The following is a 72,089-nucleotide window of genomic DNA, read 5'->3' as shown; positions in this document are numbered from 1 at the left end:
CATAGCTGACGAAAATCCTCGGCTAACACCTTTGGTATTTCTCCCGTCATTAGTGTATTGACATGGCTCTTACGGCTCAATGCGTCAGCTACTACATTAGCCTTTCCGGGATGATAATGCAATCTCATGTCATAATCCTTAATGAGCTCCAACCATCTCCTTTGTCTGAGGTTTAACTCCTTCTGCGTGAAAATGTATTTCAAACTCTTGTGATCCGTATACACCTCACAATGGTTTCCAATAAGAAAATGTCTCCATGTTTTCAATGCATGCACTACGGCTGCTAACTCCAAATCATGCGTGGCATAATTTAACTCGTCGGGTTTCAGTTGTCGTGAAGCATAAGAAACAACTCTTCCCTCCTGCATGAGCACTGCTCCAAGTCCTCGACGTGAAGCGTCGCAATACACCTCATAATCTTTAGTCTGATCTGGCAGAATTAACACTGGTGAGGTAACCAAACGTTTCTTCAACTCCTGAAAACTAGCCTCACACTCCTCAGTCCATATGAACTTGGTATCCTTCTTCAACAATTCCGTCATAGGTTTTGTAATCTTTGAGAAGTTCTCAATAAATCTCCGGTAGTATCCTGCGAGTCCAAGGAAACTCCGGATCTCTCCAACTGTTGTTGGTGCTTACCAATTGGTCACAGTGATAACCTTAGTAGGGTCTACTGCTATACCTTCTCCGGATATAACATGTCCCAGAAATCCTACTTCCTTCAACCAAAACTCACATTTGCTGAACTTGGCGTATAACTGATGTTCTCTGAGCTTCTCCAGTACCAATCGCAAATGTTCCTTATGTTCATCTTCATTCTTCGAGTAAACCAAAATATCATCAATGAACACTACGACGAACTTATCCAAAAACTCCATAAACACCTTGTTCATCATGTTCATAAAATAGGCAGGTGTGTTAGTCAGACCAAATGACATAACGGTATACTCATACAGCCCATATCTTGTGGTGAATGCTGTCTTAGGTATATCCTGTTCTCGGATCTTCAATTGATGGTATCCTGATCGCAAATCGATCTTAGAAAATACTTTAGCTCCTTGCAACCGATCAAACAGATCATTTATCATTGGTAATGGGTACTTGTTCTTGATCGTTACTTCGTTCAATCCACGATAATCAACAACCATTCTTAACGATCCATCCTTCTTTTCCACTAGAAGTACAGGTGATCCCCAAGGCGAACAACTTGGGCGAATGTAACCTTTATCCAGTAACTCCTTAATCTGATTCTTAATCTCCACCAAATCCTTTGCGGGCATCCTGTATGGTCTCTTCGATATTGGCCCTGTGCCTGGCAAAAGCTCAATCAAAAACTCAATATCTCGATCCGGTGGCATGCCTAGCAACTCTTCTACAAATACATCAGGGAAATCCTTTACCACTGGTACTTCCTCTTGCACAACTCCTGATAAGAAATTTACTTGCGTCCTATTTGGCGCATGCCGGGATACATACTTGATCCTTCTTCCTTCCGGCGTTGTAAGAAAAATTGTCTTACTGGTGCAATCGATGTTTCCTCCATACATCGACAGCCAATCCATTCCAAGAATTATATCCAATCCTTGGGATTCCAGAATAATTAAATCCGTTGGAAAAATATGGCTTCCTATGCTTAAAGGCACTTGAAAACATCCTTGACTGGCCATATACTCCGCTCCTGGTGAGCTTACTAGCATAGGTGTTTTAAGAATCCTAGTAGGCAGACTATACTTATCCACAAAACCCCTTGATATGTATGAATGCGATGCACCAGTATCAAAAAGAACAAGTGCAGTAAATGCCTTAACCAAAAACTTACCTATTACTGCATCTGGTTGAGCCTCAACCTCCTCCACACTAACGTGGTTCACTTGTCCCCTGTTGAAAGGGTTCGGCTTCTTTCTAGAGCTTCCATTGCCATTCTGGCCGTCAGGACATTCATTGGCATAATGTCCGGTCTTCTGACACTTAAAGCAGGTGATTTGACTCAGGTCTCTCTTGGCTGGGGTTGATGGGGTGGTACGGTTCTGGTCGTTGCTTCCTCCATTCCCATTACCATTCTTGGGGCCATTATGGTTGTGCGAGATGCCTCCTCCATGGGTATGCTGAAAATTAACACCCGGTTTAGGGGTAAAACGGGGCTTCTATTGGGCTCCAGAATTGTACTTCCCCTGTCCATACTTCCTCTTGCGGTTTTCAATCTGCTTCTGCTTCCCCTCAATCATAAGAGCACGATCTACCAACTCCTGGTATTTATTGAAGCTTGCTACCATCAACTGCATACTCAGCTCGTCATTCAGTACTTCCAGAAACTTCTCCTTCTTAGCTGCATCCGTAGCAATGTCATCTGGGGCATAACGTGCTAGCTTACTAAAGTCATCCACATACTGGCCAACTATCCGTCCTCCTTGGCGCAAGTTACGAAACTCACGCTTCTTCATGGCCATAGCTCCTGCTGAAACATGGGCAGTACGGAAAGCTTGCTGAAACTGATCCCATGTGATAGTGTCTACAGGGTAAGTGGCTGTAAAATTCTCCCACCATGCTGCTGCGGGTCCTTGAAGCTGATGTGCGCCAAATTTCACCTTTTCCCCATCTGTACATCCTGTAGTGGTCAACTCCCTTCCTATATTGCGGAGCCAATCATCTGCCACTATCGGCTCGGTGCTATTGGAAAACGCCGGCGGATTCAGCCTAAGAAAACGGGTCAAATGGTCAACGGGTGGTGGTGGTGGTGGGTTGTTGTTGTTGTTGTTCTAGTTCTGGACTAGCAACTGCATCAATGCATTCTACTGCTGGATCAACTGAGTGATCTCCGGTGGGAAGACAAATTCGTTGTCAGGTCTCGGAGGCATCTGAGGGTTTATAGAAAAGACGAGAGTTAAGAATAGAATGAGGTCTAAAGAGGAAACACTACCCAAATGCACATGAGACAAATGCACACAAAATCACTTCATTCAATCAAGCAAGAGCATACAAACGGTCTAGAAATATCGCAAAAGTGTGTGGACTATGCTATGTACATGGTGGAACTTTACTACTGTTATGGTGGTCAACTAGAAAAACTGCTCCGATGAAGACTCCATAATATCCGCTCCTGCTTCATCAACATAGTCATCATCACTATCGTCGGGATCCGAGTCGGTATCGTCGATGATGATATAATTATCCGGGCAAGTGGAATCGTCATCTTCTCTTTTGGGTGCTGAACCTCCCATGAATACTCCAATCTTCTCCTTAAGGCCGTCGTTCTGTCTCACTAGAGCGACGATCTCCTCCATGTAGTCTTTACGTGTAGCCTTGAGTTCTTCTTCTAGCTCCTTGATCTTGGTCATAGCCTTCTGTAGATCCTCTATACCTGCACACATCTGGTTCTCTTGGCGTCGGATGTGCTGGTTTAATTCCTGGATATAAGCTGCGATTGATCTATCCCTCCTGGTGCTGATCATCTCCCATTGCTCATCTCAGCGCCCACAAATCTGATAGATAGTATTCCTGAGATCATGTTGGTAAACTTCTCCAATTCGTCCCATGGCGATGTGGGCTGCCATGCTCTTTCCTAAACTCCAGGTTGGTGCATCAAAAGAAAACTATATGGGCTCCGTGACTGGTGCAAATGTCCTTCCTGGGATTTGAACTTGAACCATCCAGCGCTCCTCTTCGGGTAGAATGGCGTTGTAGGTCCCGGTGAAGCTTGGTACTCCTATGTTCAGGTATCTAGTGACTTCCTTCAGGTGACGACCAAAAGGTGTATCTTCATCCGGTTGTGTGAACTTGTTCCTTGCATCCGCCATCCTAAAATAATAGAAAAGACGAGGAGTCAGAAATAAGAAGAAAGAGGAGTGATCTAGGGCTTTAGCTTAGTGGCCGTGTCCTACAGTCAGCGTGTGCTCTGATACCATCTTTGTAGCGACCAGATCTCAAACAGTCTGATCTCTATGCTCAGGTGTCATCCCTGGATCAGTAATCCTGACACCACACAGTACTTGGAGGATTTATAATAGAGTAGCAATCACACACTTATTACATCGAATGTCTCAAAAGAGAACTTACAAATATAAATATGGCTTAAGGCCATCTAACAACGATAACAGCGGAAGACTTGGAAGATAAGCGAGTCCATCAACTCCAACGGCATCATTGAGTATAGAACCACGACCTAACAGCATAATCATTTTTCTTACTATTCATTTCATCAAGCTCTTCTTTCTGAGCTTTAAGTACTTGTTCTACTTGAGTGGTAACCATAGAAGCATGTTTGCTAACAAGTTTAAGTTCACCTGTAATGTCAGCCATATAATCACTCAAGCGTTTAATCATAAAGGTATTATGTTTTAATTGTCTACCAAAATAAGCATTAAAGTCATCTTGCTTAAACATAAAGTCATCAAACTCATCCAAGCACTGACTAGCAATTTTAGTAGGAGGAACTTCAGCTTTATCATATCTATAGAGAGAATTTACCTTTACTACCTGTGTCGGGATATCGGGAGGTTCTTCAGTAAATAAGTAATTGGGATCCTATACTTCTTCAACAGACGGTAAATTAAGGCCATGTATTTCTTCAATAGGAGGTAAATTCTTAACATCTTCAGCTTTAATACCTTTTTCTTTCATAGATTTCTTTGCCTCTTGCATATCTTCGGGACTGAGAAATAGAACACATCTCTTCCTCGGAGTTGGTTTAGGAATAGGCTTAGTAATTGGCTCAGGAGCTGGCTCAGGAGTTGGCTCAGGAGTTGGCTCAGGAGGTGCCCAATTATTTTCATTTGCCAACATATTATTCAATAAAATTTCAGCGTCATCAGGTGTTATTTCCCTGAAAAGAGAACCAGCACAACTATCCAGGTAATCTCTGGAAGCATCAGTTAGTCCATTATAAAAGATATCAAAAATTTTAGGTTTCTTGAGAGGGTGATCAGGCAAAGCATTAAGTAACTTGAGAAGCCTCCCCCAAGCTTGTGGGAGACTCTCTTCTTCAATTTGCACAAAATTGTATATTTCCCTCAAAGCAGCTTGTTTCTTATGAGCAGGGAAATATTTAGCAGAGAAGTAATAAATCATATCCTGGGGACTTTGCACACAACCAGGATCAAGAGAATTAAACAATTTCTTAGCATCACCCTTTAATGAGAATGGAAATATTTTGAGTAAATAAAGGTGGCGCGATCTCAGATTATTAGTAAACAGGGCAGCTATATCATCTAACTTACGAAGATGTGCCACGACAGTTTCAGATTCATAGCCATAAAAAGGATCAGATTCAACCAAAGTAATTATATCTGGATTGACAGAAATATCATAATAATCCTGATCAAGAACACAGATAGGTGAAGTAGCAAAAGCAGGGTCGGGTCTCATCCTACCTCTAAAAGATTCTTTACTCCACTTAAGTAGCAACCTCTTACGTTCAAGACTATCCTGGCAAGCAACAACAGCTTCAAAAGATTCAGCATTAAAAAGATAACCCTTGGGAATAGAAGGCATAGGTTCATCATCACTCACATCATCATGTTCAGGTTCAATAATTTCTCTTTCTCTAGACCTAGCAATTTGCTCATCAAGATATTCACCAAGTGGCACAGTAGTATCAAGCATAGAAGTAGTTTCATCATAAGTATCATGCATAGCAGAAGTGGCATCATCAATAACATGCGACATATCAGAATCAATAGCAGTAGTAGGTTTAGGTGTCGCAAACTTACTCATAACAGAAGGAGAATCTAGTGCAAGGCTAGATGGAAATCCCTTACCTCCCCTCGTAGTTGAGGGCAAAATAGTAGTTCGATCATCTTTCAAGTTCTTCATAGTGTCCAGCAGATATAAATCCCAAGTGACTCAAAGAATAGAGCTATGCTCCCAAGCAACGGCACCAGAAAAAGGTCTTGATAACCCACAAGTATAGGGGATCGCAACAGTTTTCGAGGGTAGAGTATTCAACCCAAATTTATTGATTCGACACAAGGGGAGCCAAAGAATATTCTCAAGTATTAGCAGCTGAGTTATCAATTCAACCACATCTGGAAACTTAGTATCTGCAGCAAAGTGTTTAGTAGCAAAGTAATATGATAGTGGTGGTAACGGTAACAAAAGTAAATACAACAAAAGTAATGTTTTTGGTGTTTTTTAGTGATTGTAACAGTAGCAACGGAAAAGTAAATAAGCGAGAACCAGTATATGGAAAACTCGTAGGCACCGGATTAGCGATGGATAATTATGCCGGATGTGGTTCATCATGAAACAATCATAACATAAGGTGACACAGAACTAGCTCCAATTCATCAATGTAATGTAGGCATGTATTCCGTATATAGTCATACGTGCTTATGGAAAAGAACTTGCATGACATCTTTTGTCCTACCCTCCCGTGGCAGCGGGGTCCTATTGGAAACTAAGGGATATTAAGGCCTCCTTTTAATAGAGAACCGGAACAAAGCATTAGCACATAGTGAATACATGAACTCCTCAAACTACGATCATCACCGGGAGTGGTCCCGATTATTGTCACTTCGGGGTTGCCGGTGTTGGGGAACGTAGTAATTTCAAAAAAAAATCCTACGCACATGCAAGATCATGGTGATGGCATACAAACGAGAGGGGAGAGTGTTCGTCCACGTACCCTCGTAGACCGTAAGCGGAAGCATTATGACAACGCGGTTGATGTAGTCGTACGTCTTCACGATCCGACCGATCCAAGCACCGAACGTACGGCACCTCCGAGTTCAGCACACGTTCAGCTCGATGACGATCCCCGGGCTCCGATCCAGCAAAGCTTAGGGGATGAGTTCCGTCAGCACGACGGCGTGGTGACGATGATGATGTTCTACCGGCGCAGGGCTTCGCTTAAACTCCGTGACGATATGACCGAGGTGGAATATGGTGGAGGGGGGCACCGCACACGGCTAAGGCACAATCCGTAGATCAACTTGTGTGTACTAGGGTGCCCCCCCGCCCCCGTATATAAAGGAGCCAGGGGGGAGGCCGGCCAGCCCTAGAGGGCGCGCCAGGAGGAGGAGTCCTCCTCCTAGTAGGAGTAGGACTCCCCCTTTCGTACTCCTACTTGGAGGGGAAAGGAAGGGGGAGAGGGAGAAGGAAAGAGGGGGGGCGCCGCCCCCCCTTCCTAGTCCAATTCGGACCAGAGGGGGAGGGGGCACACGGCCCATGCTGGCCGCCCCTCTCTCTTCTCCACTAAGGCCCATAAGGCCCATTACTCTCCCGGGGGGGTTCCGGTAACCCTCCGGCACTCCGGTTTTCTCCGAAATCGCCCGGAACACTTCCTGTGTCCGAATATAGCTGTCCAATATATCAATCTTTATGTCTCGACCATTCCGAGACTCCTCGTCATGTCCGTGATCACATCCGGGATTCTGAACAAACTTCGGTACATCAAAACTTATAAACTCATAATAAAATTGTCATCGTAACGTTAACGTGCGGACCCTACGGGTTCGAGAACTATGTAGACATGACCTAGAACCATTCTCGGTCAATAACCAATAGCGGAAACTGGATGCCCATATTGGTTCCTACATATTCTACGAAGATCTTTATCGGTCAAACCGCATAACAACATACATTGTTCCATTTGTCATCGGTATGTTACTTGCCCGAGATTTGATCGTCGGTATCCAATACCTAGTTCAATCTCATTACCGGCAAGTCTCTCTACTTGTTACGTAATGCATCATCCTGTAACCAACTCATTGGTTACATTGCTTGCAAGGCTTATAGTAATGTGCATTACCGAGAGGGCCCAGAGATACCTCTCCGACAGTCGGAGTGACAAAACCTAATCTCGAAATACGCCAACTCAACATGTACCTTCGGAGACACCTGTAGTACTCCTTTATAATCACCCAGTTACGTTGTGACGTTTGGTAGTACCCAAAGTGTTCCTCCGATAAACGGGAGTTGCATAATCTCATAGTTACAGGAACATGTATAAGTCATGAAGAAAGCAATAGCAATATACTAAATGATCAAGTGCTCGGCTAACGGAATGGGTCATGTCAATCACATCATTCTCCTAATGATGTGATCCCATTAATCAAATGACAACACATGTCTATGGTTAGGAAACATAACCATCTTTGATTAATGAGCTAGTCAAGTAGAGGCATACTAGTGAATATATGTTTGTCTATGTATTCACACATGTATCATGTTTCCGGTTAATACAATTCTAGCATGAATAATAAACATTTATCATGATATGAGGAAATAAATAATAACTTTATTATTGCCTCTAGGGCATATTTCCTTCAGTCTCCCACTTGCACTAGAGTCAATAATCTAGATTACATAGTAATGATTCTAACACCCATGGAGTCTTGGTGTTGATCATGTTTTGCTCGTGAGAGAGGCTTAGTCAATGGATCTGCAACATTCAGATCCGTATGTATCTTGCAAATTTCTATGTCTCCCACTTGGACTTGGTCCCGGATGGAATTGAAGCGTCTCTTGATGTGCTTGGTCCTCTTGTGAAATCTGGATTCCTTTGCCAAGGCAATTGCACCAGTATTGACACAGAAGATCTTCATTGGTCCCGATGCACTAGGTATGACACCTAGATCGGAAATGAACTCCTTCATCCAGACTCCTTCATTTGCTGCTTCCGAAGCAGCTATGTACTCCGCTTCACATGTAGATCCCGCCACGATGCTTTGTTTAGAACTGCACCAACTTACAGCTCCACCGTTTAATAAAAATACGTATCCGGTTTGCGATTTAGAATCGTCCGGATCAGTGTCAAAGCTTGCATCAACGTAACCATTTACGACTAGCTCTTTGTCACCTCCATATACGAGAAACATATCCTTAGTCCTTTTCTGGTATTTCAGGATGTTCTTGACCGCTGTCCAGTGATCCACTCCTGGATTACTTTGGTACCTTCCTGCCAAGCTTATTGCTAAGCATATGTCAGGTCTGGTACACAGCATTGCATACATGATAGAGCCTATGGCTGAAGCATAGGGAACATCTTTCATTTTCTCTCTATCTTCTGCAGTGGTCGGGCATTGAGTCTGACTCAACTTCACACCTTGTAGTACAGGCAAGAACCCTTTCTTTGCCTGATCCATTTTGAACTTTTTCAAAATTGTATCAAGGTATGTGCTTTGTGAAAGTCCTATTAAGCGTCTTGATCTATCTCTATAAATCTTGATGCCCAATATGTAAGCAGCTTCACCAAGGACTTTCATTGAAAAACTTTTATTCAAGTATCCCTTTATGCTATCCAGAAATTCTATATCATTTCTAATCAATAATATGTCATCTACATATAATATCAGAAATGCTACAGAGCTCCCACTCACTTTCTTGTAAATACAGGCTTCTCCAAAAGTCTGTATAAAACCATATGCTTTGATCACACTATCAAAGCGTTTATTCCAACTCCGAGATGCTTGCACCAGTCCATAAATGGATCGCTGGAGCTTGCACACTTTGTTAGCACTTTTTGGATCAACAAAACCTTCTGGCTGCATCATATACAACTCTTCTTCCAGAAATCCATTCAAGAATGCAGTTTTGACATCCATTTGCCAGATTTCATAATCATGAAATGCAGCAATAGCTGACATGATTCGGACAGACTTAAGCATCGCTACGGGTGAGAAAGTCTCATCGTAGTCAACCCCTTGAACTTGTCAAAAACCTTTCGCAACAAGTCGAGCTTTATAGACAGTTACATTACCATCAGTGTCAGTCTTCTTCTTAAAGATCCATTTATTCTCAATGGCTTGCCGATCATCGGGCAAGTCAACCAAAGTCCATACTTTGTTCTCATACATGGATCCCATCTCAGATTTCATGGCCTCTAGCCATTTTGCAGAATCTAGGCTCATCATCGCTTCCTCATAGTTCGTAGGTTCATCATGGTCAAGTAACATGACTTCCAGAATAGGATTACCGTACCACTCTGGTGCGGATCTTACTTTGGTAGACCTACGAGGTTCAGTAGAAACTTGATCTGAAGTTTCATTATCAATATCATTAGCTTCCTCACTAATTGGTGTAGTTGTCACAGGAACCGGTTCTTGTGATGAACTACTTTCCAACAAGGGAGCAGATACAATTATCTCATCAAGTTCTACTTTCCTCCCACTCACTTCTTTCGAGAGAAACTCCTTCTCTAGAAAGGATCCGATTTTAGCAACGAAAATCTTGCCCTCAGATCTGTGATAGAAGGTGTACCCAATAGTCTCTTTTGGGTATCCTATGAAGACACATTTCTCCGATTTAGGTTCGAGCTTATCTGGTTGAAGTTTCTTCACATAAGCATCGCAGCCCCAAACTTTAAGAAACGACAACTTTGGTTTCTTGCCAAACCATAGTTCATCAGGCGTCGTCTCAACGGATTTTGATGGTGCCCTATTTAACGTGAATGCGGCCGTCTCTAAAGCATAACCCCAGAACGATAGCGGTAAATCAGTAGGAGACATCATAGATCGCACCATATCTAGTAAAGTACGATTACGACGTTCGGACACACCATTTCGTTGTGGTGTTCCGGGTGGCGTGAGTTGCGAAACTATTCCGCATTGTTTCAAATGTAAACCAAACTCGTAACTCAAATATTCTCCTCCACGATCAGATCGTAGAAACTTTATTTTCTTGTTACGGTGATTTTCCACTTCACTCTGAAATTCTTTGAACTTTTCAAATGTTTCAGACTTGTGTTTCATTAAGTAGATATACCCATATCTGCTCAAATCATCTGTGAAGGTGAGAAAATAACGATACTCGCCGCGAGCTTCAACATTCATTGGACCACAAACATCAGTATGTATGATTTCCAATAAATCAGTTGCTCGCTCCATAGTTCCGGAGAACGGCGTTTTAGTCATCTTGCCCATGAGGCATGGTTCGCAAGTACCAAGTGATTCATAATCAAGTGATTCCAAAAGCCCATCAGTATGGAGTTTCTTCATGCGCTTTATACCGATATGACCTAAACGGCAGTGCCACAAATAAGTTACACTATCATTATCAACTCTGCATCTTTTGGTTTCAACACTATGAATATGTGTATCACTACTATCGAGATTCAATAAAAATAGACCACTCTTCAAGGGTGCATGACCATAAAAGATATTACTCATATAAATAGAACAACCATTATTCTCTGATTTAAATGAATAACCATCTCGCATCAAACAAGATCCAGATATAATGTTCATGCTCAACGCTGGCACCAAATAACAATTATTTAGGTCTAATACTAATCCCAATGGTAGATGTAGAGGTAGTGTGCCGACCGTGATCACATCGACTTTGGAACCATTTCCCACGCGCATCGTCACCTCGTCCTTAGCCAATCTTCGCTTAATCCGTAGTCCCTGTTTCGAGTTGCAAATATTAGCAACAGAACCAGTATCAAATACCCAGGTACTACTGCGAGCATTAGTAAGGTACACATCAATAACATGCATATCACATATACCTTTGTTCACTTTGTCATCCTTCTTATCCGCCAAATACTTGGGGCAGTTCCGCTTCCAGTGTCTAGTCTGCTTGCAGTAGAAGCACTCAGTTTCAGGCTTTGGTCCAGACTTGGGTTTCTTCTCTTGAGCAGCAACTTGTTTGCTGATCTTCTTGAAGTTCCCCTTCTTCTTCCCTTTGCCCTTTTTCTTGAAACTAGTGGTCTTGTTAACCATCAACACTTGATGCTCCTTCTTGATTTCTACCTCCGCGGCTTTTAGCATTGTGAAGAGCTCGGGAATAGTCTTGTCCATCCCTTGCATATTATAGTTCATCACGAAGCTCTTGTAGCTTGGTGGCAGTGATTGGAGAATTCTGTCAATGACACTATCATCAGAAAGATTAACTCCCAGTTGAATCAAGTGATTATTATACCCAGACATTTTGAGTATGTGTTCACTGACAGAACTATTCTCCTCCATCTTGCAGCTATAGAACTTATTGGAGACTTCATATCTCTCAATCCGGGCATTTGCTTGAAATATTAACTTCAACTCCTGGAACATCTCATATGCTCCATGATGTTCAAAACGTCGTTGAAGACCCGGTTCTAAGCCGTAAAGCATGGCACACTAAACTATCGACTAGTCATCAGCTTTGCTCTGCCAGCCGTTCTTAACATCGTCAGTTGCATCAGTAGCAGGCCTGGCACCCAGCGGTGCTTCTAGGACGTAATTTTTCTGTGCAGCAATGAGGATAATCCTCAGGTTACGGACCCAGTCCATGTAATTGCTACCATCATCTTTGAACTTTGCTTTCTCAAGGAACGCATTAAAATTCAACGGAACAACAGCACGAGCCATCTATCTACAACAAACATAGACAAGCAAAATACTATCAGGTACTAAGTTCATGATAAATTTAAGTTCAATTAATCATATTACTTAAGAACTCCCACTTAGACAGACATCTCTCTAGTCATCTAAGTGATTACGTGATCCAAATCAACTAAACCATGTCCGATCATCACGTGAGATGGAGTAGTTTCAATGGTGAACATCACTATGTTGATCATATCTACTATATGATTCACGTTCGACCTTTCGGTATCTGAGGCCATATCTGTATATGCTAGGCTCGTCAAGTTTAACCTGAGTATTCCGCGTGTGCAACTGTTTTGCACCCGTTGTATTTGAACGTAGAGCCTATCACACCCGATCATCACGTGGTGTCTCAGCACGAAGAACTTTCGCAACGGTGCATACTCAGGGAGAACACTTCTTGATAATTAGTGAGAGATCATCTTAAAATGCTACCGTCAATCAAAGCAAGATAAGATGCATAAAGGATAAACATCAGATGCAATCAATATAAGTGATATGACATGGCCATCATCATCTTGTGCTTGTGATCTCCATCTTCGAAGCACCGTCGTGATCACCATCGCCACCGGCGCGACACCTTGATCTTCATCGTAGCATCGTTGTCGTTACGCCATCTATTACTTCTACGACTATCGCTACCGCTTAGTGATAAAGTAAAGCAATTACAGGGCGTTTGCATTTCATACAATAAAGCGACAACCATATGGCTCCTGCCAGTTGCCGATAACTTCGGTTACAAAACATGATCATCTCATACAATAAAATATAGCATCACGTCTTGACCATATCACATCACAACATGCCCTGCAAAAACAAGTTAGACGTCCTCTACTTTGTTGTTGCATATTTTACGTGGCTGCTACGGGCTTAGCAAGAACCGTTCTTACCTACGCATCAAAAACCACAATGATAGTTCGTCAAGTTAGTGTTGTTTTAACCTTCGCAAGGACCGGGCGTAGCCACACTCTATTCAGCTAAAGTGAGAGAGACAGACACCCGCTAGCCACCTTTAAGCACGAGTGCTCGTAACGGTGAAACCAGTCTCGCGTAAGCGTACGCGTAATGTCGGTCCAGGCCGCTTCATCTCACAATACCGCCGAACCAAAGTATGACATGCTGGTAAGCAGTATGACTTGTATCGCCCACAACTCACTTGTGTTCTACTCGTGCATATAACATCAACGCATAAAACCTAGGCTCGGATGCCACTGTTAGGGAACGTAGTAATTTCAAAAAAATTCCTACGCACATGCAAGATCATGGTGATGGCATAGCAACGAGAGGGGAGAGTGTCCGTCCATGTACCCTCATAGACCGTAAGCGGAAGCGTTATGACAACGCGGTTGATGTAGTCGTACGTCTTCATGATCCGACCGATCCAAGCACCGAACGTACGGCACCTCCGAGTTCAGCACATGTTCAGCTCGATGACGATCCCCGGGCTCCGATCCAGCAAAGCTTCGGGGATGAGTTCCGTCAGCACGACGGCGTGGTGACGATGATGATGTTCTACCGGCGTAGGGCTTCGCTTAAACTCCACGACGATATGACCGAGGTGGAATATGGTGGAGGGGGGCACCACACACGGCTAAGGAACAATCTGTAGATCAACTTGTGTGTACTAGGGTGCCCCCCGCCCCCGTATATAAAGGAGCCAGGGGGGAGGCCGGCCGGCCCTAGAGGGCGTGCCAGGAGGAGGAGTCCTCCTAGTAGGAGTAGGACTCCCCCTTTCCTACTCCTACTTGGAGGGGAAAGGAAGGGGGAGAGGGAGAAGGAAAGAGGGGGGGCGCCGCTCCCCCTTCCTAGTCCAATTCGGACCAGAGGGGGAGGGGGCGCGTGGCCCATGCTGGCCGCCCCTCTCTCTTCTCCACTAAGGCCCATAAGGCCCATTACTCTCCCGGGGGGGTTCCGGTAACCCTCCGGCACTCCGGTTTTCTCCGAAATCGCCCGGAACACTTTCGGTGTCCGAATATAGCCGTCCAATATATCAATCTTTATGTCTCGACCATTACGAGACTCCTCGTCATGTCCGTGATCACATCCGAGATTCCGAACAAACTTCGGTACATCAAAACTTATAAACTCATAATAAAATTGTCATTGTAACATTAAGCGTGCGGACCCTACGGGTTCGAGAACTATGTAGACATGACCTAGAACCATTCTCGGTCAATAACCAATAGCGGAACCTGGATGCCCATATTGGTTCCTGCATATTCTACGAAGATCTTTATCGGTCAAACCGCATAACAACATACGTTGTTCCATTTGTCATCGGTATGTTACTTGACCGAGATTTGATCGTTGGTATCCAATACCTAGTTCAATCTCGTTACCGGCAAGTCTCTTTACTTGTTACGTAATGCATCATCCCGTAACCAACTCATTGGTTACATTGCTTGCAAGGCTTATAGTGATGTGCATTACCGAGAGGGCCCAGAGATACCTCTCCGACAGTCGGAGTGACAAAACCTAATCTCGAAATACGCCAACTCAACATGTACCTTCGGAGACACCTGTAGTACTCCTTTATAATCACCCAGTTGCGTTGTGACGTTTGGTAGTACCCAAAGTGTTCCTCCGGTAAACAGGAGTTGCATAATCTCATAGTTACAGGAACATGTATAAGTCATGAAGAAAGCAATAGCAATATACTAAACGTTCAAGTGCTAGGCTAACGGAATGGGTCATGTCAATCACATCATTCTCCTAATGATGTGATCCCATTAATCAAATGACAACACATGTCTATGGTTAGGAAACATAACCATCTTTGATTAATGAGCTAGTCAAGTATAGGCATACTAGTGACTATATGTTTGTCTATCTATTCACACATGTATCATGTTTCCGGTTAATACAATTCTAGCATGAATAATAAACATTTATCATGATATGAGGAAATAAATAATAACTTTATTATTGCCTCTAGGGCATATTTCCTTCAGCCGGATCATAACACATAGTAGGTGACTATAGACTTGCAGGATAGGATCTAGAACACACATATATTCATGAAAACATAATAGGTTCAGATCTAAAATCATGGCACTCGGGTCCTAGTGACAAGCATTAAGCATAGCAAAGTCATAGCAACATCAATCTCAGAACATAATGGATACTAGGGATCAAACCCTAACAAAACTAACTTGATTACATGATAAATCTCATCCAACCCATCACCGTCCAGCAAGCCTACAATCCAATTACTCACGCACGGCGGTAAGCATCATGAAATTGGTGATGGAGGATGGTTGATGATGACGACAGCGACGAATCCCCCTCTCCGGAGCCCTGAACGGACTCCAGATCAGCCCTCCCGAGAGAGATTAGGGCTTGGCGGCAGCTCCGTATCGTAAAACGCGATGAAACTTTCTCTCTGATTTTTTTCTCCCCGAAAGCCAATATACGGAGTTGGAGTTGGCGTCGGAGGGCCACCAGGGGGCCCACGAGGTAGGGGGCGCGCCCAGGGGGGAGGGGCGCGCCTCCCACCCTCGTGAATAGGGTGTGGGCCCCCTGGCCTTCATCTTTGGCGAGGATTTTTATTATTTATTCTAAGATATTCCGTGGAGTTTCAGGTCATTCCGAGAACTTTTGTTTTCTGCACATAAAACAACACCATGGCAGTTCTGCTGAAAACAGCGTCAGTCCGAGTTAGTTCCATTCAAATCATACAAGTTAGAGTCCAAAACAAGGGCAAAAGTGTTTGGAAAAGTAGATATGACGGAAACGTATCATTGAGCAATTGATAGAAAAACGCATAGTTATGACAATATCCAAGGCAATGATTATGTATATAGGCATCACATCCGAGACAAGTAGATTGACTCCTGCCTGCATCTACTACTATTACTTCACATATCAACCGCTATCCAGCATACATCTAGTGTATTAAGTTAACAAGAACGGAGTAATACCCATCTCGGTCATCTTCCGATTCACATTTTGCCATGTATATTTTAGCATTTCAGTATGTAAAACACAACATTTCAACATTTCAACATGTATATTTAGTACTTCAGCACATATATACCACATTCCAGCACATATATTTCAGCATTTAAACATATATATTTTAGCATTTCAGCACATATAAACAACATTCCAGCATTTCAACACATATATTTCATCATTTCAGCACATAAACATGTCACATTTCATCATTTGAATATAAATTTCAGCATTTCAGCGCGCGCGCGCACGCACTCACAGTCATTTCAGCCACTTCAAGTTCGACACACAAATAAGTTCAACAAACATATAAGTTCGAGACCACAAATAGGTTCAACACTCAAACAACTAATTGGTTCAACATCTAAAAGCTACTCAAACATATAAGTTCGAGACCACAAATAGGTTCAACACTCAAATGGCTAATTGGTTCAACATTTAAAAGCCACTTCAACATCTCCAAAATGACACCAAACGGTCCAAAGCAACCTGATTAGCTTTCATCTTCTCTTCACTTCATGAGCCTTGACATCTCAAAGCGCCGAATCCTAATAAAGCAGCGCTAGGGTTTTCAATTTTTTAGTGAATGACATAAGGGGCCTACCTGTTGGAATGTATAAGGATATGGGTATGCGGGTACGTGTGTATGATCTTTCCTTCCCTTGCATGTACCCAACTTCTCGATGGGTATTTTTTTCTCATTTATAAACTGATGGGTAATTATTTTTCCCAAGTCCTTACCCTAATAGGGTATTTTTTTTTCGTGGGCAATGGGTACCCATTGCCATGTTGAAGCCATCGGGGCATACATCTTCATTGCTTCTAGCGGGGCCTCCCTAATAGAGGCGAATGTCTTCTTTGAGCCAGAGTCAACTATAGCGGGACACTTGACCATTGAGAGGACGTGCGTGCTTCAAGCAGAAGAATGATGGCAGCGGTCCAAAAAAATTACAAGTGCAACCGTTCCTCTTCGGGGATGGACGGCGATGAAGATGATGATGGTGATGGAGAGAAAAGGGTGCCTAGAAGTCCCACTCTGACGTCTAGCAGGTCAGACCGACGAGAGTAAGAGAGGAAATGAGGAGCTCAAGACAGATGGAGAGGTGGAGGCGATGAAAGAAAAACATCAATGTGTTGTTGAGGATAAGGAATGAGTATATATAGAGAGAGGGCACAATAAAAGATAGAGATGGAGAAGAACTAAAGAAGATCCAAGATAAGAGAGTGAGATGAGATGTTATGCAAGAGAGCATGCAGCGTCAGGAAGAGATGGAGGCACGGCTCGAAATTCAGGTGCATCGGGCGACAATTAAACGACTAGCCAGGGGAATCGTTTCATCATGCTGGATGCGAACTCTACGGATCCATAGGTGTGAGAATTTTGGAAGAAAATGTGAATGTCGATCATATGGTGCAGGGACCTTGGATGAGGCGACAACGCACACGTCGGAAAAGTGGATGGTGCACATGCTGACAACATGTGATTTGTACATATCGCCGGTTGACGCTTTCATTTATGCAACTTTCTAAAACTTATGTGCATGTTTTCTTGATGTGTTAAATATTTAAAATTAAAGGCAATCGAAGTGTTTGAACGTGAAAAAAAAATGATGGCGACTCTGAGTTTATGCGTCGTCCGGCTAGTCTCCAAATGCATATGGATCACATATATATTATTGTGACTACAAATAATATGGCAACTCTGCGATAATTTCTCTTTTTTTTGACCGGATGCAAGAGTTGCTCTTAGAATCGGTACTATGCATTATATAGTTCGCGGCGATCTGTTTGGGCATCCAAACTATTATCTTTTGTGGAATTGGTTGCCATTTATTGATATACTATTATGGACGGGTTGCTTCCTTCTTCGCAATTGCTTTCGGTGTTTTTCTTGTTGTCACATATATAGATAATGACTTGTTTTCTTAGCTTCTTATTACTGTATTTGAACTAGACAAATTAATTATGTGTAATATCCGTGTCCTTCAGCCATGTTCAAAGGGGAATTTTGTTTCCAACTTTAAGATGAATTCAACTATGAAGCATCATGCATTCTGTTGGGATGCACTAATAATCGCCGTAAGGCATGGAACTGTCTTATATCAACTCAATATCGATTAATTGTATGTTCCTAAAATTTCTACCCTTGAGCAAAGAACCAAGACCGAAAGCAACGAACATGATCGACATGATATTATGAAATAATATGGTGGTTCTGACTAATCCATTGTCCACTTGACATTCTCAGATATGCAACACGTACTCCATTTCATTTTTGGTTAGTGAGAACGCTAGTACGCCACTTCCGAAAGAAGCTAATGTAACCGCCTAGAAGAAGAAGATAATGAATCTGCTCAACAAGGAAGCACGCAATCTCCAAAATAGAGGCCACTCACCGTGATTCAGGCTCTCCTTTCGTTGTAATCTCCAGAATAGATGGGTTGCTTCCCTTGTTGTAATTGCTTTCAGTGTTTTTCGTCACAATGTTTGTACGTGCAAGAGGACATAAATATACTGGCATTGCAACGGGATAAAAATATTCTATTATGTTAACTTGTGATTTAACAGTCCATATTAATGTGATTATGTAAATATATTTTTTGCCAAATCCTGCCCGTGATTTACCTTATAGTTTGATGAGAAATTCAATAAGTAAAATTGGATAAAAGTGAAATTGGTTCATAAGGTAAGTAAATTAAAGTGATTCATTGTCGTAGATGGAAGGTTGGACGAATGGGTGGTAAGAAAAAAAAGTCAAAGATGAAACTTGACATTCTTTTTAAGCAGTAGAGATAGATATAGACCAATGAATTGTTCTCTTAGCTTTGAGCTGTATTTGAACAAGACAAATTAATTATGTGTACAAGTTCAGTGTCGTTCAGCCATGTTAAAGGGAATTTTATATCCAACTTTAAGATGAATTCAACTTTGAAGCATCATGCATGCTGCTAGGATGCATTAATATTCGTCATAAGGCATGGAACTGTCTTATACCCACTTAATATCGATTCACTGAATGTTCCTGAAATTTCTACCCTTGAGCAAAGAACCAAGGGGGGAAGTACAGAATATGGTAGTCCACTTGACATGCCCAGAGATGCACCAGACACGTACGCCATTGCATTTTTGGTTAGTGATGAACGCCAGTACGCCACTTCCGAAAGAAGCTAATGTAACCGCCAGGAAGAAGAAGATAATGAATCTTCTCGGCAAGGAAGCACGCATTCTCCAGAATAGAAGCCACTCACCGTGATTCAGGCTCTTCTTTCCTTGCAGCGTAACAGCTCCGTGATTCTAGCACACATACGACAGCTCACACCGGTTCATGCTACTGCAAATAGGAACACTGCATCGCATGTACGCAACTGAAGCCTCTCAGCAGTTATGAACTCATGGACGGAATGAAGTAAGTCCACTCAGTGAGTCCCGATGCCAACCAAATCAACCGCACAACTCCTCTCAGATAGATTAGTGGAATGAACTGTACTAGTATTATGAATTTTGTTTCAGAAATTCACTGCATTTCAGAAATTCACTGCAAAAACAACTGGGTGATAAAGTGAAAGGCTTGGTGATGATTGGTGAACTGAACCGATGGATTCTTTTCCCGTGAGTTTGGCATTCAACCCTGTGCTTGTTCGTTCGATCAGGTGCTTAGTGGTAGCAAACCGGGAGCAATATGAAAAGACGCGGTGCTGTGCCTCTGTTTTGAAATTAGCGGTGGGTGGACTCACTTTGCTTTCTCGTTTGGGTTTGGGAACAGAACGGTAGGCATCAAAGCTAAGTAACTCTGACCAACTTCAGCACTCACGACGAGATGGAGACGACGTCGCCTATATAAACAAGCTAGCCTGCACGTCCGTTGAACGTCAAAGCAGCGCCCTGCAGTGCAAAAGCCAAGAAACAAGCAGCGCAGAGACTATGGCTGGCATGGGCGAGCGCCTCGTGATCGGCACCCTCCTGGCCGCCGCCTTCCTGGCGGCACCGGCGACGGGCACCACGCTGACCCTGCACAACCTGTGCCCGTACCCCGTGTGGCCGCTGGTGACCCCGAACAGGGGCTTCCCCTCCATTTGCGGCAACGACATCCGCCTCGAGGGCAACGGCCACGGGCTCGTCTCCTTCCCCTTCCCGCCGACCTTCTGGTCCGGGAAGCTGGTGGCGCGCACCGGCTGCGCGCCCCCGCCGCGGTGCGAGACGGGGAGCGAGCGGCCCGCGGGCGTGGTGCAGCTGACCGTGCACTCGGCCGAGGGCGCGCCGCGGCAGGACCTGGCGGTGTACAGCGTGAGCCTGGTGGACGGGTTCAACGTGCCGGTGGCGGTGAGCCCGCAGGCCATCAGCGGCGACGGGCCGTGCCCGGCCCTGGGGTGCACGGCGGACCTGAACGCCGGGTGCCCGCCGGCGCAGCGCGTGGTGGGCGCGGGCGGCTGCGTGGTCGCGTGCAATGGGCCACCCGGGTACTTCAAGCAGCGGTGCCCGCTGACGCGGACGACGCCGGTCGACAGGGAGCCCGTGGAGCAGCACTGCTACGCGCCCGGCGAGCTCAAGGTCGTCTTCTGCCAGCCCGCAATGGTCGACGCCGACGCCGCCGCACAGCCGGATATCGTCGTCGCCGAGAACTAGGTGGCGGGCCATTAGCGCGTGCTGTTGATGATACACGTATAAGGTGTAGTAGTGAAAATAAGAACGGCACGTACAATGTGTGCCGCCCGGCCGTGACTCTGTATCACGTAACAGTCACGTAAAGACCCGTAGGTCTTGGATTATCGCTCCATAATATATTATGTGAATCTTAACGGGATCGTCAACAATCCGTTCCCGTACATCCGTTCTTATGCATACATTTTTGTGGACAAGTAGCGCGCTCTACCATTACTTGTGAGCGTTGGCGCTATGTGGAGTGAAATACTTTTTTTTTTAGAATATCGAGCCGAGTAGCTAGAACAAGACAGAGGCCCCGCAAAAAAAAAACGAGAGAGAGGCGTGAAAAAAAAACGGGTTAAAGAGAAGCGTGGTCCGTTCTCCACGGGGGCTGCACGGTAACGAAATGCTGGGCTGGCATTGCAACGAAAATCTGGGCCTACAACCTCGCGACGGGTAGCTTAATCAGCAGGCCCGCTGCTAAGATCGACAAAACAAATGTGATTTCTTCTTCTCGACAAAACAAATGTGATTTCTTCTTCTCTTCCCCAAAAACAAAGGCTGTGATTATAGAAAAAATTCAAAAATAATGTGGCACTGGAGACGCGGGGAATCGAACCCCGTGCCTCTCGCATGCGAAGCGAGCGCTCTACCATATGAGCTACGTCCCCATTCTGCAATTATAATATTTTCCGTTTAAAGGGATGTGCTCTAAAAGTGCTGGCGCTGCAGAGGCAAAGAGCAATGCATTCCATCTGTATCTGTGGGTATAGACGGTCTTTCATTATTCTTCGTCATATTGACCACATTGATCCCTGTTTGCATTTCATGACAATAATCTTTGTAAACCAGTAGCTTCAGGTGCTCGATGCGCTTCACTTATCCTGGACTCTTGCTCCTGAAAATGATCGCCTGAATCATGCTCCTTATTGCGGTTCTAACCACCTGTGCTTTGCATGTTCGACCACTTCATACTAGTATTTGGAGACGAAAAAATGTAGAGTGCCATACTCCTTCCGACCAGAAATACAACACCCACACAACTTTCAAAATCAACATTTTTCCCAATTATATGTGGATTATCCGAAACAGAATCGATACAATTAACAAGTGCTTAAACCGATCATATTTACTAGTATCACACACCGACATAGGTTTTCGGCTGACAACAGGTGACGACTCCCACCACCGCCTGCCCCCGTGCCGCTCCCGCAAGCGGCCCGGGCGGAACCCTAGATTGCCGCCGCCGCTCCCCTTTCTCGCCTTCCTTCTCCCTCGCCGCCGCCAGGGGACGCCGCCGGGCAAAGCCCGCGCGTGCGTCGGCGGCAGCGGGGCTCCCTCCCCCATCGCGAGGCTCCTGGGCGGTGCGGGACGGCCGGCCCTCACGGCGGCGCTCGGCTCGGTGGCAGGTCGGGCCGCCGGCGGATCTAGGCGGGGCTCCCCTGCTTGACGGCAGCGGCGTGGTCTGCGCGGGGCGGCGAGTGCACGGGCTCCTCCTCATCTCGATCTGATGGCGCCGCGGTGGCGCCGGCGCTCGGGCGTGCGGCGGGGTCCGCGAGGGTGGTCGGCGCGCGTCTTCCTCCCCGATCTGATGGCTCCACGGTGGCGCCAGTGCTCGGGTGGTTGGCTTCGGCAAGCGGTGGCGGGCGCTGGGCTCTCGGTGGCGCTCCGGCGTGTGCAGGCGGCGGCGGTCCTTGTGCGCGGTCGGCGGCACCGCCTCTGACCCGGACGGCGTGGGGAATGGCGGCGGCCCAGCGTGGCCGGCGACCTGGATGCGGTGGTGTCGTCGGCTCGCTGATATGCTGGTACTCCAGGGTCTGCCTGGTGGTGCTGGTGGTGACGGAGGCCCGGGCACGAGAGTTGGATCCCTTTGAACTGGTCTGGGTGAAAACTTGCCTTCGGCTCCTGCTAAAGCCGGCGGTGGCGGCGCTATCTGCGGCGTTCCCTTCTTGAAGGCATCGCCGTGGAGAAGTTCAAGACCACTCTCTGCTACCTCCGAGGGAAACCCCAGATCGGATGATCGGATGACGGCGGCGCTCTGGTGTCGTTCCTCCCTTGGGGGCGTCATTCTTGGAGGTACACACGTGATCGAGGGACCAAAGGACAGATTCTTTTGTGAAGCGTGATGATCCATAAGTATAGGGGATCTATCGTAGTCCTTTCGATAAGTAAGAGTGTCGAACCCAACGAGGAGCAGAAGAAAATGATAAGCGGTTTTCAGCAAGGTATTCTCTGCAAGTACTGAAATAAGTGGTAACAGATAGTTTTGTGATAAGATAAATGGTAACGAGCAACAAGTAACAAAAGTAAATAAAGTGCAGCAAGGTGGCCCAATCCTTTTTGTAGCAAAGGACAAGCCTGGACAAACTCTTATAATAGGAAAAGCGCTCCCGAGGACACATGGGAATATCGTCAAGCTAGTTTTCATCACGCTCATATGATTCGCGTTCGGTACTTTGATAATTTGATATGTGAGTGGACCGGTGCTTGGGTACTGCCCTTACTTGGACAAGCATCCCACTTATGATTAACCTCTATTGCAAGCATCCGCAACTACAACAAAAGTATTAAGGTAAACCTAACCATAGCATGAAACAGATGGATCCAAATCAGCCCCTTACGAAGCAACGCATAAACTAGGGTTTAAGCTTCTGTCACTCTAGCAACCCATCATCTACTTATTACTTTCCAATGCCTTCCTCTAGGCCCAAATAATGGTGAAGTGTTATGTAGTCAACGTTCACATAACACCACTAGAGGTTAGACAACATACATCTTATCAAAATATCGAACGAATACCAAATTCACATGACTACTAATAGCAAGACTTCTCCCTTGTCCTCAGAAACAAACGTAACTACTCACAAAGCATATTCATGTTCATAATCAGAGGGGTAATAATGTGCATGTAGGATCTGAACATATGATCTTCCACCAAATAAACCAACTAGCATCAACTACAAGGAGTAATCAACACTACTAGCAACCTACTAGCACCAATCCCAGACTTGGAGACAAGAATTGGATACAAGAGATGAACTAGGGTTTGGAGATGAGATGGTGCTGATGAAGATGTTGATGGAGATTGCCCTCTCCCGATGAGAGGAGCGTTGGTGATGACGATGGTGATGATTTCCCCCTCCCGGAGGGAATTGTCCCCAGCAGAACACCTCTGTCGGAGCCCTAGATTGGTTCCGCCAAGGTTCCGCCTCGTGGCGGCGGAGTCTCGTCCCGAAAGGTTCTCTTCTATTTTTTTCTCATCGAAAGACTTCATATGGGAGAAGATGGGCGTCGAAGAGCCACCAGGGGGCCCACGAGGTAGGGGGGCGCGCCCAGGGGGGCGCCCCCCACCCTCGTGAGCAGGGTGTGGGCCCCCTGGCCTTCATCTTTGGCGACGATTTTTCTTTATTTATTCTAAGGTATTCCGTGGAGTTTTAGGACTTTTGGAGTTGCCCAGAATAGTCCTTCAATATTTGCTCCTTTTCCAGCCCAGAATTCCAGCTGCCGACATTCTCCCTCTTCATATAAACCTTGTAAAATAAGAGAGAATAGCCATAAGTATTGTGACATAACGTGAAATAACAACCCATAATGCAATAAATATTGACATAAAAGCATGATGCAAAATGGACGTATCAACTCCCCCAAGCTTAGACCTCGCTTGTCCTCAAGCGAAAAGCCGATAACAATAAATATGTCCTCATGTTTAGAGGTAGAGGCGTCGATAAAAAATAAAATACGGACATGAAGGCATCATGATTACTTCATAACAGCAACATATATAAATTTTGTCATATGATTACTTATGTTCTAGTGATGTTCTTTTCACAAAACCAAAATATGAATCAGAAACTTTATTGGGCACCAACAATTATAATCTCGGTCATTGAAGCAATTGCAATTTATCATAACATCGGAAAGAGTCTATGTCAGATCTTAAAAGCAAGTCCACATACTCAACTATCACTTAGTCCTTCATAATTGCTAACACTCACGCGATACTTGTGGTTACAGAGTTTTAATCGGACACAGAGAAAGATAGGGGCTTATAGTTTTTGCCCCACAACCTTTTACCTCAAGGGTAATGTCAAGAATAATAATTCACGCTCCCCCACATCCAATTAGATATGTATATCATGTTTTTTCCAACATGCTGAGCTTGCCAAAGGATAAAATGAAAAAGGAAGGGTGAAGATCACCGTGAGTCTTGCATAGGGTAGAGGATAATAATAAAAGATAGGCCCTTCGCAGAGGGAAGCAGAGGTTGTCATGCGCGTTTAGGGTTGATGCACAAAATCTTAATGCAAAAGAACGTCACTTTATATTGCCCCTTGCATGTGAACCTTTATTATGCAGTCCATCGCTTTTATTGCGTCCACAACAAGTTCGTACAAAGCTTATTTCTCTGCACTAATAAGTCATGCATATTTAGAGAGCAATTTTTATTGCTTGCACCGATGACAACTTACTTGAAGGATCTTACTCAATCCATAGGTAGATATGGTAGACTCTCATGGCAAAACTGGTTTAAGGATATTTGGAAGCACAAGTAGTATTTCTACTTAGTGCTGAAGATTGGCTAGCATGAGAGGGAAAGGAAAACTCAACACGGTAGAGGAACCATGACAACATACTTTATCTCAGATGTAAGAGAACATAACTCATTATGTTGTCTTCCTTGTCCAACATCAACTCTTTAGCATGTCATATTTTAATGAGTGCTCCCAATCATAAAAGATGTCAATGATAATATATCTATATGTGAAACCTCTCTTTCCTTATTACTTCCTATTAATTGCAACGATGACCAAAACTATATTTGCCAACTCCCAACAACTTTAAATCATCATACTCTTTCTATGTGAAGTCATTACTTTCAATAAGATCAATATGAACTCTTGATTCTTTTTATTCTTTTTCTACTAATCACCCAAGATCATGTCAAAATACTCAAGCCCTTGACTCAACACTAATCTTTATTATATAGATCACGGACTCGATTACAAAGAAGGATCATAAAGCAAAACTCAAAACTAGATCATGCCATGACTTTATTCTACTAAATCAAGATACTACTAATAGGATCGAAATAAGAAAAACGGTAAAGATAGGATTTGTGATGGTGATACGATACCAGGATACCTCCCCCAAGCTTGGCAGTTGCCAAGGAGAGTGCCCATACCCATGTGATTATGTCTCCTTCTTTGTTGTTGGCGTAATATTCTTAGCGATGATCCCCCTCAGAATACGGTTCTCCTCCTCGAGCTTATTGACCTGCTGCTTGAGGTCCATTATTTCCTTGCGAAGCTTTCCTGTAACGGCTAAAGCTCCTTGCACCCAAGGGTGTTGCATAGCTGCGGGAGAACCAGAGATACTTCTCCTCATATTTTCATAGGAAAGAAATTTAACATTGGAAGGAATAACCGAGTTTGGAATAGCTGAGCTCTGTAGTTCCCCCATCATAAACCCAGCTCGGAAGCGAGAGGTGAATTCTTGATCTTCCATGGCATCTACTCTCATCAGGTCAGCCTCCATCTCTTCCTCCGTTGCCGGCCCAAAGTGGTCAGCGTCGCTGTTTGCCCCGACTGACTCTTGAGAAGACATCTTGCTCTTGTCTGCAGCAGCAACAACTCGGAACAAAAACAGGGGAGATTTGCGTGATACGAGAGTCAAAACCTTTGGGAGTATATATAATGAATTTTTACCGACCAAAATACGTACTGTGCAAGGAAACGGAGTCTGGAGGGCACACGAGGTGCTCACGAGGTAGGGGCCGTGCCCAGGGGGTAGGGCGTGCCCTCCACCCTCGTGGAGGCCTCGTGTCCTCCCCGGACTGCTACTTATTTTTCTATTTTTCTAAATATTCCAAAACGGAGAAATATTGCCTTAAAATTGTTTTGGAGTCGGTTTACTTACCGTACCACATACCTATTCCTTTTCGGAGTCTGGAACGTTCTGGAAAGTGTCTCTTATGTATTCCTCCGGGGTTACGATTTCAATAACATTAGTTTCAACATTTATAGGATTACCTGAGATATAGTGTTTGATTCTTTGACCGTTCACCACCTTCGGATTTGTGCCTGCGAAGTTATTAACTTTTATGGCACCAGAACGATAGACCTCCTCGATAACGTAAGGACCTTCCCATTTGGAGAGAAGTTTTCCTGCAAAAAATCTGAAACGAGAGTTGTATAGCAATACATAATCACCTACATTAAACTTCGCTTTTGTATCCTTTTATCATGCCACCTTTTAACTTTTTCTTTAAACAGCTTGGCATTTTCATAAGCTTGGGTTCTCCATTCATCAAGTGAGCTAATATCAAATAACCTCTTCTCACCGGCAAGTTTGAAATCATAGTTGAGCTCTTTAATAGCCCAATATGCCTTATGTTCTAGTTCGAGAGGTAAGTGACATGCTTTTCCATAAACCATCTTATACGGAGACATACCCATAGGATTTTTGTACGCAGTTCTATAGGCCCATAAAGCATCATCCAGTTTTTTGGACCAATTCTTTCTAGACCTATTGACAGTCTTTTGCAAAATTAATTTGAGCTCTCTATTGCTCAATTCTACCTGACCACTAGACTGCGGGTGATATGGAGATGCAATTCTATGATTAATGTCGTATTTAGCAAGCATCTTACGGAAAGCACCATGAATAAAGTATGAACCACCATCAGTCATTAAGTATCTAGGGACTCCAAACCTCAGAAAAATAACTTCCTTAAGCATTTTAATAGAAGTGTTATGATCAGCACTACTAGTTGGAATAGCTTCTACCCACTTAGTAACGTAATCAACAGCAACTAGAATATGAGTGTAACCATTAGAGGCGGGAAAAGGTCCCATATAATGAAAGCCCCAAACATCAAATGGCTCAATAACAAGTGAATAATTCATAGGCATTTCTTGACGTCTACTGATATTACCAATTCTTTGACATTCATCACAAGACAAAACAAACTTACGTGCATCCTTGAAGAGAGTAGGCCAATAAAAACCGGATTGCAATACCTTATGTGCAGTTCTATCTCCAGCGTGGTGTCCTCCATAAGCCTCGGAGTGACACTTGCGTAGGATCTGTTCCTGTTCATGCTCAGGTACACAACGTCTAATAACACCATCTAGTCCTTCTTTATAAAGATGTGGGTCATCCCAAAAGTAATGCCGCAAGTCATATAAGAACTTTTTCTTTTGTTGGTATGTGAAGCTAGGCGGTATAAATTTAGCAACAATATAATTAGCATAATCAGCATACCACAGAGTGCTACGAGAAGTACTTATGACATTTAATTACTCATCAGGAAAGTTTTCATCAATAGGTAGTGGGTCATCAAGAACATTCTCTAGCCTAGACAAGTTGTCTGCAACGGGGTTCTCAGCTCCTTTTCTATCAACAATATGTAAATCAAATTCTTGAAGCAAGAGAACCCATCTAATGAGTCTAGGTTTCGCATCTTTCTTTTCCATAAGATATTTAATAGCAGCATGATCTGTATGAATAGTTACTCTAGAATCAATAATATAGGGTCTGAATTTATCACAAGCAAATACAACCGCTAAAAGTTCCTTTTCGGTAGTAGCATAATTTCTTTGAGCATTGTCTAGAGTCTTACTAGCATAATGGATAACATTCAATTTCTTATCAACTCTTTGCCCTAGAACAGCACCTACAGCATAATCACTAGCATCACACATAATTTCAAAGGGTAAATTCCAATCAGGTGGCTGAACAACAGGTGCAGAGACTAGTGCTTTCTTAAGTATTTCAAATGCTTCTACACAATCATCATCAAAGACAAATGGTACATCTTTTTGTAATAAATTAGTCAGAGGCCGAGAGATTTTTGAGAAGTCCTGTATGAACCTCCTATAAAATCCGGTGTGACCAAGGAAACTTCTTATACCTTTGATGTCCTTGGGACATGACATCTTTTCAATAGCATCAACCTTGGCTTTATCAACTTCAATACCTCTTTCAGAAACTTTGTGCCCCAAGACAATACCTTCATTAACCATAAAGTGGCACTTTTCCCAGTTCAAGACAAGATTAGTTTCTTCACATCTCTGCAAAACTTGAGCAAGATTGCTCAAGCAATCATCAAAAGAGGAACTATAGACGGAAATGTCGTCCATGAAAACCTCACAAATTTTCTCGCAAAAGTCAGAGAATATAGCCATCATGCATCTTTGAAAGGTAGCAGGTGCATTACATAAACCAAAAGGCATACATCTATAAGCAAAAGTACCAAAAGGGCATGTAAAAGTAGTCTTTGATTGATCTTTAGCCGACACAGGTATTTGAGAAAAACCAGAATAACCATCTAGAAAGCAATAATGTGTATGTTTGCATAATCTTTTTAGCATTTGATCAATAAAAGGTAAGGGGTAATGATCTTTCTTAGTAGCCTTATTTAATTTGCGGAAATCAATTACCATCCTATAACCTGTGATAATTCTTTGCGGAATCAATTCATCTTTATCATTAGGGACAACAGTAATACCTCCCTTCTTAGGGACACAATGGACAGGACTTACCCACTGACTATCAGCAACGGGATAAATTATACCTGCCTCCAGAAGCTTGAGTATTTCTTTTCTTACCACTTCTTTCATTTTAGGATTCAAACGTCGTTGAGGATCACAAACTGGTTTGGCATCAGCTTCGAAATTTATTTTATGTTGACATAGGGTGGGACTGATGCCCTTAAGATCATCCAGAGTATATCCAATAGCGGCACGATGCTTCTTCAGAGTTTTCAATAATCTTTCTTCTTCATGATCTGAAAGGTTAGCGCTAATAATGACAGGATATATTTTCTTTTCATCAAGATAAGCATATTTAAGATTATCAGGCAACGGTTTAAGTTCAAACACGGGATCACCCTTAGGTGGAGGAGGATCCCCTAGGATTTCAACAGGCAAATTGTGTTGCGGAATAGGTTCCTGTTTAAAGAATACTTCATCTATTTCCCTTCTTTCATTCATGAACATATCGTTTTTATGGTCTAGCAAATAGTGTTCTGAAGGATCACTAGGAGGTACAACTATAGAAGCAAGACCAATAATTTCATCCTTACTAGGCAATTCTTCCTCACAATGTTGTTTACTAAATTTAGAAAAATTAAATTCATGAACCATATCATCCAAGCCAACAGCAACAACATTCTTTTTGCAATCTATCGTAGCATTAACGATACGCAAGAAGGGTCTACCAAATATAATGGACAAAAGCTATCTTGTGGAGAACCAAGAACAAGAAAATCAGCGGGATATTTGGTTTTCCCACACAAGACTTCAACATCTCTAACAATTCCCATTGGAGATATAGTATCTCTATTGGCAAGTTTAATTGTAACATCAATATCTTCTAACTCAGCAGGTGCAATCTCATGCATAATTTCTTTGTATAAGCCAATGGGTATAACACTAGCACTAGCACTCATATCATATAAGCCATGATAACAATGATCTCCTATTTTAATAGAAATAACAGGCAAGCCTACCACAGGTCTATGTTTATCTCTATCACAGGGTTTAGCAATTCTAGCAGTTTCACCAGTGAATTGAATAACATGCCCCATCAATATTATCAGACAAGAGATCTTTAACAATAGCAATATTGGATTCTACTTTGACTTGCTCGGGAGGTGTATAAGTCCTAGTATTGCTTTTACGAACAACAGTTGAAGCTTTAGCATGATCCTTCATTCTAACAGGGAAAGGAGGTTTCTCAACATAAGAAGTAGGAACAATAGGATCATTATAAGTGACACTCTTTTCTTCAACTTTAATAGGTGCAACTACTTTTACTTCTATGGCCGGATGATATTTAAACCACTTCTCCTTGGGGAGATCAACATAAGTAGCAAAAGATTCACAGAAAGAAGCTACTATCTCATAGTCAAGTCCATATTTAGTGCTAAATTACGAAAAATATCGGTATCCATAAAAGATTTAACACAATCAAACTTAGGTGTCATACCTGACTCCTTACCTTCGTCGAGGTCCCAATCTTCAGAGTTGCGTTTAATTCTATCCAATAAATTCCATCCAAATTCAATAGACTTCATCATAAAAGAGCCAGCACAAGAAGTATCGAGCATGGTGCGATTATTTTCAGAAAGCCGAGCATAAAAGTTCTGGAGAATTGTCAATTTTGAGAGCTCATGATTGGGGCATGAATATAACATTGATTTAAGCCTCCCCCAAGCTTGAGCGATGCTTTCTCCTTCGCGAGGCCAAAAATTATATATATAATTGCGATCACGATGAACAAGATGCATCGGATAATACTTTTGATGAAATTTCAATTTCAATCTTTTATAGTTCCATGATCTCGTATCATCACATAGCCTATACCATGTCAATGCGTCTCCCTCCAAAGATAAAGGGAAAGTCTTCCTCTTAACGACATCATCGGGTACACCTGCAGGCTTAAATAGTCCACAAATATCATCCACAGTGCATAGATGTTCGTCAGGATGCTTTGTTCCATCTCCTGCGAAAGTGTTAGCTAGCAGTTTTTCCATCATACCCGAAGGAATCTGAAAAGCAGTTTCATTTTCAATAGGTTCACTAGGTTCACTAGGTTGAGGAGCAACTCTTGGCTCAACTGGACGGGGTGAAGATACCCCGAACAAGCCCCTCAAACAATTACTTTCCATGGTAACAAGTGACAGAAAATTTCAGCACACTAAATAAATTTTTCCTTACCAAATTCCACCTACCAAAGGCGCTTCACTCCCCGGCAACTAGCTATGGACAGGGGTGCGTGGAAGTTTGCTATCCATGTGCCAGAGCCATGAGTTGGTCACGAGATCTTATGGGTTTCACCTCTAGCCTACCCCAACTTGTTTGGGACTAAAGGCTTTGTTGTTGTTGTTGTTGTTGTTGTTGTTGTTGTTGTTGTTGTTTGTTGTTGTTCAAATTTTTTGCAGACAAACATTTCTCTGCTTTCATGTCTATTCTAGTATTCTTCCAGAGCAAAGTATTGTATTAATTAAGTTAAGCACAACACTCGTCATCAACCATAAACTGAGCCTTAAGAGTCTCCATCTCCACCAATGAAAGTACTCACTAGTTATCAGCATATATTCATTTCCACTTCTTTTTTGAAGAAATCACACTAGTTATTAGTTCTCACAGTTTTCTGTTGGAATTCATCTCTAGCCTACCCCAACTTGCTTGGGGCAAAAGGCTTTGTGCTTGTTGTTGACTTACACTAGTTATCACATAGGCACCAGGCTGAAGTGATGAACTAGAGAAGCTGATAGCACAAATCCTGGACGGCAACAAGGTCTCCAGACACTTCCGCCAAAACACAAGCAAATGAAAAAGGAAAAAGAGAAACCATACACAGAATTATCCTTCATGAACATCTCCGGCCGCTCCTTGATCAAATTGGACTTCACCCAAGAGAGCAACCCCTTCATCGTGGCCTACAAAAATACCAAAATTCCACACAACAACGTAAGGTTATAAAGTAACCAAACTGAAAGTACGATAAGCAGTCTCTCCTGAGGCATTTGATCAAGCAGCACCTTGTCTTCACCGTCCCTAGGCTGGACATCCACCTTGTGTACCTTGGTGGATTTCTCTAGGAGAAGCTCCAGACCGCCCCTGAAACATCACATCAACCTCATAAAAATGACAAATGGCAGACTAATAAACACAAAGAGAAAAGCAATCGAATGAAAGAGAGAAGGATTACCCGAATTCAAGAGTGAGATGCATAGCTGAAGGATCAGAAGCGATGCAGATTGATTAGGTTTTAGAATTTCCTTGTTGGAATCAGGCCAAGAGAAGAGTGAAGATAAAAAGGTGGAAGGGAAGAGGGTTGCGGAAAAGGGCAACCGGTAGTTAAGTTGTTGGAAGCGTTGGAGGCGTGCAAGATTGCAGGGTGTGGTCGGCAGCGGAGAGCGGTGTTGCAGTGGAGGGCTTCGGCGGTGGCGGAGGAGGAGCGTATCGCGGTGTGTGGGCGGCAGCGGCGTGCTCGAGTGCCTGTTCAATTTGGGATTAGGTTAGCTTTATTTTTGGAGAGAAATTAGGTTATTATCTAGTACAATGGCGGAGCCAGGATTAAAGCAAAGCCCGGGCCCATTTTTTTTAACATGGAAAAACTTTGGCACTTATAACTACCCAAAAGTATACCATGACATTAAAAAAGACCATATGTGATAACATACAAAATAAATCTCAATTGTTCAATAATTCTAGAATTTAACCTCAGTGCTTAACAATCCAACAAAAGAGATAATACGGAGTACATGATAAAACTGAAACCCCGGGTGTAGACACTTTCATAGCAGACAACATGAAAAATATCTCTTCATCTTCTATTTTTGCAACATGAAATGAATTGACATCAAAATGCTCCAGTTTCAAATCAAAAATATATATAGCATATAGGCACAGTTGGTCCAAGTTTCTGCTACAACATGAGATGACTGAATAGTTGGTTCAAGTTTCAATTCAACTTTCTTCATACATAGACAGGGGCTATATATAGATACATACTGATTGAAAGATTGACTCTTGGAGTCTTGGTTGGTTCAAGTTTCTGCTACAATTCGAATCAGAGGAATAGTTGGTTCAAGTTTCAATTAAACACAAAGAAACAGAGCGTGTATTGAAATCTTGAATTGTCTCATAGCCGACAGATCGTAACATTATATATCTGAGAAAATTACCCTGTCCCCTGGATGGACGAACTGCTGGTTGCGCGGGGAGACGGGGAGTCGAGGAGAGGACGGATTAGAGGTTGTAGAGCTGCGGCGGCGTCCGCCTAGAGCCTAGAGGCTGGAGCAGCACCGGCTGTCCTGAGCAGCGGGGAGGCGGGAGGCGGGGACTGCCGGCTGTCTGGGGAACTTGGGGGCCTGGGGGTGGGGGGAAGTCGAGCGGCAGGGGGCGGGGCAGTCCCTGGCAGGAGCGTGGGGGCAGTCGCCGGCAGCGGCGGCGCGGCGCACTGGCAGGAGTCGCGATTGGGAACGAGATCCTCTGACTTAGGAACGTCTACTGCAGAGGGACGTCGTACAACCTGCACCGTCCATCAGGCATCCAACGACACGAGAAATTTAGACGAGGCTTGGACATTTTGGCTTACTTACAGTGGACAGAAAGGATTTGAGGTTAGAAAAAGGTATACAAACAGAAGGCTACCGATGGCAAGGTTACATCATGTAGGTTTGTTTGCGCAAATGAGGGTCATCAACCACAAGACAAAAGAGATTATTTAACAAAGTGCCTTGGAGCTGAAACTAAAACCGATTGTCAAGTCTACATGAATCTTAAAATGGATCGAAAGAAGGAAAATCTTAAAGTGTTGAAAAACGTGAAGTGCAGGAGCCAAACAATACCTATGCTCGCGATCGCGACTCCACCCCACCCACCCCACCTCGCCGCCGACTTCCCCGCAACGGCGAGCCTCCCCGCCCTACACCCCGTCCCCGCCCTACACCCTGCCCCCCATGCCGAGAGTCGACAGATCCACATGCTCGCCTCCTCGCCCGGGCTCGACAATCCCGTACATGCCTCCCCCCTTCGTGTATCGGGTCGTCCCGGAGATGTTGCGCCCGATTGGGTCAGTGTCGCCGGAGACGCTGCGGGCGACGAGGATGCGGAGGTGGACGCAGCGAGCCACGCGGATCCACAACGACGCATCCTCCTATCTCCTCTGTGTAAGGGAGTGGAGGGCGCTGCAGCAGAAGGCGGGGGCGGAGCCAGATCCGGAGATGAAGGTATGGGCGTCATGGGGAATCGAGACCTATGGCGCCAACGCGGATCACGAGCTCCTCAATCTGGCGCGGAGGATCTATTTCGAAGGCAATTGGGAGGAGAAGAGGATGATGCCACACCCGACCGCCTCCCCGAAGGATTTCGTCAATTGGGCGCGGGCGGAGGCAAGGAGCACAGATCCACAAAGACAGGCGAAATGGGAATGCATCGAGGGGAAGATGCCATCGGCCGCCTTCGGATTCAGAAGAGGTCGACCCCTGGCCATACCTCTCCCCTGCCCCGGCCATGGACTGAGAGTTGTGGCATCCTGTAACAGTGGCGCAATTGGACCCGAGTGTCACGAGTGGGCGAAGCAACTTTGGCTGGATGCGGAGTTTGCAGAATTTCAGGATATGGATTGCGGGTTGAGGATTGCAGAGGGCATGGGAGGAGAAACCCGAGCTTACTCTGCCTACCACTCCCGTCATGAGTGTGCGAGAAGCAACACCGGAGAGGGCGACGGAAGAGCTGCTGATTGTGGATCTCACCAGGAAGTTGCAGAGAGAGTTGAGGCTGCCCAGGAGGGGCGCAGAATCAACCCAGAAGCTTGTAACTCGCATTCTGATGCAAGCGAGGAGGAGCAGCTCTCTCTGATTGTGCCAAATCAAGCCACCCAGCCGTCGAAGGTGATCGCGTGGGCACTGGCGGCAAGGACCTCGAGATTCAAGGCCAGAAGAGTGCGATGGGAAGCCTTCTACCATGCTCATTCGCAGGAGAGTCTGGATCTAATGGAGAGGTTGCTGAGCTCCAGCCAAGGCAGGATATGAGCGTTTCTGAAGAAACTGAAGCCATGTTGGTTATGGAGCTTGCTGGCGGCTTCAGGGTGATTCAGAGAAGGATGAGTGCCAAAAGAGCGTGCAAAAATTTGGGGGGAAAGGCGTCCAGATCACTAATGAAGGAAATATGCCCTAGAGGCAATATTAAAGTTATTATTTATTTCCTTATATCATGATAAATGTTTATTATTCATGCTAGAATTGTATTAACCGGAAACATAATACATGTGTGAATACATAGACAAACATAATGTCACTAGTATGCCTCTACTTGACTAGCTCGTTAATCAAAGATGGTTGTGTTTCCTAACTATAGACATGAGTTGTTATTTGATTAATGGGATCACATCATTAGGAGAATAATGTGATTGACTTGACCCATTCCGTTAGCTTAGCACTTGATCGTTTAGTATGTTGCTATTGCTTTCTTCATGACTCATACATGTTCCTACAACTATGAGATTATGCAACTCCCGTTTACCGGAGGAACACTTTGTGTGCTACCAAATTTCACAACGTAACTGGTTGATTATAAAGGAGCTCTACAGGTGTCTCCAAAGGTACATGTTGAGTTGGCGTATTTTGAGATTATGTTTTGTCACTCCGATTGTCCGAGAGGTATCTCTGGGCCCTCTCGGTAATGCACATCACTATACGCCTTGCAAGCAATGTAGCTGATGAGTTAGTTATGGAACAATGCATTACATAACGAGTAAAGAGACTTGCCGGTAACGAGATTGAACTAGGTATTGAGATACCGACGATCGAATCTCGGGCAAGTAACATACCGATGACAAAGGGAACAACGTATGTTGTTATGCGGTTTGACCGATAAAGATCTTCGTAGAATATGTAGGAGCCAATATGAGCATCCAGGTTCCGCTATTGGTTATTGACCGGAGACATGTCTCGGTCATGTCTACATAGTTCTCGAACACGTAGGGTCCGCACGCTTAAAGTTAGATGACAGTTATATTATGAGTTCATGTGTTTTGATGTACCGAAGATAGTTCGGAGTCCCAGATGTGATCACGGACATGACGAGGAGTCTCGAAATGGTCGAGACATGAAGATTGATATATTGGACGACTATATTCGGACACCGGAATGGTTCCGAGGGTTATCGGATATATACCGGAGTACCGGGGGTTACCGAAACCCCCGGGGGGTTAATGGGCCCCATGGGCCCAAAGCGGAGAAGAGGAGGGGCGGCCAGGGTAGGCCGCGCGCCCCTCCCCCTCTAGTCCGAATAGGACAAGGAGGGGGGCGGCGCCCCCCTTTCCTTCCTCCCCTCTCTCCCTTCCTTCCCCCTCTCCTACTTGGACAAGGAAAGGAGGGAGTCCTACTCCCGGTGGGAGTAGCACTCCTCCTGGCACGCCCCCTCCTGCCCGGCCCCCCCTCCCCCTTGCTCCTTTATATACGAGGGCAGGGGGGCACCTCTAGACACAACAAAAATTGATCCTTGAGATCTATTAGCCGTGTGCGGTGCCCCCCTCCACCACATTCCACCTCGATAATATCGTAGCGGTGCTTAGGCGAAGCCCTGCGTCGGTAGAACATCATCATCGTCACCACGCCGTTGTGCTGACGGAACTCTCCCTCGACAACCAGCTGGATCGGAGTTCGAGGGACGTCATCAAGCTAAACGTGTGCAAGAACTCGGAGGTGCCGTGCTTTCGGTGCTTGATCGGTCGGGCCGTGAAGACGTACGACTACATCAACTGCGTTGTGCTAACGCTTCTGCTTTCATTCTAAGAGGGTACGTGGACAACACTCTCCCCTCTCGTTGCTATGCATCACCATGATCTTGCGTGTGCGTAGGAATTTTTTTGAAATTACTACGTTCCCCAACAATGGCATCCGAGCCTGGTTTTATGCGTAGATGTTATATGCACGAGTAGAACACAAGTGAGTTGTGGGCGATACAAGTCATACTGCTTATCAGCATGTCATACTTTGGTTTGGCGGTATTGTTGGATGGAGCGGCCCGGACCAACATTACGCGTACGCTTACGCGAGACTGGTTCTACCGACGTGCTTTGCACATAGGTGGCTGGCGGGTGTCAGTTTCTCCAACTTTAGTTGAACCGAGTGTGGCTACGCCCGGTCCTTGAGAAGGTTAAAACAGCACTAACTTGACAAACTATCGTTGTGGTTTTGATGCGTAGGTAAGAACGGTTCTTGCTCAGCCCGTAGCAGCCACGTAAAACTTGCAACAACAAAGTAGAGGACGTCTAACTTGTTTTTGCAGGGCATGTTGTGATGTGATATGGTCAAGATGTGATGCTATATTTTATTGTATGAGATGATCATGTTTTGGAACCGAGTTATCGGCAACTGGCAGGAGCCATATGGTTGTCGCTTTATTGTATGAAATGCAATCGCCCTGTAATTGCTTTACTTTATCACTAAGCGGTAGCGATAGTCGTAGAAGAAATAGGTGGCGAAACGACAATGATGCTACGATGAAGATCAAGGTGTTGCGCCGGTGACGATGGTGATCATGACGGTGCTTCGGAGATGGTGATCACAAGCACAAGATGATGATGGCCATATCATATCACTTATATTGATTGCATGTGATGTTTATCCTTTATGCATCTTATTTTGCTTTGATTGATGGTAGCATTATAAGATGATCTCTCACTAAATTTCAAGGTATAAGTGTTCTCCCTGAGTATGCACCGTTGCGAAAGTTCTTCGTGCTGAGACACCACGTGATGATCGGGTGTGATAGGCTCTACGTTCAAATACAACGGGTGCAAAATAGTTGCACACATAGATTACTCAGGTTAAACTTGATGAGCCTAGCATATACAGATATGGCCTTGGAACACTGAGACCGAAAGGTCGAATGTGAATCATATAGTAGATATGATCAACATAGTGATGTTCACCATTGAAAACTACTCCATCTCACGTGATGATCGGACATGGTTTAGTTGATTTGGATCACGTGATCACTTAGATGATTAGAGGGATGTCTATCTAAGTGGGAGTTCTTAAGTAATATGATTAATTGAACTTAAATTTATCATGAACTTAGTACCTGATAGTATTTTGCTTGTCTATGATTGTTGTAGATAGATGGCTCGTGTTGTTGTTCCGTTGAATTTTAATGTGTTCCTTGAGAAAGCTAAGTTGAAAGATGATGGTAGCAATTACACGGACTGGTTCCGTAACTTGAGGATTATCCTCATTGCTGCATAGAAGAACTACGTCATGGAAGCACTGCTGGGTGCCAGGCCTGCTGCAGATGCAACTGACGACGTTAAGAACGTCTGGCAGAGCAAAGCTGATGACTACTCGATAGTTCAGTGTGCCATGCTTTACGACTTAGAACCGGGACTTCAACGATGTTTTGAACGTCATGGAGCATATGAGATGTTCCAGGAGTTGAAGTTAATATTTCAAGCAAATGCCCGGATTGAGAGATATGAAGTCTCCAATAAGTTCTATAGCTGCAAGATGGAAGAGAATAGTTCTGTCAGTGAACATATACTCAAAATGTCTGGGTATAATAATCACTTGATTCAACTGGGAGTTAATCTTCCTGATGATAGTGTCATTAATAGAATTCTTCAATCACTGCCACCAAGCTACAAGAGCTTCGTGATGAACTATAATATGCGAGGGATGGACAAAACTATTCCCAAGCTCTTCGCAATGCTAAAAGCTGCGGAGGTAGAAATCTAAAAGGAGCATCAAGTGTTGATGGTCAATAAGACCACCAGTTTCAAGAAAAAGGGTAAAGGGAAGAAGAAGGGGAACTTCAAGAAGAACGGCAAACAAGTTGCTGCTCAAGAGAAGAAACCCAAATCTAGACCTAAGCCTGAGACTGAGTGCTTCTACTGCAAGCAGACTGGTCACTGGAAGCGGAACTGCCCCAAGTATTTGGTGGATAAGAAGGATGGCAAGGTGAACAAAGGTATATGTGATATACATGTTATTGATGTGTACCTTACTAATGCTCGCAGTAGCACCTGGGTATTTGATACTGGTTCTGTTGCTAATATTTGCAACTCAAAACAGGGACTACGGATTAAGCGAAGATTGGCTAAGGACGAAGTGACGATGCGCGTGGGAAATGGTTCCAAAGTCGATGTGATCGCGGTCGGCACGCTACCTCTACATCTACCTTCGGGATTAGTTTTAGACCTAAATAATTGTTATTTGGTGCCAGCGTTAAGCATGAGCATCATATCTGGATCTTGTTTGATGCAAGACGGTTATTCATTTAAATCTGAGAATAATGGTTGTTCTATTTATATGAGTAATATCTTTTATGGTCACGCACCCTTGGAGAGTGGTCTATTTTTATTAAATCTTGATAGTAGTGATACACATATTCATAATGTTGAAGCCAAAAGATGCAGAGTTGATAATGATAGTGCAACTTATTTGTGGCACTACCGTTTGGGTCATATTGGTGTAAAGCGCATGAAGAAACTCCATACTGATGGACTTCTGGAATCACTTGATTATGAATCACTTGGTACTTGCGAACCGTGCCTCATGGGCAAGATGACTAAAACGCCGTTCTCCGGAACTATGGAGCGAGCAACATATTTGTTGGAAATCATATATACTGATGTATGTGGTCCAATGAACATTTAGGCTCGCGGCGGGTATCATTATTTTCTCACCTTCACAGATGATTTAAGCAGATATGGGTATATCTACTTAATGAAACATAAGTCTGAAACATTTGAAAAATTCAAAGAACTTCAGAGTGAAGTGGAAAATCATCATAACAAGAAAATAAAGTTTCTACGATCTAATCGTGGAGGAGAATATTTGAGTTACGAGTTTGGTTTACATTTGAAACAATGCGGAATAGTTTCGCAACTCACGCCACCCGGAACACCACAACGTAATGGTATGTCCGAACGTCGTAATCGTACTTTACTAGATATGGTGCGATCTATGATGTCTCTTACTGATTTACCGCTATCGTTTTGGGGTTATGCTTTAGAGACGGCCGCATTCACGTTAAATAGGGCACCATCAAAGTCCGTTGAGATGACACCTTATGAACTGTGGTTTGGCAAGAAGCCAAAGTTGTCATTTCTTAAAGTTTGGGGCTGCGATGCTTATGTGAAGAAACTTCAACCAGATAAGCTCGAACTCAAATCGGAGAAATGTTTCTTCATAAGATACCCAAAGGAGACTATTGGGTACACCTTCTATCACAGATCTGAAGACAAGACTTTTGTTTCTAAATTTAGATCCTTTCTAGAGAAGGAATTTCTCTCGAAAGAAGTGAGTTGGAGGCAAGTAGAACTTGATGAGGTAACTGTACCTGCTCCCTTATTGGAAAGTAGTTCATCACAGAAACCGGTTCCTGTGACAACTACACCAATTAGTGAGGAAGCTAATGATATTGATCATGAAACTTCAGATCAAGTTACTACCAAACCTCGCAGGTCAACCAGAGTAAGATCCGCACCAGAGTGGTACAGTAATCCTATTCTGGAGGTCATGTTACTTGACCATGGCGAACCTACGAACTATGAGGAAGCGATGATGAGCCCGGATTCCGCAAAATGGCTTGAGGCCATGAAATCCGAGATGGGATCCATGTATGAGAACAAAGTATGGACTTTGGTTGACTTCCCAATGATCGGCAAGCCATCAAGAATAAATGGATCTTCAAGAAGAACACTGACGCTAATGGTAATGTTACTGTCTACAAAGCTCGACTTGTTGCGAAAGGTTTTTGACAAGTTCAAGGGGTTGACTACGATGAGACTTTCTCACCCATAGCGATGCTTAAGTCTGTCTGAATCATGTTAGCAATTGCCGCATTTTATGATTATGAAATATGGCAAATGGATGTCAAAACTGCATTCCTGAATGGATTTCTAGAAGAAGAGTTGTATATGATACAACCTGAAGGTTTTGTCGATCCAAAAGGTGCTAACAAAGTGTGCAAGCTCCAGCAATCCATTTATGGACTGGTGCAAGCCTCTCGGAGTTGGAATAAACGCTTTGATAGTGTGATCAAAGCATATGGTTTTATACAGACTTTTGGAGAAGCCTGTATTTACAAGAAAGTGAGTGGGAGCTTTGTAGCATTTCTGATATTATATGTAGACGACATATTGTTAATTGGAAATGATGTAGAATTTCTGGATAGCATAAAAGGATACTTGAATAAAAGTTTTTCAATGAAAGACCTCGGTGATGCTGCTTATATATTAGGCATCAAGATCTATAGAGATAGATCAAGACGCTTAATTGGACTTTCACAAGCACATACCTTGATAAAATTTTGAAAAAGTTCAAAATGGATCAAGCAAAGAAAGGGTTCTTGCCTGTATTACAAGGTGTGTAGTTGAGTCAGACTCAATGCCTGACCACAGCAGAAGATAAAGAGAAAATGAAAGATGTTCCCTATGCTTCAGCCATAGGCTCTATCATGTATGCAATGCTTTGTACCAGACCTGATGTATGCTTAGCAATAAGTTTAGCAGGGAGGTACCAAAGTAATCCAGGAGTGGATCACTGGACAGCGGTCAAGAATATACTGAAATACCTGAAAAGGACTAAGGATATGTTTCTCATTTATGGAGGTGACAAAGAGTTAGTCGTAAATGGTTACGTCGATGCAAGCTTTGACACTGATCCGGACGATTCTAAATCGCAAAACGGATACGTATTTATATTGAACGGTGGAGTTGTAAGTTGGTGCAGTTCTAAACAAAGCATCGTGGCGGGATCTACATGCGAAGTGGAGTACATAGCTGCTTCGGAAGCAGCAAATGAAGGAGTATGGATGAAGGAGTTCATATCCGATCTAGGTGTCATACCTAGTGCATCGGGACCAATGAAAATCTTCTGTGACAATACTGGTGCAATTGCCTTGGCAAAGGAATCCAGATTTCACAAGAGGACCAAGCACATCAAGAGACGCTTCAATTCCATCCGGGACCAAGTCCAGGTGGGAGACATAGAGACTTGCAAGATACATACGGATCTGAATGTTGCAGACCCGTTGACTAAGCCTCTTCCACGAGCAAAACATGATCAGCACCAAGGCTCCATGGGTGTTAGAATCATTACTGTGTAATCTAGATTATTGACTCTAGTGCAAGTGGGAGACTGAAAGAAATATGCCCTGGAGGCAATAATAAAGTTATTATTTATTTCCTTATATCATGATACATGTTTATTATTCATGCTAGAATTGTATTAACCGGAAACATAATACATGTGTGAATACATAGACAAACATAATGTCACTAGTATGCCTCTACTTGACTAGCTCGTTAATCAAAGATGGTTGTGTTTTCTAACCATAGACATGAGTTATCATTTGATTAACGGGATCACATCATTAGGAGAATGATGTGATTGACTTGACCCATTCCGTTAGCTTAGCACTTGATCGTTTAGTATGTTGCTATTGCTTTCTTCATGACTTATACATGTTCCTACAACTATGAGATTATGCAACTCACGTTTACCGGAAGAACACTTTGTGTGCTACCAAATGTCACAACGTAACTGGGTGATTATAAAGGAGCTCTACAGGTATCTCCAAAGGTACATGTTGAGTTGGCGTATTTCAAGATTAGGTTTTGTCACTCCGATTGTCGGAGAGGTATCTCTGGGCCCTCTTGGTAATGCACATCACTATAAGCCTTGCAAGCAATGTAGCTAATGAGTTAGTTACAGAATGATGGATTACATAACGAGTAAAGAGACTTGCCGGTAACGAGATTGAACTTGGTATTGAGATACCGATGATCGAATCTCGGGCAAGTAACATACCGATGACAAAGGGAACAACGTATGTTGTTATGCGGTTTGACCGATAAAGATCTTCATAAAAGTAGGAGCCAATATGAGCATCCAGGTTCCACTATTGGTTATTGACCAGAGACGTGTCTCGGTCATTTCTACATAGTTCTCGAACCCGTAGGGTCCGCACGCTTAAATTAGATGGCAGTTATATTATGAGTTCATGTATTTTGATGCACCGAAGATAGTTTGGAGTCCCGGATGTGATCACGGACATGATGAGGAGTCTCAAAATGGTAGAGACATGAAGATTAATATATTGGACGACTATATTCGGACACCGGAATGGTTCCGGGGGTTATCGGATATATACCAGAGTACCGGGGGGTTACCGGAACCCCCCGGGGGGTTAATGGGCCCCATGGGCCCAAAGTGGAGAAGAGGAGGGGCGGCCAGGGCAGGCCGCGCCCCCCCCCCCTCCTCTAGTCCGAATAGGACAAGGAGGGGGGCGGCGCCCCCTTTCCTTCCTCCCCTCTCTCCTTCCTCCCCCCTCTCCTACTTGGACAAGGAAAGAAGGGAGTCCTACTCCCGGTGGGAGTAGGACTCCTCCTAGCACCCCCCTCCTGGACGACCGCCCCCTCCCCCTTCTCCTTTATATACCGGGGTAGGGGGCACCTCTAGACATAACAACAATTGATCCTTGAGATCTATTAGCCGTGTGCGGTGCCCCCCTCCACCATATTCCACCTCGATAATGTCGTAGCGGTGCTTAGGCGAAGCCCTGCGTCGGTAGAACATCATCATCGTCACCACGCTGTCGTGCTGGCGGAACTCTCCCTCGACACTCGGCTGGATCAGAGTTCGAGGGACGTCATCGAGCTGAACATGTGCAAGAACTCGGAGGTGTCGTGCTTTCAGTGCTTGATCGGTCGGGCCGTGAAGACGTGCGACTACATCAACCGTGTTGTGCTAACGCTTCCGCTTTCGGTCTACGAGGGTACGTGGACAACACTCTCCCCTCTCGTTGCTATGCATCACCATGATCTTGCGTGTGCGTAGGATTTTTTTTTGAACTTACTACATTCCCCAACAACCAAGTTGCTTTCCAGCCTGCCATGGTGATGAAGCGGAGCTCAGGTACAATCAACTATGGAGTAGTATAAAAAGCGGAGAAGGGGGGGACGAGTTTAGGGTTTCCACTACCCCCTCCTCCCCACCCAACGTCGCTGCCGCCCCGTCCTCACCAAGCCTAACTGCCGCCGCTGCAGATCCCACCATGGAGGGAGGGTGAGGCCGTGGCCATGGAAGAAGCAAAGGGGGAAGGGGAGAAAACTCCAACAACTGGCAGCAAGAGCAGATGAATTCAGGTATGGGTACCGGTGGGGGGCAGCCGCCGTTCATTGGATATCAGGGGCCACCCCCACCATGGGTTTTCCCGGGTCAATTCCATGGCCAATTTCCCCAGCAGTCTTGGGGAGCGTGCATCAACAATGGTACGGCCCTCCACAGCAGCAGATGCAAGGGCAAGCAGGGGGGTAGTCTTCGGACCCCAGCAACAATCAGGGATGGAGCTCATAGCAGAGCAAGAACCAGGGAAAGATTCAGCAGAAAAAGAAACAAGATGTGGCTCAGAAGCAACAGTTCAATCCAGGCTTGATGTCCTATACAAGTGTCACTTGCTACAATTATGGAGATCCTGGGCACCACAAAGACAAGTGCACCAAGACAAAAGGGTGTTTCATTTGCAAGATGATCAGTCACAAAGTTGAAGATTGCCCTACCAGGAGAAGACCTCACTCAGCTGCCAAATATGTGGGTGGTGCTGCACAGGGCTTGGGTTTCTACCACTTGGATATGCCAGATGTCAATGCCCAGCACCAGGGTTGGCTCAAGAATGTTGGAATAGTCTTTGTAGAGCAAGGGGAGGTCACTAAGCAAGAGTTAGCTTAGCAGTTTGCTAGTATTTACAAAACTAACTGGCCATGGGCCATCAACAAGCTGGATGAATGGACCTTTATGGTCAAGTGTCCCCCAGAGATTGATGTGGAGCAAGTGGCTAGTTACCCATGCTTTGGCCTGACAAAGGAGAACACTATGGTCAAAGTGGAAGCCTGGTTGGGAGATGTCATAGCAGAGGAGGAACTCCAAGAAGTCTGGCTAAACCTCAGGAAACTAAAACCTAAATGGTGTGAGTGGACAGTCCTTGATCAGATCACATCAACTTTTGGGGTTCTGCTGGATGTAGACTGGCAGCACAACTTCCAGAGCTTCTATGAAACAATAAGAGTCAAAATATCATGCAAGGACCATAGGAGAATTCCACAGGAAAGAGTTTTTGGGATCCAGGGGAAGCTATATAGGATCCAAGTTGAGGTGGAACCACCACAGGCAGATGCAGAGGTAGTAATTCAAGAGCCTCCAAAAGCCAACAGCTCTGTCTCGATGGACACTGATAAAGGGAGTGAAGGGGGATCTGGGGGCACAGAGGTGCAAAAAAGTGCTAAGTCTAGAGCTGGCAGCAACTCTAATGCTAGGAGTGGGAAGAGTGACAAGAGCTATACCCACAACCAACTGACTGTAACCACTGAGCCACCCACACCCACCTCTCTCTTGAAAGCACAAGCTCCAGAAAACCTGCAACAGGCCAAGGGGAGTGCACTGAGCTGTTTCATGAGCAGCAACGATGATAATGTAGATGGTTTTAGCCTGCTAAGGGAAATGGAAAGATGGAACAATGAGGATGAATGGGATGAGCTGCTATAGGAGATGCAGAATAAGGAGCCCCTAGGACTGGATGGAGCACTGATAAACAAACAGTATGAGGTGGAATACCCACCTCTCCAGAACCATGAGTCTAAGAAGGCAGAGAAGTGGGGCCCCATACAGGCACCTAGGGCCAGTGCAAGAAATGCTGGAGACTCCAGAACCATCCTTCAAAAAGCACAACAACTCAAAGAGGCTCAAGATGCAGCAACAAAAAAGAGCAAGGTAAAAAATCCACACCTTTCTCCCTCTTCAATAATCCTCATTTTATTCCAGTAGCTTTCAAAATAGGAATTGATATAGACTCTAGAGATGAGAACAATCTTAACATACCTTTTCCTAGAAGTATGAATCCTGACAAGAATGTTGATCTTGATTCAGGATTCACCCCCCCCCCAAAGGCAATATGGATGGTGGGGTGGAGCATAGTAGTAGCTTTGACTCTATTGGTATCTAAAAACAAACGGGGCAAGCACCCCAGGACAAGGGTTCCCCAATGAATGCTATTTTTTGGAATATTAGGGGCATCTCTGCTCCAGGGAGAAAAACCCTTATAGTTGATACAATTAGGAAATTGCAAGCATCTGTCCTAGGTTTCTAGGAAACCAAAAAGGAAGAATTTTCTGACTCCTACCTTAAATCCTTGGTAGGAAGTAGGAACTTCTCCTGGCACCACCTCCCATCTAAAGGCTCTACTGGGGGCATCCTGATGGGTGTGGATGCTGACCTTTTTGAGATCATCTCCTGGTCTCATCTTGATTACTCAGTTAGTTGTGTTCTTAAGATGAAGAGCAAGGATGTAACTTTTAGAATTATCACTGTTTATGGATCTCCCTATGAGGAAGGGAAAGAAGCATTTATCTCTGAGCTTCACTCCTTGTTCATAGAGAATCCATACCCCACCCTGATTGGGGGGGATTTAAATTTAGTTAGATATGCTAGAGAAAAAAGCAATGGTGTAGTCAACCATAGATGGTGTGACAACTTCAATGCTTGGATAGAAATTTGGAGTCTGTTGGAAATCAAGCTATCTAGTAGAAAATTCACCTGGGCTAATAACCAGGTAGACTTGATCATGTCTACAATAGATAGGCTCTTTTGCAATACTGAGCTTGACAAAATATTTCCACTAGCCTCCTGCATTGCTCTACCTAGATGTGGCAGTGACCATGCACCCATTATTTGGGTATCGGGTGTGGAGCAAATGCCTAAAAGTAGTAGTTACAGGATGGAAAATGGTGTCTTCTTAGAGAGGACTTCTCCAATCTAATTGCCAAAATTTGGAATGAACCCACCCTTAAGGCCAACCCTTTGGACAATTGGCAAGAGAAGATGAGAAAGCTTAGAAGAGTGACCAAAGGTTGGGGCTCAAATGAAGAGGCTCAACTTAGAAGATATAAGAAAATCCTTTTAGAGGAATATGACAAACTAGACATCAAATCTGAAACAATAGTGCTCTCTGACTCTGAGTCATCTAGGCTCAAATTCACACATAGTGAGCTCCAGAAAATTCGGCTCCAAGAGGAGATCAAAGCAAAGCATAGATCTAGGGATAGAGATATTAAGGAAGGAGACAAGAATACTGAGTATTTCCATGCAGTGGCAAACCAAAGGATGAGGAAAATGGCTATCCACTCTTTGGATGGCCCACTTGGGCCAATCACCAACACTAAGGAAATGCTTGGAATTGCTTGTGACTTCTATAAAGATCTCTTCAAGAAAGAGGAAAGGAGTGGGATCCAATTAGATCCAACCTTTTTCTCAGATGAAGAAAAAGTTAACATTGCTGAAAATGAAGCCCTTGAGGACCCCTTCTTGGAAGAGGAAATCAAAAAGGCTGTCTTTGAGTCATACTCTGATGGTGCTCCTGGCTTGGATGGTATCCCCTTCTTTACCAGCACTTTTGGGAACTGGTTAAAAAAGACATGATAGCCATGTTTGATGTTTCCCATCAAGGGGAGCTGGCTATTCATAGGCTTAATTTTGCTATGCTGACTTTAATCCCAAAAGAAGCTGATGCTTCCAGTATGAAAAAGTTTAGGCCCATTAGTTTGCTAAATTGTAGCTTCAAGATCTTCACTAAGGTCCTCACAAATAGACTAGCTAGGATCCTGCAAAGGCTTATAGCTAGTAACCATTCAGCCTTCCTTAAGGGCAGGTATATCTTAGAAAGTGTGGTTACAGCTCATGAGATTCTGCACTCCATCCACTCTACCAAGAGGCAGGGCCTAGTACTTAAGCTGGACTATGAGAAGGCTTTTGACAAGGTAGATTTGGAATTCCTTGAAGAGCTGCTTAGGAAAAGAGGCTTTGGAGATAAATGGGTCCATTGGATCCTGCAAGTAACTAGAGGAGGATCGGTGGGGGTAAAGCTAAACAACACTAAGAGTGACTTTTTCCTTACAGGGAAAGGTTTAAGGCAGGGGCCCCATTTCCCCCCTACTGTTCAACCTAGTAGTTGATATTTTAACTAGAATGTTAATGAAAGCATAAAATCATCAGTTGATACAAGGACTGTGTGCTGAGATTTGCCCTAGAGGGATAGTATGCCTCCAATATGCTGATGATACTATTTTGTTTTTAGATAATAACCTAGAACATACCAGAAACCTTAAAATGGTTCTCTCTAGTTTTGAAATGATCTCTGGCATGAGAATCAACTATAGTAAAAGTGAGCTCATACCAGTTAACATGGATGCATCTGAAGTGGGAGAGTTCCTAGATATACTAGAGTGCACTAAAGGATCTTTCCCCATTAAATACCTTGGGATACCTTTACACTATGATAAGCTTAGGAGAGAAGATGTTCAACCACTTATTGATAAGATTATGATAAGGATTGCTAGATGGAGAGGGAAACTTCTTTCTTACAAGGGAACAATTATCCTCATCCAGGCATGTTTAGCTAGTATTCCTGTGTACTTTCTTTCTTTCTTTAAATTTCCTAAGTGGGCAATAGAACTTATTAATGCCCAAATGGCAAATTGCATGTGGAATGATTTTGAGGGGCACAGGAAGTTGCACTTAGCTAACTGGAAGATGGTTTGTATGAAGAAAGAATTTGGGGGGATTGGCATCCCAAATCCCCATGAGGTCAACCTCTGCCTCATAGGATCTTGGGTTAAAAGATACTATGAAGGTGAAAGGAAACCCAGGAAGATGATGATAGACCAAAAATATATGAGAGGCAAAACTAATGTATTTGCCCCCAAGCACCTCCACCAGTACCTCTAGGTTCTGGAAAGGAGTGAAATCCATCATCCAAACCTTGAAATTTGGATATAGATGGAAAATAGGGACAGGAGACAAGATTAGGTTTTGGGAAGATACTTGGTTTGGCACCTCCCCCCTAGCAGTACAATTCTGGCACATGTACATGATTTGTAATGAGCAAAACAAAAGTGTCAGAGATGTCTGGGATGATGAAACACTGAAGTTGACCTTTAGGAGGAACTTTGACAATAAGATGATGGAACAATGGTATCAGCTAGTGGAGATTGCTAAAGAAATCACCTTCGATGGTGACTCTGATGCTCTGGTCTGGCAACTTGAGAATAAGGGTGTCTACTCCTCCAGTTCTTTGTACCATGTGATTAACTTTAGAGGCGTGCAACCCCTGTTCCTGCCAGCTGTTTGGAAACTGGTAGTGCCCCCAAAGATTCATGTCTTCCTTTGGCTGTTTTCCCAAAACAAGCTGATGACTAGAGACAACCTGAGGAAAAGACATATAATCAAACCACTTTATTGTGTTTTCTGTACTGAACAAGAAACAAACCACCATTTATTTTTTGACTGTGTAGTAGCCAGGAATATTTGGTCGTTTGTCAATCTCTTTTTACAAAAGAACTTGCGTACAAACTTTGAATCTGTGGCCCGGTTTTGGATCTCTAATAAAAAGAATTTAGCTTTAAACGTAGTTAGTTGTGCTGTCCTTTGGTGTTTATGGAAATATAGGAACTCTATGATTTTTAATAACACCACTTGGACGTCTATTAATCAGGTGTGGAGACTGATACACAGGATGCTCAAGTTCTGGGTGATTCTGACCCCCAGAAGCAAGCAAAAGCCAAGTGGAAGAGTTCTTGAGTGCGCTGGCGAAGCTACTCCAGCAACCCTTGCTGATCTCATGTGGCTGAAGGCAAAGAACTCTGGATTGGTTGCTGGTGTATGCTGGGACAACCTCAAGATCTCTGAAGACGGTGGTTTCTTTTCTCCTGCCAAGAAGCATGACACTGATGGCAAGACCATGGTGAACAGCCCCATGTCTACCCTCGCAATCTGCTGGTCGCCCTAGGCGGCCCTGGCACCACCACTCAAGAGGAGGGGAGCGAGCGAGTTTGTGGTGTGATCTCACCCCTGTTCTGACAGGCGCCTGTTTTTGCCTTCATTGTGTTTTTGTTTTTCCCTTTGGCTCTTGTCGAGCAGGGCTGTAATAACTGTTTAAGTCTGGACCAATGAACTTTAGCTTAGTAGTTGTTAAGACTCTGTATGGTTTCATTCTGGTTAATGGAACCGGGGAGAGGCCTCCCTGTTCTTCTAAAAAAATCTCAAAGTGTTTGAGTTGGTTTTGGAACACAATTACACACTACACCTGCCAGAAACATTACACTTAATGGTATCACAAAGGAAAATTTCAGAGTTGCCAGCATTTGAAATTGAAATAGTGGATGATGCGGGAATTGGGCCAAAAGCTGCACATGAATTGGCTAGTCGCCAAGTTGGTGGACCACTCAATCTTACCTATACCCTCCATGATCACAAGAACTATTTGCGGACCAAGCGCCAACAAGAAATGGCATATGGTCAAGCAGGTAGCAGCATGCTTAAGTATTTTCAAGACAAAATTGCTGAAAACCCATCATTCTAATATGCACTGCAAATGGATTGCGAAGAACAAATAGCAAACATATTTTGGGTTCATGCTAATTAAGATGATCCTGGACTATGCACATTTTGGTGATTTGTTAGTTTTGACACTACTTTTGGAACAAACAAGGAGAGTAGGCCCTTTGGTGTCTTTGTTGGTTTCAACCATTTTAGAGAAACTGTAGTTTTTGGTGCGGCTCTCATGTATGATGAAACATTTGCATCCTTCAAGTGGTTGTTTGAGGCATTTCTAATAGCTCATAAAGGAAAGGGGCCTAAAACATTCTATACAGATCAGGATGTTGCAAGGGAAAGGCGGTTGGGGAAGTGTTTACAGAAGCATGGCATGGATTATGCACCTTTCACATTATGCAGAATGTTGTCAAACATCTACGTGAAGAGAAGGATGAAGAGAAGAATGAAGAGAAGAAAATGGAGAAGAAAAGGGAGAAGAAAAAAGGGAAGAAGAAAGAGGAGAATGAAGAGGAGGATGAAGAAACAAGTATTCTATCAGATTTTAGTGCGTGCATGTTTGAGTATGAAGAATCGCAGAATTTGAACAGAAGTTTGACCTCATGAGGAAAAAGGTGAGCAAGCAAACCTGGTTAGATAGTATATAGAAGTTAAAAGAAAAATGTGTTGAATGTTATATGAAGGACATCTTCACATTGGGAATGAGAAGTACACAATTGAGTGAAAGTCAGAACAATGACTTGAAAATCCATTTCAAATCTGATTTTGATATCATTCGGTTCTTTAAGCATTTTGAAAGGGTTGTGCAAGGGAAAAGGAATAATGAACTAAATTCAGAATTTGACTCAAGGAAAAAGTTTCCTAAATTATTTATGAGGAGACCACCACCTATATTGTCTTTTCAATGTTATTATTATCCTCATTAATTATCATAACCCTCAAATCTTCTTTGATTAGAAGAAACAATAGGAAGAGGTAGTTTCTAAATAATTATTGTCTTCTCAATGTAATTATTATGCTCATTAATTATCATAACCCTCAAATCTTCTTTGATTAGAAGAAACAAGAGGCAGAGGAAGAGGTAAGTAGTGGTGCTGGACAATGTACAGATGTTATGGTTTATAAGGACAATGGGAAGGAGTTTCAGTCTCAAGATTACAAGGACAATCTTAGCTTCACTCAATTGTTGATGGTAATCTTGCCCATATAGTTAGTTTATGATAGAGGCGGGGTGTCCCGATTTTTCGATGAGATGATAACTATCGATTTGATGGGTTCGACTTTGACGATCCGATTACAAACGTGCACGACGTTACATCTTAGCAATCGCTAAACCAATCTCCTGAGGTTACTGACGATGCCGGAAGCACGATCAGCCTGACCACGAAGGTCTATTTGTGCGCGCAATCAAAGAACAAGCAAGAATATGATAATGCAATATGAATATTGCGAATATAGATGAAGTATTGATAAAGGTGGGGATCCGAGAGCGGTCTTGGTCTGGTCGTTGGACACAAACGAAGTACACGAAGTTGCAATGACTAACTTTTAACTAAACAAATCCCAAGGAAAAAGCTACTAGATGGATCTACTTATATAGGAGCAAGGGGTTGCGGCCAAGGAGGTGGGAGGACGTCCCAAGGCAGCCTAAAACTAACCCTAGATCGTACAAGGCTCATGGGCCCAAGTGGAGGTGATGCAACACCTTTGGACTTGTAGTTTGACTCGGATTCTGCTGCAGCATCAGATTGTTTCATCGATAACTCAACGCTCCAGACGAATTTTAAGGAAAATCCAATTGGGCCGGACAGAGCACGAAATCTACTTTCCAACAAAAAAAGAATCACCCAATTCGGAGTCCGTATGAAAGAGTACTTGGCATTTTGAGCCAGGTATGTCTGTGCAGTCCGAATCTGAATCTAGAACGTGAGAGACTTGGACTATATCTTCTCTTGGCCCCAAAGTGACGTGAGAGGACTTTTTGAACAGCACCTATACTTCTCCTTTTCCCTTATTTTCATATGTGGATTGTATAAATGTCCCATACACCTGCAATTAGACATGGCACAAAAGTTTGTGAAGTATTTTTGTCTTGGATGACATAAATAAATTATTGCATAGTTTGCATTAGAAATCACCTCACAAATATACATATATGCAATATTTTTGGTCGTATCCAAGGTAGTCATGTCCTCATCAGTTTACAAATCTTGAGATGGTATTTTTGAATTAAGAACTTACTTATTTAATTTTCAGGCACCAATTACAAATGATCTATTTACTGGGTCATGGTGAAGGACTACTGTAACAAACATGGTTTTGGCAAATTTGGCCATTCAGTTCAGTTCAGTTCTAGGTTCTAGTTGCTCAAGCCATTTCACCATGCCTTTAAAAGATATTAATCACTGGGTTGTCATCTCTTTTGTTCAATGCACCTGCAAGTTATCTATGCATGCTCATTGTACATTCAGCAGTCAAAACAAGAACTATGACTTGCAAGTCATTGTATTCCTGAAAGGACATGTTCTCAAATTGTTAACAACAGGTGCTATCCTCTGTAATTAACAACATCACTATTATGCTCTCAGATGAACAATCTTTGATCAGAACAATACAATAGTTACAGTACACAGAACTTCATTGATTCACATTCAATATTTTGTAACAATAATCACACTCAAATTCACTAAACTCCACACTCACATGATTACAATCTGGATACAATATTCAATCACACTATTCATTGGAATGTACACTCAATTCACATCAATTACAAGCTCAGTTTGGCATTTCGCAGTGTTGGCGCTTCTCTGTTATTGCTGCTTCTCTGCACAACTGAATATGTAGTTTCTACACACCTGAAACTTCAGACACCTGTAGAGGAAAGCAAGCACCAAACCAATGCAACATGAGGCAAGAAGTAGAGCAATCTTCCGATAAGAATCGGCGGCATAGACGATGCTCGGTCCACGGCTCAACGGTCTCGACGGCTCCGGCGACAGGGGCGTCGCACCCTGTACGTGGCCACGGCTGGTTCTGCCGCCTCAACGGCTAGGCAGTGTAACGCCCTGGCGGGGCAACAGTTGGCTCTGTCGCTACACGGCTACGCCGCCCGTGACCTGACGGAGCAGCGGCCGCTCTTCGCCGTTGGCGTATAGAACCCTAGGAGAGACAAGGGCGACTGACCGACGGCGATGGTGTTGGATCGAGGCGACGGCGATGCCTAGCGTCGAACTGGGCCGCATGGGCCGCTTATTTCTGTTTCCCCCCGAGAGAAAGGCTGTAGTTTGTGCGTGTGTCGTTGGATGCCTGATGGACGGTGCAGGTTGTAGACGTTCCTAAGTCAGAGGATCTCGTCCCCGCGGTGTAAGAGTAGGGGTCGGGATTGTATAACAGGAGGAGGATTATCACTGGTTCAATCGGTTAAAGAGATTACACGAATTGGGGGAATCAGTAGCTAGGGTTCTTGAGCGAGAGGAATTGGGGATCGGTAGCCGCCGTGCCTTCTGATCCACTGGATGGGTAGCCAGTCGGTGGGAGTGACTTAAGTAGCAGTCGCACTCCGTGGGCTTCATTGGGTCCACTCCGGCCCGGTGTTACGCGGGTTGGGCCGCCGGGCCCGGGGTGACCGTTGGTCAGCTGGCGAGCCCCGCGAGCCGCTGGCCTCTGGGTCCCACTGGTCGGTGTCTTCTGTGGCAGAGGGGGTACTGACATCCCCTCCTCCTTGGGATGAGGCTTGCTCCCAAGCCTCTGCTCCAGGAAAACGGGCTTGCAGCGCCACCTTGTCCTCCCACGTGTCCGCAAGGGCTGCTTGGTCTGACCAACGAAGCAGAACTTGCTCGACCAAGGCGCCATTCTTCCGACGCCATCGATTATGCAGGACTGCCGCCGGCACAATAGGAATGTGAGTAGGTCGGGGAAGCTCAGAGGAAACTTGCGTACCCGGTCGGAGGCATTGACGGAGTTGTGAGACGTGGAACACCGGATGCACTTGCAATTGAGCCGGCAACTCCAGTTTGTAAGCTGCATCACTAATCTTGGCAATCACAGTGAATGGCCCATAGTACTTGAATGAGAGCTTGTGGTTGGCTCGCCGTGCCAGAGATGTCTGAATGTACAGTTGTAGCTTGAGGTATACCTGCTCCCCAACTTGGAAGACACGCGGCGACCTCCGCTTATTCGCTTGAGTCTTCATGTGCTGTTGCGCACGGTGGAGATGTTACTGTAGCAAATCTTGGATCACTGCCCTTTCTTCCAGCCACGAGTGAAGTGAAGGGACTGTACAGTCATTCGGAGAGGCCAAACCCCACTGCCTTGGTTCGTATCCGAACATAGCTTTGAACGGCGACATGCCGATCCCGGAATTGCGAGATGAATTGTACCAGAATTGAGCTAGGGGTACCCAATGACTCCAGCGACTTGGACAGGCGTGGACGAAGCAGCGTAGGTAGGTCTCGACGCACTGGTTCACCCATTCTGTTTGGCCGTCCGTCTGCAGGTGATTAGCCGAGCTCATTCGCAAATCTGTGCCGGCGTACTTGAAGAGCTCTCACCAGAAGTTGCTGGTAAAGACTGGGTCTCGATCCGAGATGATGGAGCCAGGGAATCCGTGGATGCGATACACGCTGGACATGTAGAGGAGTGCTACCTTAGCTGCAGTGTACGGGTGTGCCAACGGCAAGAAATGCGCGAACTTGGTCCTCTTGTCCACGATCACCCACAGACAGTGGAATTTCCCAGATTGTGGTAAGCCGTCGACAAAATCCATCGTAATCATATCCCATGGCTGTTGTGGTATCGGCAGGGGTTCCAGCAGTCCAGGTGACGCCGCGCTGTCTGGTTTGGCTTGCTGACAGGTTGGGCAACACCTTATGTACTGCAGAACATGCACTTTCATCTTAGGCCAAGTGAACAAGCGACGGATGCGACGAAACGTTGCTGGAAAGCCGCTGTGTCCCCCCATTGGGCTATCATGGAAAGCTGATATGATCTGTTGCTGCAATGCTATAGAGCCCCCTAGCCATATTCTGCCCCGGAAGTACAAGATCCCATTTTGGAGTGTGAACCTCTTTTTGGGGTCCTCCCGAAGAGCTAGTTGCTGCAGCAGTTTTTGAGCTTGCGGGTTGCAATTGTAACTTGTCAACACGTTGCTCAGCCAGCTGGGTTGGCAAGTGGAGATGTCAAACAGGAGTTCAGTGGGCTGCGATCTTGAAATAGCATCCGCTGCTGTGTTCTCTGACCCTTTTTTATATTTGATGGTGTACCGGAGACCCAAGAGTTTGGTGAAAGCTCTCTGGTGCCAAGGTGTTGTCAGTCGTTGCTCCTCGAGATGTACGATGCTTTTCTGGTCAGTGAAAATAACAAACTCGTTGTGCTGCAAGTATGGTCGCCATTGATCGATTGCTACCACAATGGCCAGGTACTCTTTCTCGTAAGTTGAGAGTCCTTGGCAGCGCGGGCTCAAGCTCTTGCTCACGAATGCGATCGGGTGTCCCTCCTGTTGCAAACCTGCCCCTATTCTCTTGTCACACGCATCCGTCTCGATTGTAAAGATTTTGCATAAGTCTGGCATCGCCAAGACTGGTGCTGTCAAGAGTTGTTGCTTGAGAAGCTCAAATGCTTGGTTGGTGTTGTCTGTCTAGAAGAAGGGAACGCCCTTCTTCAAGAGATTGAAGAGGGGTCATGCAATAACTCCAAACCCGCGGACGAATCTGCGGTAATATCCGGCAAGCCCCAGAAATCGGCGCACGTCTTTTGTGTTGTCCGGCGTCGGCCACGCCTTCACCGCTCTGATCTTTGTTGGGTCTGTGGCCACTCCATGGCTGCTGAAGACATGCCCCAGGTATGATAGTTGCTGCTGGCCAAACTCACACTTGGACTTCTTCACATTCCATTGATCTCTGCGCAGAAGCTCAAGGACTTGTCTTAAATGTGCCAAATGATCTTCCCAGGTTCTGCTAAATACCAGAATGTCGTCGAAGAAAAGCAAGACACTATGCCGCAGGAGGGGGTGCATTGTCTTTGTCATTTCTCCATTGAAGGTTCCTGGTCCTCCTGCCAGTCCAAAAGAGAGGACCTTGAAATCGTACTATCCTGAGTGTGTCTGGAAGGCAGTTTTGAATTCCTCCCCTTCGGCTAAATGGATTTGATGATAACTGAGGGAGTCCTGGACTAGGGGGTGTCCGGATAGCCGAAATATCATCATTGACCGGACTCCAAGACTATGAAGATACAAGATTGAAGACTTTGTCCCATGTCCGGATGGGACTTTCCTTGGCGTGGAAGGCAAGCTTGGTAGTACGGATATGTAGATCTCCTACCATTGTAACCGACTTTGTGTAACCCTAGCCCTCTCCGGTGTCTATATAAACCGGAGGGTTTTAGTCCATAGGACGAACAACAATCATACCATAGGCTAGCTTCTAGGGTTTAGCCTCCTTGATCTCGTGGTAGATCCACTCTTGTACTACCCATATCATCAATATCAATCAAGCAGGAGTAGGGTTTTACCTCCATCGAGAGGGCCCGAACCTGGGTAAAAACATCGTGTCCCTTGTCTCCTGTTACCATCCGCCTAGACGCATAGTTCGGGACCCCCTACCCGAGATCCGCCGGTTTTGACACCGACATTGGTGCTTCCATTGAGAGTTCCTCTGTGCCATCGCAATCAGGAAGGATGCCTCTTCCCGTCTTTGAAGACGGTACCGTTGCCAAAGGAGCTTTGGCCACCGGCCAAACTATCTGGCTAGGTGGTTTTCTTATGACCGCCTGTTCGGCCGCCGCTCCGACAATGACCTCTCGGGTCATCAAAATCGATCTTCACGTCAACTCGGAACTCGCCGAGCAGCTAGATCCGATGGAGCTCTCCTCCGTAAACGAGCTCTTGGATCGCATCGCCGCCCTGGGAGTCGCTATAGACTACGATCAGATTGGGCTTAAAACCGATCTGAGAGAGATCAGCTCTCCCCAGGCTACCCACCATGTTGCTGTGGTAGAGGAACAGCGCGGCGACTTTTCTTCTATATTAAAGACCAGTTATGTCCGGATTCCTGATCCCTCCTTGCCGGATTCCCGCGGAGGGACGAACGTCAGTCAAGTATTGAACCTAAAGTCAGTCAGCGGACCGGATTCATTGGACAACATCCAGCAATCCAAGATTCCAAATCCGGAAACTTTTCGGCCCTTGAGCCTCAGATTGGGCGGGGTTCTGAATTTAATTCCACCCGCCCACCCAAACACAAGCGATCTATCTCAAATACGGCAAGAGCCCGCTGAAACAGTACATCATTACTGGGCCAGATTCCTTCTGGTTATGGACAGGATAAAGGACTGCCGTGAGGAAAGCGCAATCTCAATTTTCTGCGACAATTGCACGGACAAGGGAATCATGAACGCCATAAGTCATCGCGAAATTACACGCTTCGCCGACCTGGCATCCATAGTACGAAAGTACTGTGTGATGGAGAGTGCCTGGAAAACCGAAACCAAGTTTTGGGACAATCCGGCTCCGAACACAACCCTAGTCCGAAATAAAAGGATGCATCATGCTCAAGCACCTGGGACAAAAACCAAAAAGCAAAAACCCCCTAAAGGGCGCGGAACCGTACTGGAGGGATGGCTCAGCGGACCCTGTAAAATCCATAGTACAGAGGGTGCCACTCCAACACATAGCCTTTGAGCATGTTGGATACTACGGCAGGTGGCCAAAAGTGGCGAAGAGCTTCTAGCCCCAGAGAACCAGCCCAACAGTACCAGTACGGTATTAACAGTCTTCGAGACTTTTGCATCAAATAATATGCGGAAACGAACACTCCGTAGCCTCGCCGAAGTCTACCAAGTAGCAACAATAAATCCATGGAGCGACACGGCTATCACCTTCAACGCCAGCGACGAACCTAAATTCCGAACAGCCCGAGCACCAGCCGCATTGGTCCTCAGTCCAATAGTGGACGGCTTTCGTCTTGCTAAGGTACTCATGGATGGCGGCAGCGGATTAAACCTCATCTACGAGGAAACCCTTCGAAAAATGGAAATAGACTGGAGCCGCATTGAGCGAAGCAACACAACCTTTAGAGGAATAATCCCTAGTCGAGAAGCACGCTGCACAGGAAAAATTACACTAGATGTGGTGTTTGGCTCGCCGGACAATTACAGGTCCGAGGAGGTCACGTTCCAAGTGGCCCCGTTCAGCAGCAGATATCACGCTTTATTAGGGCGAGAGGCATTCACAATTTTTCAAGCTATACCCCATTACGGGTACATGAAGCTTAAAATGCCCGGGCCCAATGGAATCATCACTCTTGTCAGTGATCCGGACATAGCACTCCGCGCCGAAAATAAGACAGCCGCACTAGCCCTAGAGGCACTATCCGAAGCCCTAGCGGCAGAGGAACTCAATGCGCTACGCTCCACGGTGAACAGGGATGATGTGATACTCGATAAGAGATCCATGTTCACCTCTTTTAAGCCAGCGGACGAAATAGTCAAATTCCAAGTCCATCCAACGGACCCCACAAAGACGGCCTCCATTGGGGCACAATTAAACCCTGATGTAGATGCCGCACTACGAGAATTCCTTCGGGAAAATTGGGACATCTTTGCCTGGCACCCTTTAGATATGCCAGGAATCCCACGCAGGTTGGCAGAACATAGCCTAAACATCCTAAAAGGATTCAAGCCAGTCAAATAGGCTCTTCGGCGATTTTCCGAACCCAAAATACAGGCAATGGGAGAGGAGCTAGCCAAACTATTAGAAGCCGGATTCATCAGAGACATAAAACATCCGGACTGGCTAGCAAACCTGGTAATGGTACCAAAAAAGGACAAATCCTGGCGCCTGTGTGTCGATTTTAAAGACCTTAACAAGGCTTGTCCAAAGGATCCATTCCCCCTTCCCCGCATCGATCAAATCATCGATGCTACCATAGGGTACGATTCATTGTGCTTCCTCGACGCATACTCTGGCTACCATCAAATCAAGATGGCGGAGACAGACCAAGCCGCAACGGCATTCATTACTCCATACGGACCATTCTGCTTCAACACAATGCCCTTCGGGCTCAAAAACGCCGGCGCAACATATCAGCGCATGATTCAGACATGTCTGGCAACCCAGATTGGCAAAACAGTGGAGGCATACGTAGACGATGTGGTCGTCAAGACCAAACACGTCGAAACTCTAGTAGATGATTTGAGGCTCACATTCAACAACCTCCGAGCATATGACATTAAGCTCAACCCAGAAAAATGCGTTTTCGGTGTACCAGCCGGAAAGCTCTTGGGCTTCATTGTATCCGGTAGAGGAATTGAAGCAAACCCAGCCAAGATCTGAGCTCTGTCACAGTTGGATATCCCAAAAGACCTCAAACAAATACAAAAATTGACTGGATGCGTGGCGGCTCTAAGCCGCTTCATCTCCCGCTTGGGAGAAAAGGCATTGCCCCTTTATCGCCTCCTCCGGCGCACCGAACACTTCGAATGGACGGATGCTGCCACGGCCGGACTCGAAGAAATAAAGGCCATACTGGCAACAAATCCGGTCCTGGCCGCGCCCAACTTTGGCGAAGCAATGTTATTATACATCGCGGCAACACATCAGGTTGTAAGCGCGGTGCTCGTTGTCCAACGAGAAACAGAAGGACACAAATTCCCTCTTCAAAAACCAGTGTACTACGTATCCACTGTCTTAACTCCATGCAAGTCCCGGTATCCACATTATCAAAAGATAGCGTACGCGGTGTTCATGGCATCCCGGAAGCTGCGACACTACTTTCAAGAGTGTTCGATAACAGTAGCCTCCGAAGTACCTCTCAACGACATTATAAACAACCGCGACACGATGGGCAAGATTGCAAAATGGGCCATTGAGCTCCTACCATTCGACATAACCTACAAACCACAGCGAGCTATAAAGTCACAAGTTTTGGCCGACTTCATTGCTGAATGGACCGAAGCCGAACTCCCTAAAGAGTACGGCGCATACTCCAATTGGATCATGCACTTCGACGGCTCCAAAATGTTGGCCGGCTTGGGGGCTGGCGTCGTCTTGACGTCCCCAACCGGAGACACAGTCCAATACGTACTTCAGATAATGTACACGGACTCCAACAATGCAGCCGAATACGAGGCCCTTCTACACGGTCTCCGGATGGCAATCTCCATGGGCATTCAACGCCTAGAGGTCCGCGGGGATTCAAACCTCGCAATATCCCAAGTAAATGGAGACTTTGACGCCAAGGATCCGAAAATGGCAGCCTACCGTAACGCCGTCTTAAAAATGTCAGCTCGGTTCGAAGGACTCGAATTCCACCATGTAGCCCGGGATAATAACCAGGCGGCCGATGTGTTGGCACGCATCGGCGCAAAGCGCGACGCCGTCCCTCCAAACATCTTCCTGGAGCGGCTTTTTAAGCCATCTGTATTATGGGAAGGGGAGTCCGGAAACAACAACCCAGAACCAACCGCACCGCCCAACACCGAACATTCTGACACAATCGGTGGCTCAGCCAATGAAATAACACCTTCAGCCCACGAAATAATGGCAGTCATTGCCCCATGGATGGAACCATTCCTAGCCTACTTAATTAGGCAGGAACTCCCCGAAGATCAAAACGAGGCCCGCCGCATAGTACGGTGATCTAAAGCCTACAAGGTCCATGAGGGAGAGCTTTATAAGAAAAGCACAACCGGAGTCCTTCAAAGGTGCATCTCCGAAGAGGAAGGGCGAAATCTTCTGGTTGAAATTCACGCCGGACTCGGCGGGCACCACGCTGCAGCCCGGGCCCTTGTAGGCAAGGCCTTCCGTACAGGATTTTATTGGCCGACGACCCGGGCAGATGCTTAGGACTTAGTCCAACGATGCGTCGGTTGCCAGCTCTTTGCTAATCAAAGCCACATGCCACCCACCGCCCTCAAAACTATACCCATCACCTGGCCGTTCGCGGTCTGGGGGCTTGACATGGTTGGACCCCTTAAAGGGGGAACCCACAAGCAAAAATACCTATTGGTCATGGTGGACAAATTCACCAAATGGATAGAGGCCAAGCCAGTTAAAACGGCCGAATCCGGACCTGTGATAGACTTCATATCTGGGGTAGTACACCGTTATGGCGTCCCCCATAGCATCATCACTGATAACGGCACGAACTTCACGGCCGACGAGGTTAAACTCTGGTGCAAAAATATGGGCATCAAGCTCGACTACGCTTCGGTCTATCACCCTCAAACTAACGGTCAAGTCGAACGAGCAAATGGTCTAATCATGAGCGGCATCAAACCCAGGTTAGTGCGGTCCCTCACGAAATCTAACACACACTGGGTGGAGGAGCTCGACCCCGTACTCTGGGGGCTGTGGACCACGCCAAACCGCACTACCGGATTCACACCATTTTTTATGGTGTACGGCGCAGAGGCAGTTTTGCCCTGCAATATAATTCATGACTCACCTCACGTGCGCATGTACGAAGAAAGAGAAGCCGAGTTGGATCAGCAGGACAGTTTGGATGTCTTAGAAGAGGAGCGCGACGTGGCGAAAGCTCGTTCCGCATTCTATCAACAGCAGGCTCAAAGATATCAAAGCAGAGAAGTACGGGCCAAAACTTACAATGTTGGCGAATTAGTTCTACGCCTGCCGGACAAGAAAAAGGACAAACTCAAGCCCAAATGGGAAGGTCCCTTCATCATCGACCAAGTCCTGACCGGTGGAGCATACCGTCTGCGAAACGCATCGCACAATCGACTCGAGCCGAACCCATGGAACGCAGCCCGTCTCCGAAGATTCTACGCCTAGCGCCGGACTCAGAGTTCGTCTCCTTCCTCCGTCCACATTTTATAATTTAGTTGTCTTTTGTTTATCTCTTCCTTCCTCCTTTTTCGTAAAGCCTTTGAGGGCTGATCTGCGCATTGTTCGCACACACTTGACGTGCGGCTCGCACTCATTATACCTGGGGGCTTTTTTAACAGAAGCTTATTTATACGGGCTTCATACCCAACACATGCGTCACATTTCCGCATGTGCCTTTTATTCACCATTATATGCATCGATATGACTTAAGTTTTGGCCAAGCTGGGTTGCCTGGCTCCTGTGCTTACCCCTACGTTCCCGATTGTTCGGCTAGGAGGTAAAGGGAGCACCTCTGCAATTGTTACTGCCGGGTCAGCCGGATGTGTACCTCAGACTGGGTGAAGCCAAAAGCTAGCGTTCTTAAGGGAATATTCGGTCGGTGACTTGAAAAATGATTTCTTACTTATTTATTTATCTGCCCCCAGACGCTTTTCTGCTCTTTTCGCAGTCCGGACATGCACTTTAGGGCATGCCTCCCAGGGAAAGGAACCCCTAATGGAACTATTCTCCCTGGAAGATGTTTCTTACTAACCATGTAATATAACATAACTAGTTGGGCACTTGTCTGATAAAGCACTAATGACCCCTACGCCTGGTCTCCATGCATGCCCCGGTTTTTACGTAACCGCGAGGGTATTCGGACACACTCCGGACTGTTGGGTCCCGAGGTTGAAGCGAAAAGGTCCGCAAAGACAAACGATCTACAATCCGGCTAGAAGGCATTATACATGTCATTTTAAAATACATCGTCAAATTGACTGATTGTACTCCTCTTCAATCCCATCTAACAGGCTGTCTAGTTTACAGTCCCATTGGGAATACTTCACGGCTAACTCTACTTGGCCGTACATCAAGCTCACAGGGATCTCCTTCCCATCGGGCCCCACAGGTCCGACCTCGGCCATGTGGTTCAGATCGGCCTTCGTGTACCGCGTCTTCACCATGGCCCAGGCCTCCCTGGCGCCTTGACGGCAGGACGATATCTTCCACAGACAGAAGCGCTGCCGTGCTCCCTGAAGCTTCTCCGCAAGCCCTCCAAGACCCTCGGGTAGGGAGACAGACGGCCATAAGGCCTGGGCAACGCCGCTCATCGCCTGCCAAACACGTTCGTGCAGTTGCAGCAGCTCGGGAAGTAGGTCACCCGTTGAACCAGGCATTTCCTCCGCAGGACGACCTGTGAGCACACCTACAGACACATTTCTGTCAATCGACTTCCTCGCCGAACTCTTCTTTTCAAAAGAGTTTTCTCAAGCACTTACTGTAGATGCCGCGACGAAGCCGCCGATTCTCCTTCACGGAGTCAGACAGCTGGACCCGAACATCTTTTAGTTCTTCGCCCAGCTGGGTGTTGGCATCTTGGAGTTTGTTCCTCTTCTGCTACACCCTCATAAGCACCTTCTCGCCGGCCTTCAGCTGAGGTAGTAGATGTTGCTTGTCCGGATCTAGTCCGGCACCATCTGCAATATTATTGTCAGACTTATACACACGCCGCACTTCATAAACTGCTTATCTTTTCGAAGTATGCATTACCAGAGGGGGTCTCTGTGGCTCCCCCCGCGGCGGCTAGTGCAGCCTCAAGTTGGGCCTTGCACTCTTGAAGCTCCTGGGACAGGTGGGTATTCTTCTCCGTAAGATCCTGCATATCAATTGATCCTTAAATCAGTTATTCTAACTACTTAAAGTCTCGGGGGCTACTGGCATATATAACTATTAAAATTCCTCACCCGTATGTCTTTCACATACTGCTCCGTGGCTCTGGTTAGACCATCTCGAGCGGCATGGAGGTGCGCGTCTCCCGCATTAAAGGCATTCAGCGCCTCCGGGGAGAAACACGCGTCACGAAGAACTGTCCGGCGGCGCCTGTGATTCATGGCGCTCTCCACCTCAGACCTGGTGGCGGACAGCCTGTCGGCATCCTCCGTTGGAGGAGCATCCGGCTCACGCCTTGTGTTTGCCTCCCCCTTCGGACCAGGCGTTGGAGCCTAGCTGGCGGAGGCTTGATTGGCAACCTCTCCGGACACAGTCCAGTGAGCGCTCTTTCTCCTGGAAAAATCATGAGCGTTAATATACCTCCCAGGAATCCTTCCCTTAAAAACGGTGGTACGCCATACCATTGCGGCGACGTTTCGATCCGCGCCGCGCTCCTTTTCCGCCTGGTGGGCCGAACTGACCCTTGTTGGTCAGCCGCCGCGGGGTCGGCTTCCCGCCTTAAAGGCACCTCCTGCTGGGCACCGTTGGTATACGGTGGTCAGAAATAAGCATGGATGAGTAATGATGTCAGGACTCCGGTCACAGTTACCTGGGAAGCCGGAGATAAACAGGGGTAGTCGGCCGTAATGGCGACCAAAGCATTGTCCATGCTAAGTTGGTGGAACACCCCATCTATCAGCTCCACCTTTATGTTCGGATCCTCTTCGGAGGCCGGATCACGGGATCATCCCGGATCCTCGGGTTGTGGAGTCAGGCTGTGTATGCCCTCTACGTCCCGGCGCAGCTCCTGCGTCGAAATCACGAAGTGAGACACCTAACTTTGGGAATATGGATCGGATAAATAAACGTCCGCTCACCCAGCTCCGAGGGTTATTCATGGAGAATCCATTCAATGGACTCGCACGGAGGAAGTCCTCCTTCTCCCCCTTGTACAGGCCGGACAGGATCTTCACCAGATCGTCAACCGATCCCGGCCCCTTGCGGCCATGATGGGTGGCGTCATCCTCCCCGTTGAAATCCCACATGGGGTGGCCCCTATATTGGAGCGGCTGCACCCCTCGCATGATGCATGTGGCCATGACTCCAATCATGGTCAATCCGGAATGAGCCAGTAACCTTATCCGGCCCATCAGATATTGGACGCCCCTATCATTCTCCCGTTGAGGGCTCCGCGGGCGCCAGCTCAGGCGTTTCTTCAAAGGAGCGTTGCTGAACTCCGGGAGGCCGATCCGAACTGGGTCCAGCAGTGGGGCGTCTTCCATATAAAACCATTCCGAAGGCCAGTCTTTGGACGCCTTCGTCGGGGTTCCGGATAGATATCCGGTCCCGGCGATGCGCCATATTTCGGCTCCGCCCACTTGATATATCGACCCCTCGTGAGAACGGGGTACGAGGCAAAACAGTCTCTTCCACAACGCGAAATGGGCCTCGATGCCCAGGAACAGCTCGCAAAGGGCTACAAAGCCCGCGATGTGCAAGATGGAGGCGGGCGTAAGGTGGTGAAGCTGGAGTCCATAGAACTCCAGGAGCCCCCGGAGAAACGAATGTATGGGAAATCCGAGTCCCCTTATCAGATAAGGGACGAAGCATACCCGCTCTCCTTTGGAGGGATTGGGGACGTTCTCCACTTGCTTTCCACCCTTGTAGGTGGCCAGTCCGGCTCGAACCAGAACCATGAAGGCTGGGGGGAGGTATCCCTCTGCTCATCACCATGAAGGCTGGGGGGAGGTATCATGAACAAGGAAATATAATAATAACTAATTTGTTATTGCCTCTAGGGCAGACATGATCGTGTCCCCACCGCTCGCCACACTTGAAGCATAGCCCACGGGCATGTTGATAGTCCCGGAGCGCCTTGATCTTGGTTGTATCTGCTCGCACCGCCTCAGTACCGCGACGGTCTGTCGCTGGTACAGCCGGAACTGGCCGTGTTGGTGGTGGAGGTAGAGGCAGGGGCATGCCCGCACGGGGGGCGGGCTCGGGTGGCCTTGGTAAGTTGCTGAACACGCCGTCAGCCACTTCCTCCTGGAGTAAAGCCAGCGCGCAGGCCGTATCCAAGTCCGGTGGGCGCTGAACTAGCACCTCTGATATCCTTCTGCAGGCCCTCGACAAAGCGAGTCAAAAAGTAAAATGGGTGAATCGAACCAGAATATGAGGATAAGTGATTGATAATTAATTCAAATTGCTCGATGTATTGCGCTACTGAGGACGTTTGGCGGACAGTGTAGAACTATCTGATCATCATTTGGTGTCGATCATGCCCGAAACGAGTACAGAGTAATGCAGTGAACGAATCCCAATCGTAATCTCCCAGCCTTTTTTGAATGGACTGCAGCCATACAGATGTCGCCCCCGAAAAATTCAGAGCGGCCATGGGAACCCAGAAAGATTGCACAATACCAAACATCTGAAAATATTGCTCACAAAGTGTCTTCCACAGGTTAGGGTTATCTCCTGTGAATTGCAGAAATGAGATCGAGGGGTGGGTTTGACCCAAGCCTGAGAGCAACTGACTCGCGTGTGCGAACGGAGCTAAAGGGGAAGGTGGAGTCGCCAGGGCATTGAACTGACCAGATGCCGGGGGCAGGGGCAGTGTCTGGAACGACGCCGCCGGGGGCCCCCGTGGTAGGTTGAAGACATCGTGGCCTGTGGGCCCTTGAGGAGCGCCGACCGCGCCGGTACCGGCTCCGATGTGGGCGCCGGTCGTTGTTGGTGGGGTGTATGGTGGTGCTGGCGCCCGGTTGCCCTCGACCTCCTTGGTTGGCGCTGGTCGCGCGAGCTGGAGAGCGGCCACCGCATCACCCAGATCGGCGATGCGCTTCTCCAGATCGGGCCGCCAATTGACGAGCTCATCGATCTTGGCTGTGGACGCCTGGATCTCGGCGATGACCTTGTTCTGGGCCTTCAGGGTGTTGTCGAGGCGATCGAGGAAAGCCTCAAACGATGGATCCATGGCTACTAGCTGTGATCTCGCCTATCGCACGCGCCGCGTCTCAACGATTTGGGCCAGAGTGCCGGAGAAGAAGAGGGGTGGATTGGTCTTTGATACCATGTGTAAGAGTAGGGATCGGGATTGTCTAACAGGAGGAGGATTATCACTGGTTCAATTGGTTACAGAGATTACACGAATTGGGGGAATCGGTAGCTAGGGTTCTTGAGCGAGAGGAATTGGGGATCGGTAGCCGCCGTGCCTTCTGATCCACTGGATGGGTATCCAGTGTTGGGGAACGTAGCAGAAATTCAAAATTTTCCTACGTGTCACCATGATCTATCTATGGAGAAACCAGCAACAAGGGGAAGGAGAGTGCATCTACATACCCATGTAGATCACTAAGCGGAAGCGTTCAAGAGAATGAGGTTGAAGGAGTCGTACTCGTTGTGATCCAAATCACCGGAGATCCTAGTGCCGAACGGACGGCACCTCCGCGTTCAACACACGTACAGCCTGGTGACGTCTCCCATGCCTTGATCCAGCAAGGAGAGAGGGAGAGGTTGAGGAAGACTCCATCCAGCAGCAGCACAACGGCGTGGTGGTGGTGGAGGAGCGTGGCAATCCTGCAGGGCTTCGCCAAGCACCGCGAGAGAGGAGGAGTACTTGGGAGAGGGGGAGGGCTGCGCCAGAACTTGGGGTGTGCCTGCCCTCCCACCCCTCCACTATTTATTGGTGGGGGGAAGAGGGGGCCGGCCCCCCTAGATCCCATCTAGGGTTGGGGCGGCGGCCAAGGGGGGAGGAGTGCCTCCCAAGTTAAGTGGAGGCCCTCCCCCTTAGGGTTTCCCCCTTCCCATGCGCATGGGCCTTGGGGGGGCTGGTGCCCCTAGCCCATTAAGGCTAGGGCGCCCCCCTACAGCCCATGCTACTGTATTGGACATGGTGGAACAATTTCCGGACCTCCAGACCCCTCCGGAATCCTTCGGAACCTTCTGGAAGCTTCCCGGTACAATACCGGAAAAACCCAAACTTTTCCCGGACCCGAACAACAACTTTCCACATATAAATCTTTACCTCCGGACCATTCCGGAACTCCTCGTGACGTCCGGGATCTCATCCGGGACTCCGAACAACATTCGGTAACCACATACAAACTTCCTTTATAACCCTAGCGTCATCGAACCTTAAGTGTGTAGACCCTACGGGTTCGGGAGACATGTAGACATGACCGAGACGTTCTCCGGTCAATAACCAACAGCGGGATCTGTATACCCATGTTGGCTCCCACATGTTCCACGATGATCTCATCGGATGAACCACGATGTCAAGGACTCAATCGATCCCGTATACAATTCCCTTTGTCTAACGGTATTGTACTTGCCCGAGATTCGATCGTCGGTATACCGATACCTTGTTCAATCTCGTTACGGGCAAGTCTCTTTACTCGTTCCATAACACATCATCCCGTGATCAACCCCTTGGTCACATTGTGCACATTATGATGATGTCCTACCGAGTGGGCCCAGAGATACCTCTCCGTTTACACGGAGTGACAAATCCCAGTCTCGATTCGTGCCAACCCAACAGATACTTTCGGAGATACCTGTAGTGCACCTTTATAGCCACCCAGTTACGTTGTGACGTTTGGTACACCCAAAGCATTCCTACGGTATCCGGGAGTTGCACAATCTCATGTTCTAAGGAAATGATACTTGACATGAGAAAAGCTTTAGCATACGAACTACGATCTTTGTGCTAGGCTTAGGATTGGGTCTTGTCCATCACATCATTCTCCTAATGATGTGATCCCGTTATCAACGACATCCAATGTCCATGGTCAGGAAACTGTAACCATCTATTGATCAACGAGCTAGTCAACTAGAGGCTTACTAGGGACATAGTGTTGTCTATGTATCCACACATGTATCTGAGTTTCCTATCAATACAATTATAGCATGGATAATAAACGATTATCATGAACAAGGAAATATAATAATAACTAATTTGTTATTGCCTCTAGGGCATATTTCCAACAGCCAGTCGGTGGGAGTGACTTAAGTAGCAGTCGCAGTCCGTGGGCTTCATTGGGTCCACTCCAGCCTGGTATTACGCGGGTTGGGCCGCCGGGCCCGGGTGACCGCTAGCCAGTTGGCGATCCCCGCGAGCCGCTGGCCTCTGGGTCCCACTGGTCGGTGTCTTCTGTGGCAGAGGGGGCGCTGACACGCGGTTGCCCTTCCTCCGTCCCTGGGAGCTCCTAATTGGCGTTGCGGGCGCCAGTTCCCCTAGCTGGCACTCACGCACCATCTCCCTGTGGACTGGCCCATATAGGTCGCTGGGCATTCGGGAGAAGCAGGATTCGTTCCGTGCCCGCCAACATCCTGGCCAAAGATAATAACCACTGCGCCACATCATCTCTTTGTCTATTCGAAGGACAAAATTGTATTTGAGCCTCTTGTTACAAGAACCTTAAATATGTGAGGTAATTCCAGTCTATTATACATATTATTTTACAATAAAAGTGAAAAAAAGAATTCATAATACAAAGACGTGAACTTGAACAAATTTCACATATTTAAAAAGGTTCATACAAAAAATAAAAATGCTCATCATTTTTGAAAAACAGTCATAAATTTAAAAAGTTCATCAATTTGAAAAAAACAGTTCACAAATTTGAAAAAAGGTTCACCATTTTCAGAAAAAGTTGATCGGATTTGAAAAAAAGTTCATGAATGTGAAAAAGGTTCATCAATATTTTTTAAAAAGTTCATCAATTTTGATAAAAAGTTCACCAATTGGAAAAGGTTCATTGACTTTTTTTTGAAAAAGTTCACCAATACTAAAAGAAGTTCATCGATTTTTTTAAAAAAATCATCAAATTTGCAATATAGTTCAGCGAATTTGGAAAAAGTTCATCATATTTCAAAAAAGTTCATCAAAATTGATAAAAGTTCATCAATTTTTTGAAGAAGAAGTTCATGAATTTCAAAAAAGTTCATCGAACATAGGAAGTAAGAAAAAAAGAAAAAGAAAAAACGAAAACAGAAGAAATAAATAAATAAATAAAGACATAAATAGATGAAAGTTTGCATGTCCAGTTGGAATGGCAGGGTGGATACTGCAGTGTGTTATTAAATAGGACGTCCCACGGGCGCAGAGGGCGCCGAAAAGGGTTTGGCCGTTTACAGGTCCATACACTTAAAATAAAACTAGTCAACCGTTGGTATTATGAAAAAAACATTCACAAAAAATGAAGAAAAAAAATGTGAATTCATAAATGTTCATGGATTTTGAAGAACAGTTCATCATTTTCTGTAAAACGTTTGTGCAATTTTAAGAAAAGTTCATGGAATTTGAAAAAAATTCGTGCAATTTTAAATAAATTATCGGATTTGAAAAAAAAAGTTCATTGATTTTGTGAAAAGTTCATCAAATCTGAAAAAGTTCATCAAAATTGGAAAAAGTTCATCGGATCTGAAAAAAAGTTTATCGGATTTTAAAAAGGTTCATCAGATTTGAAAAAAAAACATTGAATCTGAAAAAAGTTCATCGACATTGAAAAGGAATTCATCGATTTTTGAAAAAGTTCACGGAAGTTGTAAAAGGATCAGAAGAAACGGAAAAAGAAAAAGAAAAAACCAAAGTGAAATATAATAAAATAAAAGACTGAAGTATATTTTCACACATGCGTTCGTGGCTGGTTGGCTGGAGCCTAGCGCTCGCAGGGAAGTTTCTCTAAAAATAGATAGAAAAAATACCAGCAAAACGGACCGAGCCCAGTTAACGCGGCTGTAGGCGCCGGTTAGCAGAAACAGTAATAACCGGCGCCTGCAACAGGGTTTGCCTCCGTCCCTCGCTTGCGTGCGAACTGCTGCTAGGTCGTCCGTCCGTCGTGGGCTCTCGTGCCTCTTTTTTTGAGCACTAGTGGGCTCTCGTGGCTGAGTGTGAATCAGTAGCTGAGCGCCTGGGCCTTGGCTATGTCAAAGGCACACCCCAGGCCTAGGCCCTGGAGGCCTGGGGTGTAGATCCGGGCCGCACGTAAGGAAGCGGGAGCAACTAACTTTTTTTAACACAGTACAATCAAAATCGCTCACATACACGAGTATACACTCATCCCTATGAACACACACACACACACTATTTCTATGAGCACCTCCGAGAGACTGAGGCAACACAACATCTGGAGATTTTACGAAGTCACCATAGGCGTCTCGCAGTCGACGGGAACATCTCCTACCACAGAATGAACATAGCCAGAAGGCTGAAATAAATTCAAGAATAATATGAGCACCAAAGTCATGGACTTGAACCCTGATGGGCTGGGCATACCACTATCCTTCTAATCACCCAACCATAGATCGGTTCGTGGGAGCAACTAACTAAGGAGTACCCCTTGCGGGGGCCTCTCGAGGGTCACTTTTGGTGGGCCGAGAGCGCATCACTTGGCGCGGTCTCAGCCGCCCCTATGTGTCGTGTCCAAGACGCTCCCTCGGGTTCTTTTTTTTTATGCATTTTCGGGTTTTACATGGAGTTTTTTGGCTTTTCAATTTTTGTATGGTTTTTCCTAGGTTTTGAAAAAATGAAGTTCAAAAAGAAAGGAAAAACGTGTTTTTTCTTTGGTGAGAGGCATAATTTTGCTTTCCGTGAAGGCACAAGTTGCATTTGCGAGAGGCATCGCTGTGCCTCTCGGAAAGAGAAAAAATATGTGCTTTTTCATTCTCGAGAGACACAAATTTGCTCCCATGAAAGGCATACCTGTGCCTCTTCGAAAGGGAAAGACGTGTTTTTTTGTGAGAGGCACATATTTGC

General features: G+C 45.5%; 2 protein-coding genes and 1 non-coding gene across 3 annotated transcripts; 1 reads left to right on the top strand and 2 right to left on the bottom strand.

Annotated features, from left to right (window-relative positions):
* The first annotated feature begins 20,142 nt into the window (after positions 1-20,142).
* Positions 20,143-21,095, top strand: LOC119305275 (osmotin-like protein). The gene has a single exon (XM_037581845.1). It carries the CDS (start codon positions 20,178-20,180, stop codon positions 20,877-20,879), a length of 702 nt encoding a protein of 233 aa, XP_037437742.1. The 5' UTR covers positions 20,143-20,177; the 3' UTR covers positions 20,880-21,095.
* A 400-nt stretch (positions 21,096-21,495) lies between these two features.
* TRNAA-CGC lies at positions 21,496-21,568 on the bottom strand. Its single transcript has one exon. It is a non-coding gene; the product is annotated as a tRNA-Ala (tRNA).
* A 10,195-nt stretch (positions 21,569-31,763) lies between these two features.
* LOC119305274 (ubiquitin-related modifier 1 homolog) lies at positions 31,764-33,803 on the bottom strand. The gene is made up of 4 exons (XM_037581844.1): positions 33,595-33,803; positions 32,616-32,905; positions 32,446-32,524; positions 31,764-32,343 (listed from the first exon to the last, which is right to left on the bottom strand). Exons 2-4 carry the CDS (start codon positions 32,636-32,638, stop codon positions 32,134-32,136), a joined length of 312 nt encoding a protein of 103 aa, XP_037437741.1. The 5' UTR covers positions 32,639-32,905; positions 33,595-33,803; the 3' UTR covers positions 31,764-32,133.
* Between the last annotated feature and the right edge of the window lie 38,286 nt (positions 33,804-72,089).

The sequence above is a fragment of the Triticum dicoccoides genome, chromosome 5B (genome assembly GCF_002162155.2).
Source record: "Triticum dicoccoides isolate Atlit2015 ecotype Zavitan chromosome 5B, WEW_v2.0, whole genome shotgun sequence".
Taxonomy (NCBI): domain Eukaryota; kingdom Viridiplantae; phylum Streptophyta; class Magnoliopsida; order Poales; family Poaceae; genus Triticum; species Triticum dicoccoides.
The sequence above is the reverse complement of the archived record's forward strand: the minus strand, read 5'-3'. Positions and strand labels throughout refer to the sequence as shown.

Coding starts and splice junctions, on each gene's coding strand:
- LOC119305274 (XM_037581844.1), bottom strand. CDS start 32,638: ATGCATCTCACTCTTGAATTCGG. Junction 32,525..32,615: donor CATCTCACTCTTGAATTCGG/GTAATCCTTCTC, acceptor GTGATGTTTCAG/GGGCGGTCTGGAGCTTCTCC. Junction 32,344..32,445: donor CTAGGGACGGTGAAGACAAG/GTGCTGCTTGAT, acceptor GTATTTTTGTAG/GCCACGATGAAGGGGTTGCT.
- LOC119305275 (XM_037581845.1), top strand. CDS start 20,178: ATGGCTGGCATGGGCGAGCGCCTCGTGATCGGCACCCTCCTGGCCGCC.